A 67297-nucleotide genomic window follows, 5' to 3' on the forward strand; every position below is an offset into this window, starting at 1 on the left:
CGGACACTAATACAGTAATATCTTATCCACGTGGCGACCAGCTGACAACAGAGAGCAATGGTCTTTTTAGTTGGAGAAGGCTAAACAGATACGATAGAGCACTGAAAAGAAGGAGGCCTTCTTTTATGTCACTGGACCCGTGAAGACCCGGAACAGAATAGGTCATCAGCAACCCATGCTTGACGTAAAAGGCGACTAACGGGATCGGGGGATCAGACTCGCTGACTTGGTTGATGCATGTCAACGTATCCCAATTGCGTAGATCGATGCTTATATGTCAATCCCTGGATTGTCTGGTCCAGACTCGATTATCTACAGATGGATGTCATATAGCTGGAATATTGCTGAGTACGGCGTTAAAGAACAAACGCAACAAAACAAAACATCTTATGTCACTGAAACAACAACCAACGTCATATTTTGTTCTTCTCGTTAGGTTTTATTTCCGGATCCGTGAGCAATACAAAGGCAAAATAATACAATGAGTGATATGAACATTGAACACAAGTGCATTTAAAAATAAAGATTTTTTTCCAAGCTACTGCCACTGCTTGGGTGCGAGATGCAACTATGGGCGGATTCTGAGTTCGACTCCGAGATTTGTCCCGATTAGGACCCTTGCGTTTCAGCGCCATACCCGTGCAGGTAGTTGTAGTAACATCTACCACATATATGTCACTTTGAAATATCTTCTGTATTTAATAATACCTCGCGATTATACTCGCGTAGATTGATGCCCATGATGTGAATCACTGAATTGTCTGGTCCAGACACTATTATTTAAAGACCGCCATCATATAGCTGGAATATTGCCGTGTTAAACAACAAACAAGCAAACAAAACATGATACTGACACGCCGTTCAAAGATTCGCTCAACCAACTCATTCACTACTACTACTACATGTTTATACTATTGAGGCACCATTTTATTTGGTTAGACTCTAAAGAAAAGAGTTTGTTTTCTGAAAACATTTTGACAAGTGAGTTCAACTTTAACGACGCATGGCATTATTTCAGTCATATTGCGACAAAACATTTTGAAAAGAATCAATAAGAATGAAACATTAAAAAAAAAAAATTGTTCATCTTTATTATCTACCCTCTGTCTTTACAATTTGAAGATGTCATTCGGTTTTAATGATTTTCTCCTATGTTCATTCAGACGTTCATTCTAACCCGGGGCCATCCCAAAGACACTGTGTATTAGCCACTGGAAGATTTCAATGGGCAAACTTTAGTTTAAACTCTCGTGTATCAGATTTTCGCTCAGAAGCTTTTACACCAGAGGCGACAACTATGTTGTCATACAAAATATCCACCTCATTTGCCCTTGACTGTACACTGTTATTATTGATGACAATGTATGCCATTTGGAGCGGTCATACAATAAACCTTCACAGATGCACACATGTGACACAAATATGTTTAAAAACATATTAAACATTTCTAGAAAAATAATTTTCTTTCACGGATTCAATAAAAACTTGTCCCGAAACTAGAGCAAATGAATTTGATTTAGTTAGAAAAGAAGCTGTCGCCTTCCCCCTTCCTGGAACATAGTGATCGGTATCTCATGCGTATTGCATACACCCCAAAGATGCATTAGTTTCAATGCAGTGACAAAATTCGCACAACAGCTTGTAAACCGAGGCAGTCAGGAAGTAGTATTATTTTACTCTTCCACGTGACCTCACTTAGTCTTATATCGATTCATGACATCGCGATGATGCATCGATACTTGGTGACGGTGACATCCATAATGCTGACTTAAAGCCATTTTGGGGCGGTCGGGTAGCCTAGTGGTTAAAGCGTTCGCTCGTCACGCCGAAGACCCGGGTTCGATTCCCGACATGGGTACAATGTGTGAAGCCCATTTCTGGTGTCCCCCGCCGTGATGTTGCTGGAATATTGCTAAAAGCGGCGTAAAACCATACTCACTCACTCACTAAAGCCATTTTGGGTGATATTGCTAGAATATTGCTAAAAGCGGCGTAAAACAATACTCACCCTCAGGGGTTACCTTGATGTGATATTGCTTGAATATTGCTGAATCGGCTTAAAACCACTCACCCACTCACTCACTCATTCATGCACTCACACATTATAAATGTGCATATAATATATGAAAATTCCCAATTCTATGTCCCACAGATTATCCGATCGCGTCACTTTGAAGAATTATCTCCACAAATTTGCATCAAATTTGGTGTTGACATAAAGTGCGTCTGACTGAAGCCTCCACCTCTTCTCCGTGTATCCTTTAAACTTAAAGTCATTGGAAAATGTCCTGAATCCTATTTCTTTCATCTTGTAGTAGGTTCTAAGCAGATCAAAGTAGTTGGCTTTCTTAGGGAAGTCCCGGATGAGGTGCCACTCCACATAGAACTGTCTGACTCGTTCCATCAACCCCGTGTCAATGAGCTGCTGCAGCATGAACCACTCAAAGCCCTCCACGTCCACCTTCAGGACGTCGATCACTTTCTGGAAAATACAGACGTCATGGCAATGGTGTAAAATGTACTCTGAGGTCCCTATATGTGAGTGTGGGTGAGTGAGTGAGTTTGGTTTTACGCCGCTTTTAGCAATATTCCAGCAATATGACGGCGGGGGACACCAGAAATGGGCTTCACACATTGTACCCATGTCGGGAATCGAACCCGGGTCTTCGGCGTGACGAGCGGACGCTTTAACCACTAGGCTACCCGACCGCCCCCTATATGTGAGTGAGTGAGTGAGTGAGTGAGTGAGTGAGTGAGTCTGATGTGGGAGGAGAGCCCGAAGTGATGCAGGTCCTAGATGTTTACTATTACCTCTGTTGTGAAACAGCGAACACGGGTATGGTGATGACAAACCTCGAAACATATTCGGGGCGAACCGGGACTCGAACCAACGATCATAGGTTTCTGGTTGTGTCCAATGGACGCAACCCTGCACAGCAGATTTCAGCACCTTAGACGACTGCCAAACCCTTCCTCCATATATTTAAGTACTGTAAATAGCTTGACATTGATAAGTTAGTCGTGGCATGACATGGGTGTGTGGATCCTATTGGGGGTCTAAAGGGGCATATTGTTTTATGATAGCATGGATCGTTATTAAGGGTAATGTATTTGCGTTAATAATGTCACGTATCATAAAACCATCTCAGGAGACTAGGCTGATGAGGTGCTTGGCGTCGCCACATAACTCTGCCGTCCCTCGTCATCCGGGAAGTAACGATCGGTCGTCATGGTCACGCCTGCATGTAGCTTGCTTACATGTAGGTCAGGATGGAACGTTTGGCAGTGATTGCGAGCATAAACCTGTCATTATGAAGTACGCCAAACGACCCTCTTATCTGTAAGTTTGTAATGTCTATCAACAGTTAATGTATTCAGTCTATCAAAACAATTAACGCGTTCGTCATCTTTGCAAATTAGACATAAGAATACGACCCTTTTAGATTTCTGCCATCATAAGAAAATGTGCTTATGAGACATAAATATAATTTTAATATAATAAATGAACCCCAATGGGCCCTATTATACCACTAGCGAAGGTGAAAAACGAACGGTATTGAGACTAGGAAGTATTTGTCCTCCGTTTCATAGTCACACACAGCAGCCCCGGTAAAATGACGGCTGCGACAGGAGGAGGATTGTTTAAGTTTAAAAAAAATCAATGACAGTCATGCACAGTCGAGAAAATGAACACTCCTGTTTTCCCATTCATAAGACAAGACGTTTTCCATTCGTAAAAGTCAGTTATATCACGTAAAGATCAGGTGAACGCTTACAAAAAAGCGACCAGACACGCTGCAAATGTGTTTATGTTTGGCAGAACGTCGTAAAAGTGAGTCATGTTTCATGCCTTTTTGAATGTAACTTCTATAATAATATGGATGTAGGAGGAAATCCCAAAGTGAAGTAGGTCTTGCGATCTTGACAAATCACTGAACATAATCAGGGCTGATCGGCATTTCGGTTCCACGAATAGGATTCTGGCACGCTAATGTCACGCCAGGGATGATGTGAACGTTTAATAGTTTTGATCGGTACTTGGTATTGTTGGTAAAGAAGACGAATAGTCAATACAATTATCACAAAAGGACGGCACCATTTTCGGATTTTGTATCGAGATTAGATATTGTTTCAGCTACAGATTCAATACCAGATAATTTGTTATATTTACAACTATGAGCCTGGGTTGTATTTAAGAAAAACACCTTGCAACAAAGTAACTTTTGTGGCACCAATTTCTTTTTTCTTTAACAGACAAAAAATCGAGAAGTTTCGGAGACAATATATTTTATTCGATAGAATCCCAGGCATCCCGTTTGATTGCATTTTATAGAATGATACTCGTAAAATGGATGAAACAGTCCAGTTCTTATTTGAAATTTACACGATATACAGTCTTTCAATTTGACGAGAGGTGTAACTTTTATAAGCGTTGGAGCGGCATATTCTGAGGTTCATACTCTTTTCACGAAACTGTATTCATGAAATGACGTAAACGCTATGGATAGCATCCAACTTCCTGGGGAAACCCCTTGGAATTCCCTTGCATGAGTAAATAAATAAACAAAATCGTAGTTTCTGATCATTGAGACCCTTTTACCTTGAACTTAATTCGTTTCTTTGTTTGCGTGTGTGTTGTTTAACTCCGCACTCAGCAATATTCCAGCTATAATCGAGTCTGTACCAGACGATTGACATTATGAGCATCGATCCACGCAGTTGGGATACGATGACGTGCATCAACCAAGTCAGCGAGCCTGACCACCCGATCCCGTTAGTCGATTGTTACAACAAGCATAGTCGCCTTTTACAGCAAGCATGGGTTGCTGAAGACCTATTCTACCCCGGATCTTCACGGGTCACATAGCCTTTCAGGAACCACTGGGACAACTCAGAGTTTAACTGGAAGCCCGTTCAAAAATATCCTCGCTACAAAACCCATCCTCGTGAATAAAAGGAAGAAATGCACATCCAAACTGTGGATTCGATCCGCGTGTAGACTGACAAGAGACTACGGCATACCATAAATGTACCTATGTATTTATTTGACACATCTTTACTATCACCTTCCAATTTATCAATGATGACGAACAATTATAATCGCCACAAGGTTCATGATGATGACATTAATTGAATTTATTTGCCGTAACCAAACTCCAAAAGATGCAACTTTTGCATATAGACACTCATATGATCTCTCCTTTTGAGAAACTATTTTATTCCTCGTTTCCGTTGGTTGTTGCAAGGCTGTCAGTGTCATCACGAAGTCACACAACTAAATACATTGAGTAAATCTTCCTGTCTTAACTGACTGTAAAAATCCAGTTTCAACCCCTGCCAAACTAGGCTGAAGTTTATTGGCTCGATTTTAGCGCCACCAGTTATGTCACTTCTTTATCTCGCCTATTGACCAATCAGATTCCACCTCTCATATCACATGCATTTGCTTCAAACAAAATGGCGGATACAAAATTTATATTGTAATAAAACGTCTTACTTGGCAAAGTGCATTGAAAACGTGAGCATCTTGATTAAAAACATGGAAAATTTGGAAAATATCTGTTGGGGGTACACATGCTTTTCAAATCTTGCAATCGACAGATATCTGCCCGGCATTTTACGAACCGGATGCCATTTTCCTAAAGCGATTCTGATTGGACTGTGCATAGACTCGTTAGTCCAGCCAAAATATAACTCCATAATTCCAACCAAGTTAGGCAAGGGTGGAAACTGAACCTTTATAATCAGTTAACTCCCTTGCCTCATGAAGATGTGCAATACATCACTCGAGGTATGAAATAGTGATTTTAAAAGTATAAGAATTGACTCAGTCTGTCTGTCACTTTGTGTGAGTTCATTGGGCTCTGAACCTTCATAGGATAAGGGCCAAGCTGTATGAAAGTCAGAGCTTCCAAACTTGAAGGAAATTTGATGTTACTTGTATACTGGGGCGGTCTGGTAGCCTAGTGGTTAAAGCGTTCGCTCGTCACGACGAAGACCCGGGTTCGATTCCCGACATAGGTACATTGTGTGAAGCCCATATTGTTGTCCCTCGTCGTGTTTTTGCTGGAATATTGCTAAAAGCGGCGTAAAACCATACTCACTCACTACTAGTATACTAGTCCTGCACCATGACTGGAATATATTTATTTTACGAAAAAAACGCATACAAAAGCAAATCTAGTCAGCTCTAGCTAGCTCTATGAAATCAGCATAGGGAAGTTTTAAAAAAAAATTAGAGTCAAGAAGGATATTGTGTAATATAAGATTTTATAGACTAAATGTTAGTCTACTAGTATACCTAAACCATATTGTATTTAGCTTAATGTATGTGCAGTTTTGTAATCGTTGATTGTTTGACTTTGGAAAATAAGTTTTACCAGAAATTATTATCATTACATAGTCCCATAATAAGACTAAACATGTCGCTAGCTGGGTAACTGTGTTTCAATGGAACTTTCTTTATTAAATTATTTTGTATACATTTCCAGTAAAAACGACACATGTCGAGTTTGGCAAAACACAATAAAAATTTTAAAAATGACTGGTAACTACATCTAAAAGATTTAACATCATGAGGTTTCTGGGTTAGAGTTGGAATCTGCAACGACAATACTTACATCCTGATGGCCTAGCATCTTCATGATTGAGGGTAAGGTCCTCATCTTCCACACTTGGGGTTTTCGGACGTACATCCCCGGGACAGGTCGGTAATCATCGGTATCCTCCGCCCCGATGCCCATTTTGTGAAAGTGCACAACGCCCTTATGTATGTGGTCGTCCCACTTCACGCTGCGGATAGCAAGACATACATACCATGTACCACTTCGGTCTGTTTCTGAACTTTAAGGGTAATACTTACTACATTTATAATACGACAGATTCCATTCACTGCACATGGTGTTTATTATTACTACCTACATTATTATTACCCTTTGGATCATTCTCAGCTACATGGGGAGTATACAACCTAAGCTGGTTAACCTGGGGCGCTACAGCGTCACATTGCAATCTCTCTCAGCTGGGAAAAATAGATTGGCAATGCCAACCCCACCACACCCACAAATGCAATGGATGCTCCCGAAACCCTAGATACTCTTAGGAGCAGGTGCAACCAATTAAATAATTCAGATCGGTTTGAAATTGACTGTTGAGATAAAAAAACTTCATATCATAGTACGGTTAAGTTGGTAATGTTCTACTGTGACAAATGGAAGTTCAGGAATCAGGTTGTGTTGAAGATATATGCACACTGCTCGTACAATGACGATTTCAAGAACGTTGATATCCTTACGTTTATGAATTTAACAACCACCAAGACATTCTGTACAGCAGGCTGCCGGTTTAAGATTGACGAAGTTGAAACTAGCTGAAAAATTACATTAGCCTACCAGGTTTTCATAGTCAAATTAACACGCATTTCCTCCCAACCCCAGATGCTAGGAAGTTAACTGAGTATAGATGTCCAGGTGGAATACACTCGAACATAAGTCAAAACAGGGAATTGCATCTTTTTGCCATTTTTGTTCCTGATGCGTCAAATTTAGAAATGCCCTCAACATGTCTACCATTAAACATTTTGAAAGCTGTACTGAGGCCTTGAATGATGTAAAGCTTGTGAAGTAATTTTGAGTCTCGTCTGAGATTTATATATGTTCTACATCAAGCATTTAGTATTGATATATCACATCTGAAAAGGTCACTTTGAATAGTAAGAATGTGTCGAAATAGACACAAAAGCTAAAAGACGTACTACATCAAAATCGAGTGAGTATTGCAACAGTATTTACCTATTTGACAAGAAATACAACAGTACTTCAAAATGGCACAACAAAAAATAAGTTGAAGGGTTATATCTATATCTATCTCATGACAATCTCACCATATTAATTAAGGTTGTCAACACCGAGCAGAAGGGCAAGGGCGTTGAAGTGTGTGTGTGGAGGGGGTTTGGCGGTTGAGTATTTAATCTGGAGGCCAATAGCGTCGGGGAGAGTGGGAAACAGTTTGTAAATGGCTGAGTAAACAGGTGAAGTTAATAGTGAAGGCGACGACATCTAAGGTCATGTTATAATAAGACGGCACAAAGACCTCGTCAGCGTATACAACTGTATATTTAATCAGTCGTGACCATTTAATGGAACTGTGTACGACATCACACACTCGGGTGTTTAAATGGCGTGTCACTCTGGTAAGGTAGACGAAACCTGTATAAATCATATCATGAAGTATGACATTGCAAATCCTACCTTGGATCAAAAGAATGCGTCTCACAGCCCATGAAGCCCATGGTTTCGTCAAACTCCCACTCAGTGTAGACCCTACATGAAGACAAATGAAGCATAATGATACCGGCCACAACATATTGGTTGTTTGTTTGTTTGTTTGTTGTTTAACGCTGCACTCAGCAATATTCCAAATCCTGACCACCCGATCCCGTTAGTCGCCTTTTACGACAAGCATAACTGCCTTTTACGGCAATCATGGGTTGCTGAAGACCAATTCTACCCCGGATCTTCACGGGTTGTAGATAAAGTTGAGGTTCGTCATATCAACCCGCCAGGTGTTGTGTGAACGTTCTTCTAGAATAACATTGATTCACAATCATCTCCTGTGTGTATATGAGACCTAATGATAATCCAGATCCTGGATTTTACGACAAGCATAATCACCTTTTACGGAAAGCATGGGTTGCTGAAGACCTATTCTACCCCGTCATATTCACAGGCCCCACAACAAATTGGTTACTTGTTAATCGTCATCTTTACGCGAGGAACAAACTTTTCTATTATACACACCGCCAAAGGAAACACGAACCATAGAAACATATAGAAAAGCATGTACGTTAAGAAGAGGTTTCTTATGTGTCAGTCAAGTGTTACCACAGAGTGTCGTTATTCTTATCACGATATATTTCACATGATTTCCAAATTTTACACGCCAATCCTACACGACACAAATGGTGAAAATCGAGTCATGGATCTATGACGTGACATGTGATGCGAACCTATCTAATATATCTTGAATATGAGTAATTCTTCATATATCAACCAACATGTATGGTATTCGCGTTTCTCTTGGCGGTGAGTGTATAATCATGTATAACTTGTGGTTCATCCACCTTGACTTAAACGTGACAATACACCACTGAGAGGAAAATTAAAAAACAAATATTTATGTGGGCGGATAAATCAACAAGAACTTGAACTTTAGAATCAGAGCTTATCTACAGAATATTATACCGGATATCACAAGTTCAGCTATTCCTGTGGAAAAAATACTTTCAGTTAAGACTGTACAAAACGCTGCTTTCAATAAGTATATAACACGAGAAACTAACGTCCAGGCGGAAACTGGAGTGAACGGGTCAGGCAGAAGCAAACTTTGGTTTTTTAGAGAGTTATTTCAGCTGCCCCCGACCAAAAGCACATAGAAGCGCTATGTCCAAGTTTAGATGTGGAGCGGCCCCTTCCGAATTGAAACCGGACGATATGAAAACATTCATTTAGAGAATTGACTGTTTAACTGTATGTATACCATTGAAGATGAGAACCACGTCCTCTTAACATGTCCTCTGATACAGATCAGCGCAGGGATCTCATCAAGGCTAGCAGGGAGATGTGGCCAGATTGTGATATTTTAACAAATGGAGTAATATTTAACTGTATTTAAGCCTACCCTGATCTTATCTTTCACACTGCTAGAACCTGCCATGACATTTTAACTAAACGCAGAGGCCTTTATATACTGTTAAACATTGCTGACTTTTATGTCTGTATATATCTACTTTTTAGCACATTTGTATTTTAAAATTAATGTTTCTCATAAATCGCTGACATAGATGTTCCAAGCAAAAATATATCTGATCATTTACATTTGTTTTCATGATCTCTTGGGGACAGTGTCCGAGGAAAACACAACGTAATTGTGCTTCAACTGAGGTACGACTTTTAACCACGCAAATGCAAACATGCTCCAGCTCGAATTTCTGGTGTATGGATATTCGGACAAACACCAGATACACAACACGGTAACTGCATCGTCTACGATATGTAAACATCATGTATATATAGAAAATGTATAAGCAGAGCGTTCTTTCTATTTCCATATAATAGAGCAATTTAAAGTCGTACCCTGTACTTATTTGCTGACGACAATCAGTTGGGTTAGTTTACTGTCAATATGCAATGAAGGTTATTTTATTTACAGCACACTTCTACAACTCTGATTGACTATAAATCAAACAATTTGTCTTCCTTAAATACCCAACTCTTAATATGTTTATTCATATTAATCGAAAATTAACTTTGAATAAGTATTCCATATTTAAAACAGATGATCTATATATTTCCATATAATATGCAAATTTTAAAAAATCGTTTCCTGTACTTATTCTCTGAAGAACAACATTTGTTTTTGTTTACAAAGTGACCCCAACTTTATTACATATGTATTTTACAGGAGGAGCGAATACATTTAGGGAATTTAGTAATCTTGTCAAGTGGCATGTATTTTTTTATTGCTCATCTTACAAAACAGATGTTATTCCACGTGGTCAATTTTCATGGCCAACCAACGAGCACAAATATGAACTTCAGAAATTATTTGACACATAGATACAGAAGTGTACCTTTTAGAAAGAGTCGCTATTGTGAGAAAGACAAAATATAGTCCAGAGTTTCCATTATATTATGAATGGAAGTTAAGTGCTATGTTCTCAATGTTATGAATAGAATACGTTCTTTTTTGGTTCTTACCTGTTTATTTTATGAAGCTAATAGAAATAGGTTTCTATCTTTATAGGTTAATATAATAAAAGATTATATATTATTATGTTTTTCCTTTGAAGGAAGACTTCAGGCATCTAATAACCACGAGTAACGTTTAACAAATACACATACTGCATTGTACCTGAACTATTTCGTCCTGCTAAAAGTGATGTAAATTCAAAACAAAAACACCAGATAATGATCAGTCCCGGATATCTGCCGAAACAGATTACGGGCGTAAGGGGCAAAATAGTAAGGACAATTGTTGGAATGGATCGCACGTTTAAACAAAGCTGTTTATCCACAACAGTTGTGTTGGACATGCAGAAACTCTGCCCCTTAGACGGGGACTGGCAGTATTAAATGCATGTAATCTGTGCAGTACCTTCAACACACGCGACATTCGTGACCAACTCGTGTCATTCCGGGACAAGCCGAATAGCGACTCGTGGCCATTTTTGCGACTGGGTTCCGTCTTCGCGCAAACGGGCATAGTTAAAAGAATTTTCAACTCGTTGCTTTATGATTCACGTATATTTCCCCCATGTCATATATATTCTATTAAAACACTTCCGGTATTTATAAAGAAGATTGCACATAATTAACTGTCTCTAGGGTATTTGTATAGATGCAAGACCTATGTAAAAATCAAAGCATTTTCCTTAAAAGGATTCTTTGACCGAAGTACTTGAAGTCATACGCGCATTCTGATTGATTTGTCGTTTCTTCGCAAACATTCGTCGTTAGGGGGACGAGACTTCTTGCAGGTTACGGAAAGTGGCGAGTGGTGACGAATGCATATTCCAACTTCAATGACCGTTAGTTAAACCATTATGATGACGTCACACTATTGTTCTTGCAGTTGACTTTGAGCCTGGAATACATTTCATTCCAAACGTGCATTTAAACAAGTGAACCCAACACAACTACAGGTCATTACTCAACATTATAGAGACATTATAATATCAGCCATAACATGGGTCAAGTCTGAGAAATCACCTCAATCTGTTGTTTCCGGAAGTAGATCTACTTTCCACTGTCGGAATCAACAGATGATCATGACTTCTCCATGACTGGTGGGGCGGTGGGGTAGCCTAGTGGTTAAAGCGTTCGCTCGTCACGCCGAAGACCCGGGTTCGATTCCCGACATGGGTACAATGTGTGAAGCCCATTTCTGGTGTCCCCCGCCGTCATATTGCTGGAATATTGCTAAAAGCGGCGTAAAACCATACTCACTCACTCACTCTCCATGACTGGAGGTCTGTGCAGCAGTTAGAAAATAATGAACGATCACCTCACCAAGGGAATTAAAGATTCCCACAGTGAACGAATGTCTCGGTTTGATATACACAGAATCCGAACTCCAGAAAAGCTCGACAATTACCCGAATGAGTATGCGATGCAGGGCGGTTTGACGGTGTACGGCGGGTCCTGACACACTGCATATATCCCTGCCTTGGATATATTCCGGCATGTGTACTCCGGCGGTTTCTCCCAGTCCCTAAGGTCAGAAAAAACAAATGTTACATGGAAATGAGTTATATTCAGTGATTCAGCAAAATATGTACATATACTCATTGCTGTACATGGATATACTACACAACGCGCAGACCGGCTATAATACGGTAACTATAGGTAGTATTCAATGTGTTTACATATACTCATTGCTATACATGCATAAACTATACAAACTGTAGACCGGGTATAATACGGTAACTAAAGGTAGTATTCAATGTGTTTACATATACTCATTGCTATACATGCATATACTACACAACGCGCAGACCGGCTATAATACGGTAACTATATGTAGTATTGAGTGTGTTTACATATACTCATTGCTGTACATGCATATACTACACAACGTGCAGACCGGCTATAATACGGTAACTATAGGTAGTATTCAATGTGTTTACATATACTCATTGCTATACATGCATAAACTATACAAACTGTAGACCGGGTATAATACGGTAACTAAAGGTAATATTCAATGTGTTTACATATACTCGTTGCTATACATGCATATACTTCACAATCTTCAGTCCGGGTATAATACGGTAACTATAGGTAGTATTCAATTTGTTTACATATACTCGTTGCTATACATGCATATACCACACACGATGTAGACCGGTTATAATACGGTAACTATAGGTAGTATTCAATGTGTTTACATATACCCACTGCTATACATGCATATTCTATACAAACTGTAGACCGGGTATAATACGGTAACTAAAGGTAGTATTCAATGTGTTTACATATACTCATTGCTATACATGGATATACTACACAATCTTCAGTGCGGATATAATACGGCAACTATAGGTAGTATTCAGTGTGTTTACATATACTCGTTGCTATACATGCATATACTACACAATCTTCAGTCCGGGTATAATACGGTAACTATAGGTAGTATTCAATTTGTTTACATATACCAATTGGTATATGTGCATATACCACACAAGCTGTAGACCGGGTAACTATAGGTAGTATTCAATGTGTTTACATATACTCGTTGCTATACATGCATATACTACACAATCTTCAGTCCGGGTATAATACGGTAACTATAGGTAGTATTCAATTTGTTTACATATACTCGTTGCTATACATGCATATACCACACACGATGTAGACCGGGTATAATACGGCAACTATAGGTAGTATTAAATGTGTTTACGTATACCCATTGGTATACATGCATATACCACACAAGCTGTAGACCGGGTATAATACGGTAACTATAGGTAGTATTCAATGACGTGTCTTTGGGATCAGAGGTCGCATGACTAACGATAGCCTTGCTTCAAGGCTGTTGTCTTTGGTGTCTTTGGATGTACAGTGACTCTATCCTTTAATAGGCAAGTCTAGATAAGCGGACACCAGTTTTCTATAGCGAAAAATTGATCTTACTGTTTATTTAATCTACAACATATCATTTAAACTGATAATTATTGCCTTATAGGCTTGTTCAAGTCTAGACCAAAGGTAAAATGATACACGCAAGGCTGTGTGCGCTTGGTGAGGTGGAACAAATACAATAGCACACTCTATCTATATTATCTCTATACACCAAGCAGACTGACAATCTTAGTTAAATCAGATCTTAGTGCTCGCTATCGTCACGGATTACCGTTACATGTATGTATGTATGTATGTATGTATGTATGTATGTATGTATGTATGTATGTATGTATGTATGTATGTATGTATATTTGTGTGTGTGTGTGTGTGTGTGTATGTGTGTGTGTGTGTGTGTGTGCGTGCGTGCGTGCGTGCGTGTGTGTGTGTGTGTGTACGTATGTATGTATGTATGTATGTATGTATGTATGTATGTATGTATGTATGTATGTACGTACGTTTCTATGATGTATATATACTTATAAATAATTTCATAGAATCTCTCAAGCTGATGAGAAGATGATGTTTGTCATGAAGTAGCGTTTGGTTTCAAAGCTATTCAAAGCGACGAGAATGGGCATTGTTGAAGGTCATTGGTCCATAACAGATCCTTCAAGCTGTGACCTAGATGTGCGATCTGCTGATCACTATGGGGCCTGCTTAAAATCATCGTTGGTTTTGAGTACATGAAAATAACACCGACACAAGACAACGCCCGTATCTGAATTCTCCCATTTCGTTATCTTCTCCTCGGAACACTGTGCCAGACGGATAATCCGAGCCTGTCGTTGGTCGCGACTGTAGTAATATAAGTGCATCTTCATAGATTGGTTCGAATCTCAGAGAGGTCACGGGTGGTCAAGTAGTTTAAGGCACACCAGTTCACTGTGCAGAGTTGTGTCCCGAAACCAATGATTGTGGGTTCGAATCCAAGTTGGCCCTGATCATGTTTCCAGGTTTGTCAGCGCCATACCCATGCATCAACAAAAGATCTACGACCTGCATCACGTCGAGTTTTCCGACCATAGGAAACTGCCACGTAGTTCGAAGCCCACCCATATTCATGTTTATCCCGAATAGAGACATATCTGTCTAAATGAGTAAATCGGTGTAATTTATAACATTAATGTTAACTTGTTACGACGTTCGGGTTGGCATCAGGACACCATAGACTACCTTCCACAGAACGGACGTATAGTATAGACATACTGCATGCAGCACGATAGGCCATGTGGCCTCAAAGCAATAAACTTGTCACTTGTAACTTCCATAGAATAACTTTATATCCATTATCTGATACACTCCTTTTGATACACTGTTTACCTAACCGCTGAAGTATTTTTCATGCCCTTAAACCCAACTCGCAAACTCATTCTTATCGGTCGAGGTTCGAGATAACCAGGTTTTCCTACATACGGGTTATATATGTTTTATTTTACCACGAACTGGTCGTCTAAGATACCAGAATTCTCTGTGCAGAGTATTATCCTTGCACGTCAGAAATTCAGGATCGAATTCCGGATTGGCTTCGATCATATTTTTAGATATGTCAGCACCATGCCTCTTCATATAAGTGGCATTCAAGGTATTGGACCGATCGGAGTGTAACTAAACGTCTAAGACTGGCATCGCTTTAGGTATCTCGCTATGTATGCGTGTACATAAACATTTAGGCCTAACGCCCACTACTTTCACATACAAACTGACGCATTTGATCAGCATGTTCACAAACTGACGACCGCCTCCGTGGTCTAATGGTAGAGCGTCCGCCCGGAGAACGGAAGGTCCAGGGTTCGATCCCCGACCACGTCATTAAAAGATGGTACTTGTTGTTACCCTGTCTGGCGCTCGGCATTATGGGGCTAGAACAAGGACTGGTCGACTCGGAGTCAGTATACTGTGTCTGAGTGGGGTATTCATGTTGAACTGCGGCATGGTATCTCAGTGAGCTAGCACTATAAATCGGCATCAGTCCCGACTAGTACAAGCAGCCACACAAACACATACACGTACATGCACGTCGCTATATAAGTGCAATAATCTAGGACGCGACGTTAACCCTATTTCACCTCACCTCACCTCACCTCACCTCACAAACTGAATTACACATACCATTTCAACAGAGAGCTTGCCTGCCAATATTCCGTGATGTGAAATCCCTTCCCATGTGAATCATCAGAAGGCTTTTCCTTCGGAAGCTGCTTTTCACCGACATTGACTGCACCGACATCGTCATCGGCGACGGGATCATCAAAATGGACATCGTAATCAGCCTCTCCTGGTTTGAGGTCCATCCCCTTCTTGTGTGCGAGAGCCTTTAACTGGCTATCTGTAGGGAACGAACACAACATATATTAGTGAGTCAGTGATTGGATTGTCCAATGTCCCTTTGAATTGCATTTTAATGCTACCAAGGCATGTTAGATTGATTCGGAAATAAACACAAATGTCAATTCAAGAGAATAACCAGTCTTGATTATCCGCTGAAAAAATCCATTTGGTATAAATGGCAAATTAGATCTAAAATTATGTGAATGGACCACTGAAAATCAGGGATGTCACCGTGAAGAGGATGAACATTGTCCTGCCCTATCAGTAGCACCGCCATTCACACAATTTGCACAAACTACTTATATAAAAACGGTACCACAATTGAAACTGAAAGATCCGCTGCTTTCAGAAGAAGCATTCTGACCAGGCCGAACCAGGGATTCTGTCACCAAACCAGCGGACCCTGGCCAGTTGAGAAGACCAAATCCTCATCACTCTATACTAGGTCCACATCACTTTATACTAGGTTCACTCTGTACTTGGTCCCCATAACTTTATACTAGGTTCACTCTGTACTTTGTCCCATCACTTTATACTAGGTTCACGTTGTACTTTGTCCCATCACTCTGTACTTGGTCCCCATCACTCTGTACTTGGTCCCCATCACTCTGTACTTGGTCCCCATCACTTTATACTAGGTTCACTCTGTACTAGGTCACATCATTCAATACTAGGTCACATCATTCAATACTAGGTCATATCACTCTATACTAGGTCCACATCACTCTATACTAGGTCCCAATCACTCTATACTAGGTCCCCATCACTCTATACTAGGTCCCCATCACTCTATACTAGGTCCCCATCACTCCATACTAGATTCACTCTATACCAGGTCCACATCACACTATACCAGGTCCACATCACTCTGTACTAGGTCCCCATCACTCTATACTAGGTCACATCATTCAACACTAGGTCATATCACTCTATACTAGGTCCCATTCACTCTGTATTAGGTTCAATCTATGCCAGGTCACATCACTTTATACTAGATCACATCACTCTACGCTAGATCGCATAACTATATACAAGACCAACTCACTCTACACCTGATCACACCACTCTACACCTGATCGTATCGCTCTATAAAAGGCCAACTCACTCTATACTAGGTCACATCACTCTATTCTAGGTCACATCACTCTATACTAGGTCATGTTTACTCTATTCCAGGTCACATCACTCTTAACTAGGTCACATCACTCTATACTAGGTCATGTTTACTCTATACTAGGTCACATCAGTCTATACTAGGTCATATCACTCTATACTAGGTCGCATCACTCTATACTAGGTCACATCACTCTATACTAGGTCACATCACCCAAAACTACGTCACATCACTCTGCACTAGATCACATCACTCTATACTAGATCACATCACTCTATACTAGATAACATCACTTTACACTAGATAACATCACACTACATCTGATCACATCACTCTACACTAGATCACATCACTCTATACAAGACCAACTCACTCTACACCTGATCCAGCACTCTACACCTGATCACATCACTATACACTAGATCACATCACACTATACTAGGTCACATCACTCTACACTAGGTCAAATCACTCTACACTTGGTCACATCACTCTATACAAGGTCACATCACTCTATACAAGGTCAAATCACTCTATACTAGGTCACATCACTCTTCACTAGGTCACATCACTCTACACTAGATCGCAAAACTATATACAAGACCAACTCACTCTACACCTGATCACATCACTCTACACTAGATCACATCACTCTATACTAGGTCACATCACTCTATACTAGGTCACATCACTCTATACTAGGTCATGTTTACTCTATACTAGGTCACATCACTCTATACTAGGTCATATCACTCTATACTAGGTCGCATCACTCTTCACTAGGCCACATCACTCTATACTAGGTCACATCACCCTATACTACGTCACATCACACTATACTAGATCACATCACTCTATACTAGATCACATCACTCTATTCAAGGTCAACTCAATCTATACTAGTTCACATCACTCTATATCAGATCACATTACTCTGCACTAGATCACATCACTCTATACTAGATCACATCACTCTATACTAGATCACATCACTCTACACTAGACCACATCACACTACACGTGATCACGTCACTCTACACTAGATCACATCACTCTATACAAGACCAACTCACTCTACACCTGATCACATCACTACACCTGATCACATCACTCTACACTAGATCACATCACTCTATACTAGATCACAACGGTCTATACTAGATATCACTCTATACTAGGTCACATCACGCTATACAAGGTCACATCACTCTATACTAGGTCCACATCACTCTATACTAGGTTCACATTGTATTAGGTCCTAGGTCACTTTATACTAGATTCACTCTATACCAGGTCCACATCACACTATATTAGGTCATATCACTCTATACTAGGTCCCCATTACTCTGCACTAGGTCCACATCACTCTATACTCGGTTCACTCTGTACTAGGTCCCAATCACTTTATACTAGATTCACTCTATACTAGGTCACATCATTCAACACTAGGTCATATCACTCTATACTAGGTCCCCATTACTCTGTACTAGGTTCAATCTATGCCAGGTCACATCACTCTATACTAGATCACATCACTCTACACTAGATCATATCACTCTACACTAGGTCACATCACTCTCTTCTAGGTCACATCACTCTATACTAGTTCATATCACTCTATACAGGGTCACATCGCTCTATACTAGGTCACATCACTCTACACAAGGTCAAATCACTCTACACTAGGTCACATCACTCTATACAAGGTCACATCACTCTACACCTGATCACATCACTCTACACTAGGTCACATCACTCTATACTAGGTCACATCACTCTATACTAGGTCATGTTTACTCTATACTAGGTCACATCACTCTACACTATATCACATCACTCTACACCGGATCACATCACTCTATACCTGATCGTATCACTCTATAAAAGGCCAACTCACTCTATACTAGGTCACATCACTCTATATTAGGCCACATCATTCTACACTAGATCACATCACTCTATACTAGATCACAACGGTCTATACTAGATATCACTTTATACTAGTTCACATGACTCTATACAGGGTCACATCACTCTATACTAGGTCACATCACTGTACACTAGGTCAAATCACTCTACACTAGGTCACATCACTCTATACAAGGTCACATCACTCTACACCTGATCACATCACTCTACACTAAGTCACATCACTCTACACTATATCACATCACTCTGTACTAGGTCATGTTTACTCTATACTAGGTCACATCACTCTTTACTAGGTCACATCACTCTATATTAGGCCACATCTTTCTACACTAGATCACATCACTCTATACTAGATCACAACGGTCTATACTAGATATCACTCTATACTAGTTCACATCACTCTATACAGGGTCACATCACTCTATACTAGGTCATGTTTACTCTATACCAGGTCACATCACTCTATACTAGGTCATATCACTCTATACTAGGTCGTATCACTCTATACTAGGTCACATCACTCTATACTAGGTCACATCACTCTACACTAGTTGACATCACTCTATACTAGGTCACATCACTCTATACTAGATCACATCATTCTACACTAGATCACACCACTCTCTACTAGATCCAATCACTCTATACTAGATCACATCACTCTATACTAGATCACTTCATTCTACACTAGATCACATCATTCAACACTAGATCCAATCACTCTATACTAGATCACATCATTCTATACTAGATCACATCACTCTATACTAGGTCACATCAATCTATACTAGGTCACATCACTCTATACAAGGTCACATCACTCTATACTAGGTAACATCACTCTATCCTAGGTCACATCCCTCTACACTAAGTCACATCACTCTACACTAGATCACATCACTCTACACTAGATCATATCACTCTACACTAGATCACATCACTCTACACTATATCATATCACTCTACACCTGATCGTATCACTCTACACTTGATCGTATCACTCTATAAAAGGCAAACTCACTCTATACTAGGTCACATCACTCTATACTAGGTCACATCACTCTACACTAGGTCACATCACTCTACACTAAGTCAAATCACTCTATACTAGGTCACATCACTCTATACTAGGTCATATTTACTCTATACTAGGTCACATCACTCTATACTAGATCACATCACTCTACACCTAAACACATCACTCTACTCTAGATCACATCACTCTATACAAGACCAACTCACTCTACACCTGATCACATCACTCTATACCTGATCACATCACTCTACACTAGATCACATCACTCTATACTAGATCACAACGGTCTATACTAGATATCACTCTATTCTAGGTCACATCACGCTATACAAGGTCACATCACTCTAAACTAGGTCCCCATCACTCTATGCTAGGTTCACTCTGTACTAGGTACCCATCACTTTATACTAGATTCACTCTATACCAGGTCCACATCACTCTATACTAGGTCACATCACTCTATACTAGGTCACATCACTCTATACTAGGTAACATCACTCTATCCTAGGTCATATCCCTCTATAGTGGGTAACATCACTCTATACTAGGTCACATCACTCAACACTAGGTCACATCACTCTACACTAGATCGCATCACTCTACACTAGATCACATCACTCTACCCTAGATCAAATCACTCTACACTAGATCACATCACTCTACACTAGATCACATCACTCTACACTAGATCACATCACTCTACACTAGATCACATCACTCTACACTAGATCACATCACTCTACACAAAGTCACATCACTCTACACTAGATCACATAACTCTATACTAGGTCATATCTCTCTATACTAGATCACATCACTCTATACTAGGTCATATCACTCTATACTAGATCACATCACTCTACACTAGATCAGATCACTCTACACAAGGTCACATCACTCTACACTAGATCACATAACTCTATACTAGGTCATATAACTCTATTCTAGATCACATCACTCTATACTAGGTCATATCACTCTATACTAGATCACATCACTCTACACTAGGTCACATCACTCTATACTAGATCAAATCATTCTACACTAGATCACATCACTCTACACTAGATCACATCACTCTACACTAGATCACATCACTCTACACTAGATCACATCAATCTATACCAGGTCACATCACTCTACACAAGGTTACATCACTCTACACTAGATCACATCACTCTACACTAGATCACATCACTCTACACAAGGTCACATCACTCTACACTAGATCACATCACTCTACACTAGATCACATCACTCTACACAAGGTCACATCACTCTACACTAGATCACATCACTCTACACTAGATCACATCACTCTACACTAGATCACATCACTCTACACTAGATCACATCACTCTATCCATCCCTGCCCATCTCCCACCCCTGCCCATCTCCCACTCCTGCCCATCACCCACCTCTGCCCATCTCCCATCCCTGCCAATCCCCTACCTCTGTCCATCTCCCACCCCTGCACATCTACCACCCTGCCAACAAGGCTTTCCTTGGCCAACACCTGCATCTTCGCATTGACTATCACAATGTAGGAAAACGATTCGAAGTAAATCCTTTGAAAACGTTAGTAGTTGAACATGTAGATACTATAGCACAACACTCATAATGACTTATAGCATCTACCCGAACATGTGATACAGTCATTGACAATGGACCTCAACAACATTCAGACGTTGATACAGTGGTAGAAGAGCTGTATTCTTTATGCAAATTCAGCTTCACGAAACCAAAATCTTAACGTAACATCAATATTCGCACGACCCTTGAGTTGAAACTACAGAACTGTGCCACGAATCTCATTCGAGCTGGTATGGAAATGTACATTCTGAAAACAAATAGAAAAAAAAGAAATACTTACAACTTAACAAAAGATTCTCATAATCCGATTTATCCTTTTTTGTGTAATACTTGTGAAGCGTAGATAATGCTAATAGTATGACGCCACATGCGAATCCATAGATCAAGACACTGGCGATTTTTAGGCGAGCCATGTTCTTTTGGACTCTGTTACATGGGTGCATTCATTCAGGGTGGAGACGTGCTTGGAGATCCGCTTCAATACGTAGGTAGCCTGAACACGGAATGCGCTCCGTGTGTTCCCGTAAACGTGACTCGGTCGTGTGTGAAGAACAAGGTTAACCAGTTTTCCCAACATCTTTACCAATAATACTGCTGACTGTACACAATGCCCTATCATGCATGTACATTGATGGAAGTATATGTCCTTTCATGGACACCTGGAGGCGTTAACGCCCTTGAAGACAATCAGTGACCTGCACATGTACTTTAGACTAATGTACTTAACGACCACTGCATCGAGTTTATGTGCAGTTTGTTGAGGCTTTCCCTTGGATGAGGTCGGCTGGCCTGAAAAGTGAAACAGAAGGCTTTCTCTTTGCTGCTCAGGACCAGTCACTTCCCACTCGAAACCATCAATATGTGATTTTGCATCAAAATGTAAATATGAAATGTAGATTATGTAATGAATTAAATGAGACGGTCCATGGACGTCATGAAAAATCATAAATACACAATTCTTTGGAATAGGCCCGTTTACAGCCTCCGACGTATCCAGGCCAACAAACCTGATCTTGTCCGTTTTGATAAATCCAATGAAATCATTTATATCATTGACTTTTCTCTCCCTTTTGACACTAATGTGCCTTAGGTTTGGTACCTCCCAATCTGTTGACAGACATTAGGAGACTACCTGGGTTTGCTAACAGGAATACAACCCTTCTGACAATCTGGGTAATGCAGAAGGCTGCAGTGTTGGGGAGTCTTCACATTCCCCGAAAGGTTCAGGGTGGGTTTGACTAGGCAGCGCTTCCCGGGAGAAGTCCCATTAGCTGTCTCGGTTGCATGGAGAGGGGGCTAGGACCCAGAGCTGATGATGAGCCTAACCAGCCTGAGACTGTGTCAGGATCACCCGAACCCTCTTTGCTGCATTTTTTAAATTTTAATCTGTACATAATAATACTTATATGATATGGTCCATCTATGGTACGACCCAGAATATGTAGAGGGCGTCATGAAAATGATATATACAATATGCTTTGGAATAGGTTCGTATGAGGCCTCAGGCTTGTCCAGGCCAACAAACCTGATGTTGTCCTTTTTGATAAATCCAATGAAATCATTCATGTTATTGCATTTTCTGTCCCTTTTGACCTAAATACAAGATACAATATGGGTCATAAGTGGTAGATAATAAGTGAGTTATTGGTGCTAGATAAAAGGATGGTTATAGATCCTATTTTAAATGTGAGCTATAGATATTAGATAATATGTTTATTATACATGCTAGATATTTTTGGGGGTTATACATGCCAGATAAAGGTTTCCACATGCCAACAATAGTGAAACAATATAAAATCTAACGCAGATTACAACTGATTCGTATCAGTGTTTTGCTGAATGACTTAGATCTAATCACAGGGTGGAATTGTTTTCGGGGGTACACAGTTTGAACGACGTGTAACAAATATGTCGTATTATAAACACGAATCAAGGGTCAAAGGTTGGACCGTTTTCCAATGTGTATCTCTTATAAGTCCCAAATTAAACAGACGCGGCAAATTCCTATATTTCCCTACGCACGAATCGTTGCACGTATTACCTGTATTATCGTTATCATGTAACAGTCGACAAACAAATGGTAGCGTTTACTTCCTTGTACTAGTATTTTCCTCCCAGGCACGACGCTATTCACATGATAACCCACATTTAACATCCGTAATAGTTGTTATTTATTCATCATGAAACTGCAACGTGAACTGATCTCATCGTGAAACTGTCATGCAACATGAACTGATCTCATTGTGAAACTGTCATGCAGCATGAACTGATCTCATCATGAAACTGTCATGCAACATGAACTGATCTCATTGTGAAACTGTCATGCAACATGAACTGATCTCATCTTGAAACTGTCATGCAACATGAACTGATCTCATCGTGAAACTGTCATGCAACATGAACTGATCTCATCGTGAAACTGTCATGCAACATGAACCTCACCCATCATGAAACTGTCATGCAACATGAACTGATATCATTGTGAAACTGTCATGCAACATGAACTGATCTCATCTTGAAACTGTCATGCAACATGAACCTCACCCATCATGAAACTGTCATGCAACATGAACTGATCTCATTGTTAAACTGTCATGCAACATGAATTGATCTCATTGTGAAACTGTCATGCAACATGAACTGATCTCATCTTGAAACTGTCATGCAACATGAACTGATCTCTTTTTGAAACTGTCATGCAACATGAACTGATCTCATCGTGAAACTGTCATGCAACATGAACTGATCCCATTGTGAAACTGTCACATGAACTGATCTCATCGTGAAACTGTCATGCAACATGAACTGATCTCATCGTGAAACTGTCATGCAATATGAACTGATCTCATCGTGAAACTGTCATGCAACATGAACTGATCTCATCAAGCAAGTGTCCGGTGACAGGAACGTTTTCATCACGAAACCGCCATGCCACAGGAACAGATCTAATTATTAAGCCTCCGTTTGACAAAACTAAAACTGCCCCTCTTTTCTCTCCAAAGGCATGGAAGCTACACGATCCGACAGTGTAACTATCATTTCACTTGTCACAGGCCACTCAGATGTACAGTATTGCAGCTTTTACCTTTAAAACATTCTGATCCTTCCGATCACAATTTATGAAGCTCTACCCATGAGCTACTGTTTGGCAGAGCAACATGGAGTCACGTTTGTTCAAGCCAACACAGGGGATCTTGCTCTCAAGGTCGTCAACGCTTAACGGCCTCAAGCACGACCATCATCTCGAGGAGAAAACATGAAAACAACCCGCTGGAGGCCATTCAGACATGTTAACGGCTTTTTCAAACTATCAATTATGGGTTTATAGCGAAGTGATATGTGGTGCGACGAAACGTGTCAACTCAAATGTTGTACTTTAGTAGGTCAAGAAGGTTCACGATCGTAAATGTCGTATTAGGTTTTATGTGCGGGCGCATGATCTGGTGTCACCGTTACTTATGCAACCATGTGCAGATTGAATGTTACTCGAAACAATCTCCTTCTTGTCAGCCCCAAAACACGTACAGATTTCGCGATGTATAGTTGTCTTTAGGAACCCATGCTTGCTTTAAATGATGCATGTCATTGTATCCCAATTGCGTGATCGATGCTCATGATATACTTCACTGGATTGTCTGGACCAGACTTGACTATTTACAGACGGCTGGCATATAGCTGGAATATTGCTACGTTCTCGTTATACAACAAACAAACAAACAACACAATGTGAAGTGCATTGATGACTGGGGAGAATATGTAGTGCAAAGGCGATATTTTATGGGTACTTCAAAAAACAAGTTTCATTACTTTGCTGTGTTTTTATTATTTTACAACAGAGTTGTACAGATGTAAATGTGAGAATGATTAAACCACAATACTCCATCAATATCAGTAATTATTATATATAATCTTATCTGGACTAGACAATCCAGTTACTAAAACATGGGCAACGATTCAAGCCGTCAGGTCATGATGACACGCCTTCAGCAAGGACAAAGGTCATCAAATCTAAGTTAGTGACCTGTTAGTGGGCGAGGTGAAATGGGATTTAACGTCGCATTCAAGATTATTGCACTTGTATAGCGACGTGCGTGCACGTGTGTGTGTTTTTTCCGTTTGCCGCGAGGATATGGTTACCTCCCTTTGATATCGATGTTGGACAAGGGGAAATAACATAATTTGTGATGAAATCAACGGATAGGTATAGTATCTTCGCCCCTCAGTTTAGATACGCTCGATTCTTTTGCAATCAGCAATTGAAGCCAAGGGTAGCCCAGTCCCTCTGCTAGGCGAATGAGGCGACTAGATTGACCAGGTGTAGTGAATGGTGAATAGTAGTATAGAGTCAGTAGGCAGGAACCTTTTTTGGTTGATCCGGTTGATCCAGGCGGATGCGAAGGTGATTGGCTGATCCAAGTCACGTGATCGGATAGGATGACTCATGCATCAACAGCGCGTCACAGGTGAGGGGGAATGAAAGGTGTGTGTTTATAAGACAGAAAAGAATTCATAAGAAAACAAAAGTAAAAGGTTATGAATAGAGCTATGTGTATAGCGTGCTGCCTTGAATAGACAGACCGTACCCGTCAGCCCAGTTTGAATTAAGCGCGCTTAACAACTGACGTGGCCTCGTCGTTTAACCCGTGCTCGCTAGAGCGTGCGACCTGGTTTTGATGAATGCAGGGTGTGTGTTGAAAGTATAAGTACCACAATGGAGACGGGTTAAGTCAACACGATATACGCCGGGTAATGTAGGAAAAAAAAACTGTACGTCTAGCTGGATCAGATCCATCTTATACGGTCTACACGTTGTACACCACGAACGTTAGACAACCTATATCGAAAAAAATACATAGAGACAAAATAGATAAGACTACGCAATCAGTAAGCTAGCAGTGTCGTTTAATTACATTTAGCGCGCAAGAACGAGGTAGTCACGTCACCCTGCATTGACTATAACGCTGAAGGCAGCCGGATTTCGAATCACCCCGCGCTGCGTACTATTGTGAACCATTTGTAAAGAATTATTCAGCCCTGTCCCGACTTGCATAGTTGATGTTTCAACGCTAGCGTTTCCATTTAACGCGATGACAAATAAACCGTACGGTTTGAGTTTTAACCGTGTATCATGATGTGCACAGTTTTACTTCAGAACGTGCTATTTTGAAAATAGATAGTTAGAACCATGTCTATGTTCAATAAGAAACTGATGAGTACATGTGCCCGTGTGACGGCACGAAGCTAGGTTTGTTGGGAAAGTGATGGAAGCCATCTATAGGACATTTTCATGTTTACAATACTCACCCTTAATTCGAAGAGAGAACAGAGTTTATCATGGAAAATTGTTTGACGAGGAAAATGTTTTATTGGAAATATATGTCGAAGTAGGTTTATTCATAGCTAATGTATAGCAGAGAGACTAAGCCACCGACCGCCCATAACAATGTCAACATACCCCGGCCTTACAATTAATGTCAACATACCAGCCTCGCCTGAAGCATCCCATTCATAAATGGTGTGAGCAGTGTCCCGTATTTATGATACGTTAGGGAAGATGTGTTGTACATTTGTTATTTTAAAAGGGAGTTATTTCAGAGAGGATATATATGGGTATTCCCCCCTCATTAAACTTTTCTTTCGTTGGTGTCTATTAAACGTATCCGGTATTTAATACATTTGAATGATGTAGGAAAAGTATGTGCGTGAAGATGTTGTACCTATATCCGAACACGAATGTATGACACAGGAAGGGTGTGTGGAATGCACTCGTCCTTGTAAGGGTAAAATACGCGTTTAAACTCACCATTTAAATGATGATGACATTACTTTTTAGATGTATAATTGGTATCAGTGAGTGAGTGAATTTAGTTTTACGCCCCACTCGGCTTTATTCCAGCTCTAGGACGGTGGTCTGTCAATAAACGAGCTTGGACCAGACAATCCAGTGATCAACAGCATGAGCAGCGATCTGTGCAACTAGGAACCGACGGCATGTGTCATCCGAGTCGGACCAACCGATCCCCGTCAGTCGCCGATAAGCATGGGTTACTGAAGGTCGAATTTTATAACCCGGGACCTTCACGGGTGTAGTATGACGAAGACTATATACTCATATGCAAAAAAAAAACCTGAGAAAAAAACAAAAACCAAACAATTCATTCGTAGCATTTATTGATTCGAGTCAATCGGTTCCATACAAAGCCGTGATATACGAATGGACAATAGTATTCACTCTGGAACATTATTTAGTCACTCATATACACATGCTGCTGCTGCTGCTCGAAGGCCCTATTGTTTAAACAGCGAGTCCACGTTTTGAAACACATTTCGCACTGTTGAATGTTTCCTTTTCTACGCTGTTTTAAGGTTGAATGGTTGTCTATAGTCTATGCTTTATCCATTGCTTGTAACGATTTCCGTCTAGGCGGTCCCAGTTTCACCATTCCTCTCACGTAGAGGGAAATTCGGCGTTTCTTATCGTTCAAACGCCTCAGTTTACGAGGTGTTTTCAAAATATGAATCAAACTAGACGCGTGGCGTTGACTCGGCATTCTCTTCTGACTGTTAGACTGATATAGTAGTGATGGGTATTTATGCCTAATCGTTCTGCTCACGGTCATCATCCTCCTCCTCGTCATCACCGTCGTTATCCTCTGCAACGCTATCAGATTCAGTCTCACTTTCTATTTCCGGCATATCCATCAAAGGCAGGATCTCTTTCATCTTGGGTTTTAGGAGGAGTTTGATTTTATTTTTGAGAACGGATTGTTCCGTGGAAGGATTCATGTCTCCCAGGTTGTATAGCATGTTTTGAAACAGAGGTGCCTCTTTAAAGTACGTGGTATATTCCATCGCATAGTTGAGAGTACTACGCACTAGTTCCTCCCACCTCAGTTTCAATCTTCTCTCAATCCATTCTTGCGTTCGTCCCTGTCGCTTGTACTGTTTTTTCTGCAGTTTCATCTTGACATGAAACGTATCGTACACCTGCTTCCAGATGCGTTGTAAGCCTACATTTTGCCACTCCTCGGCTTCCATATTAGTGAATGTTGACTTCCCACGTGGAGGTTTGACGGCAAGACCACTGCCTTTCTGGGAAGAGGCTAGGTCGTCAAAGTCACTGTCATCGTCATCACTCTCGAGCCTGGCACGCTTTCTCTTAGGTTGGCCGGACACCAGTGTTTGATATGTCGCTGTAGATCGTGCATGTTATCTATCAGCACCCCGCAATCTGCGCAAGCCGTGGCCATAGTCAATGATGTCTCACTACTCGTGTCTGAATCGGTTTCAATTGGCGTGAGCTGATGTTGGGGCAATCTCTCTTCTTGTGTCAGAGGACGATCCAGAGATTCTGTTGTAGTCAACTTCTCCCTACGCAGATCAGGTTCAGACTGTGCTGTTGTTCTCCTGTTTTCCTCATTTATGAGGTTAACATGCAGTCGATCCTTATCTTTGGTGGTAGGTTTTAGATCGATGGTGAGTTGTCCATAGGGTGTTTCAGTAACCTTTTCATACATAGCCATAAAGTGATCCATATGTTCGGGGAAAATTCTACGAGCGAAGAGTTTGATTTGCTGTTTATCTATGGGGGAATGAAACAGGGTCACATAATGCGCATTCAAAGCAATGTCTCTCGATTCCTTACCTCTCGGAAACAGATTTTGTATCAAGAGAAAGATCAATACATTCTTGTGATGTGAGGTTTGAGTAAACAACCGCGAAATACGCTTGTCGTGCTTTGCTTCGGCCAGGAAATCATCCAGGACCAACACGTTCTGTTGACGAGCATCAAAGTAATCCTCGTCCAAGATATCGTAGGGAATTCCTTTGACAAAGGTCAGCTGAGGCAGCTGCTCACCGAGGTCCTTATATAATGGCTGCCATTGAGTATAACACCAAACGATGCGGGTAGGTTGGGGTTGGATCAGGCCATGCCGGAGAACATGAGAGGTAAACACAGACTTTCCACAACCACTGGGTCCCACAACGAGCGCATTTGAGGGAATCAGGAACTTGAATTGTTCTCGAAGATCAGATATGCATGGTAAATGAGGCAGCCACGAGTGGACTTGCGATGGCGGCGGCGGCGGCGGCGGATGGGCTTGTAACGGCGGGTTGGCTTGACGCAGCGGCGGCGGTGGGTGGACTTGCGGCGGCGGCGGCGTTAGCGGGTGGGCTTGTAATGGCGGGTGGATTTGCGGCGGCGGCGGCGGCGGCGGTAGCGGATGGGCTTGCGGCGGCGGCGTTAGCGGGTGGGCTTGTAATGGCGAGTGGACTTGCGGCGGCGGGTGGGCTTGTAACGGCGGCGGCGGTATGCTATGTTTATTTCTCCTGTGTCGTAACATGACATCTCTCCTTGAAAACATTTTTTCACAGTCCGGACAGGTGGCAACCCCCATGGTGATCCAATACGGTGTGCGATTAGAGGGTATGAAGCTTTCTTTTATACCCTTGACTCTGTTGACGCTTCAAGGCAGCAATTGCCCGTTCCACCACAGCCTTCACCTCCGACACATGTTGTATTTTCACGGGTTGGGGTGTTGTCTTCGATCCCTGTTGGGTTGTCATCGTTTTCATTTTAGGTGTTACCTGTCTCTTCTTTGTCTTCAGCGTCGACTTCTTGGCTGCTTGTGGTTTCTTTCTCTGTTGTGATTTTCTCAACGTAGTCTTCCTAAATATATCTCTAGGGTCAAGTCTAATCTCTGATGCTTTCTTCATGTTGTTCACGTCCAATCCGTTTGCTGGCGAGAGTAAAACTGTTTGTCGGGGTACACTACTGTAGAGTTTATACTGTCTTACACGTGCAGGGATTCTTGGAAGACACTCTTTTCTTCACAGCACACTTGTGAGTATGTTAAAAAAGCGATCATATTAGTATATAGTCTTCGTCATACTACACCCGTGAAGGTCCCGGGTTATAAAAATCGACCTTCAGTAACCGATGCTTATCGGCGACTGACGGGGATCGGTTGGTCCGACTCGGATGACACGTGCCGTCGGTTCCTAGTTGCACAGATCGCTGCTCATGCTGTTGATCACTGGATTGTCTGGTCCAAGCTCGTTTATTGACAGACCACCGTCCTAGAGCTGGAATAATGCCGAGTGTGGCGTAAAACTAAATTCACTCACTCACTGATACCAATACATCTAAAAAGTAATGTCGTCATCATTTAAATGGTGAGTTTAAACGCGTATTTTACCCTTACAAGGACGAGTGCATTCCACACACCCTTCCTGTGTCATACATTCGTGTTCGGATATAGGTACAACATCTTCACGCACATACTTTTCCTACATCATTCAAATGTATTAAATACCGGATACGTTTAATAGACACCAACGAAAGAAAAGTTTAATGAGGGGGGAATACCCATATATATCCTCTCTGAAATAACTCCCTTTTAAAATAACAAATGTACAACACATCTTCCCTAACGTATCATAAATACGGGACACTGCTCACACCATTTATGAATGGGATGCTTCAGGCGAGGCTGGTATGTTGACATTAATTGTAAGGCCGGGGTATGTTGACATTGTTATGGGCGGTCGGTGGCTTAGTCTCTCTGCTATACATTAGCTATGAATAAACCTATATTTCCAATAAAACATTTTCCTCGTGAAACATTTTTCCATGATAAACTCTGTTCTCTCTTCGAATTAAGGGTGAGTATTGTAAACATGAAAATGTCCTATAGATTGCTTCCATCACTTTCCCAACAAACCTAGCTTCGTGCCGTCACACGGGTACGTATACTCATCAGTTTTCTATTGAACATAGACATGGTTCTAACTATCTATTGTCAAAATAGCACGTTCTGAAGTAAAACTGTGCACATCATGATACACGGTTAAAACTCAAACCGTACGGTTTATTTGTCATCGCGTTAAATGGAAACGCTAGCGTTGAAACATCAACTATGCTAGTCGGGATAGGGCTGAATAAGTGAACGCCCTCTATACAAATGGTTCATAATAGTACGCAGCGCGGGGTGATTCGAAATCCGGCTGCCTTCAGCGTTATAGTCAATGCAGGGTGACGTGACTACCTCGTTCTTGCGCGCTAAATGTAATTAAACGACACTGCTAGCTTACTGATTGCGTAGTCTTATCTATTTTGTCTCTATGTATTTTTTTCGATATAGGTTGTCTAACGTTCGTGGTGTACAACGTGTAGACCGTATAAGATGGATCTGATCCAGCTAGACGTACAGTTTTTTTTTCCTACATTACCCGGCGTATATCGTGTTGACTTAACCCGTCTCCATTGTGGTACTTATACTTTCAACACACACCCTGCATTCATCAAAACCAGGTCGCACGCTCTAGCGAGCACGGGTTAAACGACGAGGCCACGTCAGTTGTTAAGCGCGCTTAATTCAAACTGGTCTGTCTATTCAAGGCAGCACGCTATACACATAGCTCTATTCATAACCTTTTACTTTTGTTTTCTTATGAATTCTTTTCTGTCTTATAAACACACACCTTTCATTCCCCCTCACCTGTGACGCGCTGTTGATGCATGAGTCATCCTATCCGATCACGTGACTTGGATCAGCCAATCACCTTCGCATCCGCCTGGATCAACCGGATCAACCAAAAAAGGTTCCTGCCTACTGACTCTATACTACTGTGAATGGGTTGCTGTCATTGTATCAATTCAATTCAGTTTATTCGAATGTAACTGTACGGCCACAGGTCCATAGTACAGAATACATGACAATGTGGAAGCGGTTGAAAAAGTTACAAGGATTGGTTTCTTGATAAAATGGCATGATATATAAATAGAGATAGATTTCGTACAGCCGTGAGGCTAACATGTGATATTAAAGAGATAAACCTGTATTTTTTTGGATGTACATAGTATTTTTGTTCAATATATTATTTCCTTAAATTATCATATTTACAACATACAAGTAAAAATTATATTCATCTTCGACGACTTTTTAAAAAATATTGTCTACATAATCTTAAACATTTGGTATTTTTTTGTGCCTGCTAACTTCAAACATTAACCTGTGTGAGCTGCATCTGAATTGTGTAAAGATATTCTGCATTTTCTTAAATTTACATCAGTTACATAACTTTCTGCGCATATTTGCTTTTTAAAAAATCTATAATATTCTCAATTAACAGAAACAGTAGATCTCCATGTTTAAAAGTACATGTTAAAAAGCGTCTGTCTTATTTGTGATATGAACATTGCATGATTCTCTGAGAAACATTGGTTGTCCCAAATGTAACCATACCGACATTTATACAGTAGACATTTAACATTGTATGCCCAATTTTGATCTCCATTCTTTTCATACAATAACATCATATTATAACTGTTTTTGGTAATCTACTTCATCTTATGATTTTTATACCGTCATATATATACAAGGGCATGCGACCACATTCACCCTAAACCATTACGTTAGAAGTACTAAGTTTAACACCAAGAAATCTTTTACAAGCGTAAAAAAAATGTACGGGTTCAATTTCCTTACCTATTTTTGTGTCAAAAGGTTTAAAGACAAACTTATAAGCACAGTCGCTAAAATGTTCAAACATTTGTAAAATTCCCTATAACATCTTTTTAGCTTGGACTGTTGTATTACGCATATGTCGGATCTATGATAATGTACTCGAAACTATTAAAACAAGATATTTATATGAGATTTGAGTTTGAAGTAATTGTCCCCTAAAGCAACACTTTTCATTTTTTGACAGCGTATGTCCTTTGATAAATACAACAATTGTTGTCTCATCTAAGTTAACATTAAGTTACCATATAACACTGCAGCATAACATGGATCGATGGATAACTAGGAGATTTAACGTGCGCTTTCCGACTAAAGCGTATTTCGCACACGGGGAAGCACTTTATACTATTGGGAGAAAAAAAGCGTAATAAATAAATAAAGAAGTGCGACCCCAAAAAATGTAACTTTTACAGGACTAATCTAATAAAGCTGCGTGGGGTGGGGGGTTTGGCTGGGGGTGTGTGGGTGGTAATAAAATACTCAATAATACGGAAAATTTGGGCGTGGGTTGGAGGGGAGGGGGTCAAGCGTGGGAAGGCACGGCGTCGGCAGGCGAGCTTGTGTGGCGACCAGGGTGCCGTTTCACGAAAGCCTCTTAGCGCTACGACCTCCTAAACCACGTCGTAAAGCACCTCTTAAATATTTGTGCCGTTTCACAAAGACCTCCTAATTTTACACCCCACCGTAAACAACCTCCTAACCTACGATAGGTATGGGGCACTTGTAACTAGCTTACGACATCCTAAGTCAGCGTCTAATATGGCGACACTATTGAGAATTAAAGAAATTTTGAACAGGAGAAACATTAGGCGAGAGCGAATATTCAGGGATAGGACTGAAGTGTTGGATACTTTGACCGACACGGAACTGATTGCCAGGTATCGCTTTCCTCGACACACCATCCTACAGCTGGTTGATCGGGTCAGCGCGGATATCTCTCGGCCGACCCAACGTTCGTGTGCCTTACCTGTCCATGTGCAGGTGTTAGTAACGCTTAGATACTTTTCAAAAGGGGGATTCCTGAGCGAATTAGGAGATATACATGGTATTGCCAAATCAAGTGTTTGTCGCGTGTTGGAAAAGACGACAGATGCAATCGTAAAGTCGTATGACTTGATCCGGTTTCCAACGCCCGACAAACACGCTAAACTAGCGGAGGATTTCTTCCACATCTGTGGTTTTCCGAAAGTTGTTGGCTGCATAGATTGTACTTTGATACCCATTCAACGACCAGCATTAGATGAAGCAGTATATGTGTGCAGAAAAGGATTCCACGCCATCAATGTGCAAGCTGTGTGCGACGCCCAACTCCGGTAAATATCCTTGACGTCCTTGACCCTTGCAATGTAAACAAACAATCTAGACTTGCTGGTACTTTCAGATAATAAACGTCATTGTGTCATAATTGATTTGTCAACAGCTCATGTAGGCTTATTTATGTCCAAATGTTTCATAATTATTCGGCTTATTTAAATATTATTTTCTTAACAAATGTGGACTTGTGGATTTAGTTATTTATGTATGTATTTATTTATTTTTTATTTTTGCAGATTCACAAACATTATTGTCCAATGGCCAGGATCAACCCATGATTCACATATTTTCAACAACTGCAATTTGAAAAGGCATCTGGAGGAAGGGAAATATGACATCTGGCTTCTTGGTGATTCAGGGTAGGTACATGTATGTCCAAGTTATTTATGTCATGTTTGTCTTTTAAAGTATACATACATATATATCGGGAACATTAATTTATCAAAACATTATACATTAGGTATGCCTGTAGACCCTACCTCCTGACACCTGTCAACAACCCTGCAAATGAAAAAGAGGAGAAATACAACCGCTGTCATATTGGAACAAGGAACTCAGTTGAGAGGGCATTTGGATTGTGCAAATCTAGATTCAGGTAAATATTTAATTCATGGAAGGTTTATGTTTTAATTCAAGGTTTTTGATGAAGTAACTGGACTAATGAGCATGTGTATTGCTGATTGTATGTCATTCTGATTTCAAAATACCTGTGCTGTTGGCATGTATTTATATCATGATATAACATTTATACTAACAGGTAAAACGCATAATATAAAATATGCGTTTTACCTGATGATAAGTATTACTTGCTAAACTATAATTATATATGAAATGATGTATAAATATTACACCATGATAACTCATAAAAGCACTTGATGTGGATCTAACTATTATAGGAAAACGTAGTATAAATGTTATATCATGATATATTCATCACTATATTTGTAAACACAACTATATAAGTATGTTACATCTGCTTAGGTGTCTACACAAAACGACAGGATGCCTGTTATTCAGCCCACAGAAGAGCATCAAAATTATTACTGCCTGCTTTCAACTTCATAATTTGGCAATATTACTGAGGTTGCCTGAGCCTGATGTTCTTTGTGAGAATCCTGGACCAGAGGTGGACAGCAGTCCTGCTGATAACCACAACATGGATGGATGTAGAGTCAGGGGAAATCTTATCAACTCTAGGTTTTAAATGAGGTAGCATACATATCCAATTGTGATACTTTTACTAAGAGGCCACATAATGTCAATAATCACATACTAAAAGTTGTAAGGTTGCACTTTTTCAAAATCCAGCACCACTTTATGGCCTCACTTGTGAATATTGCATATTATTGTTTTTTGGAGTTTATGAAAATGTATTGTTTTTGTACATATGCTATATCCAAATAATAACACAAACAAACTAAACATCTTTGTGATCACAAGTAAACAGTAACATGAGTCACTGCCTTTAATCAAATTTGATTATGGGAGACAATGAGTTTCCAAATGATTTTTTATATTCAAATTTTTCTCTTTCCAGGGCCAGGCTCTGTCTTTGGATGTCACGGATGTCCCGCTGCACAGACAGAATTTCCTCAAGGAGAGACATCTTTCTCTCCTCCTGGGCTTGTAAGGACCTTATCTCTCCCAGAATGTCTTCTGAAAATATTTAGACAATTTTGGGTTATATCAATGATATTTGGATGTTCATTAATATTATTTTATTAAACATTTATGATCATGATATGTAATACTGAAACCACTACATTATGAACAAATATATGCCATACCTTCATTAGATGTTTTCTTGATCAGAGGCTTCCCTTTAGGTTTTCCTTGAAAACAAATTTATATTGTTATTAACTAGAATTCATGATATAGTGACTTGATTTTTTAATGTTAATACAAATTTACTATTGAATAAAATTGCATAATGTTTAATACATACTGGTTCTGATAGCAGGAGTCATCATTATATCCTCCAGACTGGCTTGGTTCTTTTCTGAAATGTATATAATATTTTTAAGATAATTGTAACTGCTAACATCTCACATGGGGTACCAGTATTCAGTTTGTTCATATGTATTTACAGCATACACTTGGATTTTTAGAATAAAATAGCACCAAGTATATGAATTTATTCACCATGTCAGTGTAAATTGTAACATTTGATTATCTTTATTATTAAAAATTATTTCATACCTGTGATAGTTCCACAATCATTTTCTCCTGTGCTTGTAGCTGTCAGTGGAGTGTAAAACACCTCCTGTGGAGAATCTGAAATAGATAAGTTGTGAGTGCACTAAAATATTTGTATTGAAGATATTGCTTAATTGTGCCTGACCGTTAAGTGCATCGAGAAATCTCAAATATTTCTTTTGTATACATGTGTTCATTTATAATACATTTAATATGTAAGGGGAATTTGCCAATATGCAGGAGGTATTAGTTTTTGAATATGGCAATATTTAGTTTATTTACATCTTCAAAACAAAGAAATAAATAAGTTTGAAGTATTATTTACCAAACATTAATGCCTGTGTAGCTTCTTCAGCTTCATCAGCTACTGAAGGAATCATGCTGAACACTGTTAAATAAATAAAACATATTTTTCATTGGTGTTATCATAACAAATACTGTCAATATGTCATAAATATACCATCAAATACCAATAAAACTTGATTAAGTTACATACTTTATTGACTTTAGTACACATGTACATGAATCCCAAGAAGGAAGTGTCATCATTACCAGGTGTTTCCATGCCTCCTGAGATCCCCTCAATAGCACAGGATGGAATCAGTTGTAGAATCTATTTAAAGAAGGAATTGGTGGCTATATTACTATAATAATAGTTTATTTTAAAATGTGTAATACACAATTAGTTTTTCATGAATTATGTCTATTGTCACACAAACTCAATATGTTTCAAACCATTTTACTTTATCAGGTACATATTGAAACATTTTGTTTGTAGGCTTCATGCTGACATGAATTTATGTTAATTATTTACCCTCTTTTCAGTTGCAGTTAGGTCATCTGGGGGTGGTCCACCACCAGTCCTCCTAGCATTCAGCCTCCTGGCTGACTCTGCCTTCTTCACACATCCCTTCATGTCCGTCCATTTCTTACGTACTTCATCCTCATTCCGGGTTATGTCACCAGTGGCATTTAGTCTGATATTCAAAATTATTATTATTTTATATTATTATGATTAGTAATGGTCTCATTTGTGAAAATTATTTGAAATTGGTATCTTTATTTAAAAATATGACTGTACTGTGTAAAATTCGTGTAAGATGTTACTTTATTTGTTCATCATGAAAAAACTGACAAGATTGATGATGTGGTTTTGAGGAACAATCACTCACCCACTCTCCTGTTCTTTCATATTTGATCATTATGCAATAATCATTAACAGTGAGAGGTTAATAAAATTTTGAAGTGAAGTGGTGGTTCGTAGTTGTTTATGTCATAAAGTGAAACCAAACAAATGAAAATAATCTGACCTTATTTAACTATCATTACATTATGTAATCCAGTATAGATCCACTTCTCTCAATAAACCTTTCCCCCCATTTCCAATTTGTTTCATTATACCTCACATTTTATGACCCTTGAAACACATGACAAATTCTTGTTACGTTTTTGAACATTCTGGGAAACAAATATGTAAGTTGAAATAAATAAACAAATGAATATATAGTGGAATGTCCCCCTGCTTTCATGGGTGAAAATCATAGACTCATTTTTATATTTTATGAGAGTTTCATTTTAAGGTTTCATCAGAATAAAAGGCGCTTACTTCGTGGTGATATCTTTCCAAATCTTCTTCTTTGTATTATTTGTCACTGTATTTGTAAAGGCCGAATTCAGCGTGTCAAAATTACTTTCCACGCCTGACACAATGATGTCTATGTCAGCCGAGGTGAAGTTTCTCTTTCTTTTCTTCAGTCCAGAAGCGTCCATAATATATATCTTAAGGTCGTCTGCCGCTACGAAGGGGAACAACTCTAATATCACAATCTTCCGTGTTTCCACACAAGAGAGTTACTATTTTTGCCGATGCAGCTTGTTGTCGCTGTTATTTACTATTTAAACCCTCACACTTGACAGCTATTGATGGAACTTTGATGTGTAACAGACTATCATTAAACTCGAACAGGTTTGTAGTTATCTATACACACCATATGAGCTTTTATTTCATTCATGTTTAGCATCTGGCTCTTTTTTGATAAAAATTAACAGGTGCGCTTCCATTTCCGGTTTGAATTGTATAGCGTTGCTATGCAAGTTAGGATGTCGTAAATCGTAATCTCACTCTTATCTTAAGAGGGGTTTACGACGGGCTTACGATGCCTTTGTGAAACGCTCGTAAGACAAGTCATTAGGACATCCTAAACTAGGTCGCAGCGGTTAGGAGGTCGTAGCGCTAAGAGGCTTTCGTGAAACGGCACCCAGGGCGTTTACTGGGAAACGCCAGTGAGGAGGAGGTTGGCGAGCTTGCATTCTTCCTGAGAGATGTCTTGGAAGGATCCCTTGACGAGACGAGCTGCCATGGCGGCGATGAAGTGTTCTGGGCAGGCGAGTTCGCTTTGCTCCAGAAACTCCTTGAGGTCCGTGAAGTTGTGGATGTCATGCTCAAACCGTTCGCCCTCTAGCATAACATGATGCGTCGTGATTTATAGGGCACAGATCCTGTCCCGCCCAGTGGTATGAGTGTAGTTTATGCTGATCCACTGTATTACGTACACTTTCATCACTACTTCAACGATGTCCACTACCCCTGCCCATCTCCCACCTCTGTACATCTCTCCACCTCTGCCCATCTCCCACCCCTGCCCATCTCCCACCCCTGCCCATCTCCCACCTCTGCCAATCTCCCACCTATGTACATCTCTCCACCCCTGCCCATCTCCCACCCCTGCCCATCTCCCACCTATGTACATCTCTCCACCCCTGCCCATCTCCCACCCCTGCCCATCTCCCACTCCTGCCCATCTCCTACCCCTGCCCATCACCCACCTCTGCCCATCTCCGATCCCTGCCCATCTCATACCCCTGCCCATCTCCCACCTCTGCCAATCTCCCACCTATGTACATCCCTCCACCCCTGCCCATCTCCCATCCCTGCCCATCTCATACCCCTGCCCATCTCCCACCTCTGCCAATCTCCCACCCCTGCCCATCTCCCAACCCTGCCCATCTCCCATCTCTGCCCATTTCCCAACCCTGCCAATCTCCCAGCCCTGCCATTCTCCCACCCCTGCCCATCTCCCATTCCTGCCCATCTCCCACCCCTGCCTGTCTCCCAATTCTGCCCATCTCCCACCCCTGCCTGTCTCCTACCTCTGCCCATCTCCCAACCCTGCCCATCTCCCACCCCTGTCTGTCTCCCACCTCTGCCCATCTCCCACCATGCCATTCTCCCACCCCTGCCCATCTCCCATCCCTGCCCATCTCCCACCCCTATCTGTCTCCCACCTCTGCCCATCTCCCACCCCTGCCCATCTCCTACCTCTGCCCATCTCCTACCCCTGCCCATCTCCCACCTCTGCCAATCTCCCATCCCTGCCCATCTTCCACCCCTGCCCATCTCCCACCCCTGTCTGTCTCCCACCCCTGTCTGTCTCCCACCCTGCCCATCTCTCACCTCTGCCAATCTCCCACCCCTGCCCATCTCCCATCCCTGCCCATCTCCCACCTCTGCCCATCTCCCACCTCTGCCCATCTCCCACCTATGTACATCTCTCCACCCCTGCCCATCTCCCATCCCTGCCAATCCTCTACCCCTGCCCATCTCCCACCTCTGCCCATCTCCCACCTCTGCCAATCTTCCTCTGCCCATCTCCCACCTCTGCCCATCGCCCACCCCTGCCCATCTCCCACCTCTGCCCATCTCCCACCTATGTACATCTCTCCACCCCTGCCCATCTCCGATCCCTGCCAATCCTCTACCCCTGCCCATCACCCACCTCTGCCCATCTCCCACCTCTGCCCATCTCCTATCCCTGCCAATCCTCTACCTCTGCCCATCTCCCACTCCTGCCCATCTCCCATCCCTGCCCATCACCCACCTCTGCCCATGTCCCATCCCTGCCCATCACCCACCTCTGCCCATCTCCCACTCCTGCCCATGTCCCATCCCTGCCCATCTCCCATTCCTGCCCATCTCCTACCCCTGCCCATCTCCCACTCCTGCCCATCTCCCATCCCTGCCCATCACCCACCTCTGCCCATGTCCCATCCCTGCCCATCACCCACCTCTGCCCATCTCCCACTCCTGCCCATGTCCCATCCCTGCCCATCTCCCACTCCTGCCCATGTCCCATCCCCGCCCATCTCCCATTCCTGCCCATCTCCTACCCCTGCACATCACCCACCTCTGCCCATCTCCCATCCCTGCCAATCCCCTACCTCTGTCCATCTCCCACCCCTGCACATCTCCATCCCTGCCAACAAGGCTTTCCTTGGCCAACACCTGCATCTGCGCATTAACTATCACAATGTAGGAGAACGATTCGAAGTAAATCCTTTGAAAACGTTAGTAGTTGAACATGTAGATACTATAGCACAACACTCATAATGACTTATAGCATCTACCCGAACATGTGATACAGTCATTGACAATGGACAATGGACCTCAACAACATTCAGATGTTGCTACAGTGGTAGAAGAGCTGTATTCTTTATGCAAATTCAGCTTCACGAAACCAAAATTTTAACGTAACATCAATATGCGCACGACCCTTGAGTTGAAACTACAGAGCTGTGCCACGAATCTCATGCAAGCTGGTATGGATATGTACATTCTGAAAACAAATAGAAAAAAAGGAAATACTTACCACTTAACAACAGATTCTCATAATCCGATTTATCCTCTTTTGTGTCATACTTGTGAAGCGTAGATAATGCTAATAGTATGACGCCACATGCGAATCCATAGATCAAAACACTGGCAATATTGAGGCGAGCCATCTTCTATTGGACTCTGTTACATGGGTGCATTCATTCAGCGTGGAGACGTGCTTAGAGATCCGCTTCAATACGTAGGTAGCCTGAACACGGAATGCGCTCCTGATGTTTACGTAAACGTGACTCTGTCGTGTGTTACTAAGAAAGTGTTATCCCAAATATAACATTAGTTACATGTGAAAAACAGGTTATAAACCTATTCAAAGTCTGTTAGCGATCCCAATGAATAGGGGTCGCTATTAAGTAAGAGACTTCTTTCTATAGGCATTAAGACCTATTGTGAGGTTTTACTTTCCAGTCGGGTTAAATCTCATAAACAGGAACGTTTCGCCCCCTTGGTTTTTCCCTCTCCCCAGGGCATGCTCTGTCTACCAAAACCGAGGGAAAGTGTTTTCTCCAATACGTAAACCAGTCTTCCCAACATCTTTACCAGTAAAAACTGCTGACTGTGCACAATGCCCTATCATGCATGTACATTGATGGAAGTATATGTCCTTTCAAAGACACCTGGAGGCGTTAACGCGTTTAAAGACAATCAGTGATCTGCACATGTACTTTAGATTAATGTACTTAACGACCACTGCATCGAGTTTAGGCCCTCATCGCGTTGAGGCCCTGCAGATCCAGAGTCCTTCGCCTGGATGAGGTCGGCTGGCCTGAAAAGTGAAACAGAAGGCTTTCTGTTTGCTGCTCAGGACCAGTCCCTTCCCACTCGAAACCGTCAATATGTGATAATGCATCAACATGTAAATATGAAATGTAGATTATGTAATGAATTAAATGAGACGGTCCATGGGCGTCATGACAAATCATAAATACACAATTCTTTGGAATAGGCCCGTTTACAGCCTCCGACGTATCCAGGCCAACAAACCTGATCTTGTCCGTTTTGATAAATCCAATGAAATCATTTATATCATTGATTTTTCTCTCCCTCTTGACACTAATGTGTTTGACAAGATAAAGGAAAGCCATGGCAAATATGCAGACCTCACTTTCGAAATGCCACGCTTGCATCCCAAGTACCAAGTTGTCCGACTCCCCATTGTTCTCGGTGCCTTAGGTTTGGTACCACCCAATCAGTTGACAGACATTGGGAGAGTTTAATTTCGCTTTGTTTGAGCCGTAAGCTCATTAATAAAAACAAACAGAACAAAAAGGGCTTCATACACATCCTTGGCGTACACCCGCATGGCAGATTAAAGAATCTGAATACATGCCGTTTTGTTTAACACATGATTTGACATCCTTATAAATACCACATAACAATTTACTCATTTCATTACTGTCACCATGTGAATTTAATTGATACCATAACTTGTCTCTACAGACCGAATCGAATGCTTTAGACAAGTCTGCAAATATAGCGTACAATTTTCCATGTTTACGTTAAATATACCTATCTATAGGAGCCTGGAGGATAAACATATTATCAGTGGTAGAGTAACCTTGTCGAAAACTTGCTCTTACTCAATCTTATCAAGTGCATCCGACCACAATACCAAGCGTTTATCAATAATGCTAATAAATATCTTACTGAATATAATGGTAAGTGTAATCCCCCTATAATTTTCAACATCTGTCACTGAGCCGTTTTTGTGAATTGGAACGGTAGTAGTACCAAGGGTTCAATCTTTTTGAAAGAAAGAGGTATCCATTATTGTATTAAATACTATTTCCAAATACGACAGGGTGTTATCAAGAGAGTATTTAAAAAAATCTGTTACTAGTCTATCAGTTCCAGGGCTTTTCAAGCTTTTCAGATTTTGAATAGCAGATTTCATTTCTTGTTTTTAGATTGGGGAACTTAATATTTCCGTTGCAAAATTGGTTTCATCATTATCAAAAGAGTTCAACTGCAAGTTATTTGTGGAATTTTCATCGCTAAAAAGATTTTTGAAGTAATTAAACCACTCATGAATTTCTAGGTCGTCCAAAACTGTTTCGATGAGGTGATACTTTCTTCCAGTTTTCTTCTGCTTCTATCCATGAAATTTTGTTTCTTTTTTTCTGCAAATAGCTTTATACCTATTTTTCGAATCAGTGTACTTAGCAAGTGAATTTTCATCCTTAATTTCACTGAAATGGTTTAAAAGAGTGCATCTCTCCTTCTTTAAAGAGGTTGCTTACAAAAACAAAAAATTCAAGAAATGGGTATATTTGGTATCATTTTGTAGGAAAATATGTCCTGAATCAAATTACGCAATAATAAAACCAAGTCACCACGGCATTTTTTGAATAAGTGGCGCCATCTAGAGGCACCGGATGATAAAATTATTTTGCCAATAAAATGGTCATTTTAAAGTTTGATTATTAAATGAGTGTTTTTAAAAAGACATATTACAGTATTAATGTGACACAAAACAGAAAAATGAAAATTCAAGTCAAAACATTTTTAATTTTACACATCATTTGACTTTAAAAAAAGCACATTTTCCAAAATCCAAAAAATTGATTCATCAGTCAAAAAAGCATTTTACAAAATCAAGATATTTTTCAATCTGGCTTATTTCTAATGTTTACTTATTGTAAAATAAAATTATGAAATAAAAACAACATGTTACCAGAGGATATTCAATTTGTTTTCAATCAACACAGCATACTCCTAAAATAATGAATCAGGGGAGGTAACTCTTACCCAAATTTACATTTCTATGAGTTCAAGTACAATTAGCCGCGAGTCAAAGGGACGGTATGCGCATGAACAATGGTATCCAACGTCTTTAACAACTCACATTCCCAGTCAAACCACTTTTTAATTTCCCTGTTAGGGGTTACTTCCCTTTTCATTACATTCCCTGCATATACAATTGCTTCTGTAAATAACGATACACTTTCATCAATATTTGTAAAAACAGAATCAATAGCTTTATTAAGAGGCATTCGAAAGCGTCTGAAAACAGACGTTCTTGGTAAATGTCTGCTTTGCTGTGATCCCACCTAAACATTGAATGACTATGGTAGGCATTATCAAATGATGTTTTTTCCACATGAATGAAGCGCTCGTAAATACATTGTGTTGGTTGGTTGGTTTGTTGTTCAACGCCGCACTCAGCAATGTTCCAGCTATATGACGGCGGTCTGTAAATAATCGAGTCTGGACCAGACAATCCAATGATTAATATCATGAGCATCGATCCACCTAATATGAGATCGATGACATGCATCAACCAAGTCAGCGAGCTTGACAAATACATTATGATAGGCAGATGCAGTGATTCGTGTCGTGACTCAATATCACAATTTGGACACAAGTCAAATATATCTCTGGTGCTAATAATGTAATCGATAACACTTGCTCCAGCATTGCCAAAAAATGTAAAATCACCTTTCCCGGAATCACCTCCACAGCGGCCACCCCCAATATTGTACATTTAAAACAGCACATACGTTAATAAAACATTTCCCAAAATGATTAAGAACAGTATCGTTTGAATATATCCACAGATTAAACCCGTCTAAGAGAAAGTCCCAGTATGAAGTATCCTGGCCATGGAGATATTCAAGGATATTATCCTTTCATAATCTGGCTCTTTGCTAGTTCTTGCATAAAAATCATCCCCTAATATGCACGAAACGTCACCAACATCACCCAGAATGTCAGGCGTTCATCCTGGAAATAACAAAATACCGTTTTAAGATCCAACATTACTGTCGTACAATGTAGATCCTTCTGGATGAGACCGCCTCCGTGGTCTAGTGGTAGAGCGTCCGCCCGGAGAGCGGAAGGTCCGGAGTTCGATCCCCGGCCGCGTCATACCAAAAGACGTTAAAAGATAGTACTTGTTGTTACCCTGTCTGGCGCTCGGCATTAAGGGGCTAAAACAAGGACTGGTCGGCTCGGAGTCAGTATACTGTGTCTGAGTGGGGTATTCATGTTACACTGCGGCATGGTATCTCAGTGAGCTAGCACTATAAATCGGCATCAGCCCGGACTAGCACAAGCAGCCACACAAACAGACACACGTACATGCACGTCGCTATATTAGTGCAATAATGTTGGACGCGACGTTAAACCCTATTTCACCTCACCTCACCTTCTGGATGAATATACACACAGCAGTATAACACGTGTTTTTCAAGTCCAAACAGTGACCTGTCAAGTAATAGATATACACCCCTTTCTGTGATCCGTGAGTTTTTAACATAATCTATAAGCTTCCTTTTTACGAGAACACAAATTCCACCTGAAGGTCTTCCAAAATTTGCTTTCTTGTCTGCTGTTTTAATATAGTTGGTATATTTGCAGAACATATCATCGAAATTCAGTTTCTGGGTCCATGTTTCTGTCAAACCAATTATGTCAAGTGTTTTTTTTGTTGAAAATGATAGACGCTCACAGTCTGATAACTTTGAGAGCAGTTCTGATTGATATATTCAAAAACACGAGTTTTACAGCATTACTAGTAGGTTCAGACGACGACCCCTGTATATCCGGGCCCTGGCCACACCCAATCTTCTGAGTCGGTCTCCCACCCCTGCCGGTGTTACCCCTGTCGGCCCGACGTGGGTTGTTTCCGTCACGTGACTCGGGTCGAGTCACCTCTGTAATTACGCTTGAAGCGTGCGTGTCGCGTACAAAATCAGACGACAGTTAACCACCTTTATAGAAATAATGTTTGCTTTGGTCTTTCTCTTTGCATTGTTTTATTTCTTTCTCTGGTTCACCGTCAGATCGTTTGCTATACCGTAGCCTCTGGACTTAATAGTCTCAAGTTCAGAGTCTTTATTTTATCGTCCCAATGAACCATTTTTGCAATATCTGGGCGTGGTTTATCGGACGACATGCGTCATATCCTATGTGCCCTCTCGATACCCCTCATTGTTAATAGTTCATGGCTGGGAGAATTCAGAACATCCAATGTTTTATGTTTTCAAACTCTCAGGGATACCATGGATAATATTGTTGTTACTTCTGCTATGTCTCTCAAGATCCTCTATGCGTGAATCAATAGCATCAAAACCATAATGGATCTCATCAACATTATCATTATCAGCATCAATATCTAACCTCATGATGTTATTTTCTTCTTTGGTCTCCTTGAGTTGTTTTTCAAGATCTGTGACGTCACCACGTAACAACTGAATATTTTTCCTCATTGAACTGATCTTGTTTGTTAGTTTATCCTCTGAATCTTTTATTTGCTAAATGATTGTTGATTACATATCCTATAGATCCTTAATTAATGGTACAGGGTTTAACTCTATGTCTCCGGACGGATACACATGCACATGGATTGCACATGCAACTGTCTCGAAAGTGCTCTGGTCTTCCCAACATCTTTACCAGTAAAAACTGCTGACTGTGCACAATGCCCTATCATGCATGTACATTGATGGAAGTATATGTCCTTTCATAGACACCTGGAGGCGTTAACGCGTTTAAAGACAATCAGTGATCTGCACATGTACTTTAGATTAATGTACTTAACGACCACTGCATCGAGTTTAGGCCCTCATCGCGTTGAGGCCCTGCAGATCCAGAGTCCTTCGCCTGGATGAGGTCGGCTGGCCTGAAAAGTGAAACAGAAGGCTTTCTGTTTGCTGCTCAGGACCAGTCCCTTCCCACTCGAAACCATCAATATGTGATAATGCATCAAAATGTAAATATGAAATGTAGATTATGTAATGAATTAAATGAGACGGTCCATGGGCGTCATGACAAATCATAAATACACAATTCTTTGGAATAGGCCCGTTTACAGCCTCCGACGTATCCAGGCCAACAAACCTGATCTTGTCCGTTTTGATAAATCCAATGAAATCATTTATATCATTGATTTTTCTCTCCCTCTTGACACTAATGTGTTTGACAAGATAAAGGAAAGCCATGGCAAATATGCAGACCTCACTTTCGAAATGCCACGCTTGCATCCCAAGTACCAAGTTGTCCGACTCCCCATTGTTCTCGGTGCCTTAGGTTTGGTACCACCCAATCAGTTGACAGACATTGGGAGAGTTTAATTTCGCTTTGTTTGAGCCGTAAGCTCATTAATAAAAACAAACAGAACAAAAAGGGCTTCATACACATCCTTGGCGTACACCCGCATGGCAGATTAAAGAATCTGAATACATGCCGTTTTGTTTAACACATGATTTGACATCCTTATAAATACCACATAACAATTTACTCATTTCATTACTGTCACCATGTGAATTTAATTGATACCATAACTTGTCTCTACAGACCGAATCGAATGCTTTAGACAAGTCTACAAATATAGCGTACAATTTTCCATGTTTACGTTAAATATACCTATCTATAGGAGCCTGGAGGATAAACATATTATCAGTGGTAGAGTAACCTTGTCGAAAACTTGCTCTTACTCAATCTTATCAAGTGCATCCGACCACAATACCAAGCGTTTATCAATAATGCTAATAAATATCTTACTGAATATAATGGTAAGTGTAATCCCCCTATAATTTTCAACATCTGTCACTGAGCCGTTTTTGTGAATTGGAACGGTAGTAGTACCAAGGGTTCAATCTTTTTGAAAGAAAGAGGTATCCATTATTGTATTAAATACTATTTCCAAATACGACAGGGTGTTATCAAGAGAGTATTTAAAAAAATCTGTTACTAGTCTATCAGTTCCAGGGCTTTTCAAGCTTTTCAGATTTTGAATAGCAGATTTCATTTCTTGTTTTTAGATTGGGGAACTTAATATTTCCGTTGCAAAATTGGTTTCATCATTATCAAAAGAGTTCAACTGCAAGTTATTTGTGGAATTTTCATCGCTAAAAAGATTTTTGAAGTAATTAAACCACTCATGAATTTCTAGGTCGTCCAAAACTGTTTCGATGAGGTGATACTTTCTTCCAGTTTTCTTCTGCTTCTATCCATGAAATTTTGTTTCTTTTTTTCTGCAAATAGCTTTATACCTATTTTTCGAATCAGTGTACTTAGCAAGTGAATTTTCATCCTTTATTTCACTGAAATGGTTTAAAAGAGTGCATCTCTCCTTCTTTAAAGAGGTTGCTTACAAAAACAAAAAAATCTAGAAATGGGTATATTTGGTATCATTTTGTAGGAAAATATGTCCTGAATCAAATTACGCAATAATAAAACCAAGTCACTACGGCATTTTTTGAATAAGTGGCGCCATCTAGAGGCACCGGATGATAAAATTATTTTGCCAATAAAATGGTCATTTTAAAGTTTGATTATTAAATGAGTGTTTTTAAATAGACATATTACAGTATTAATATGACACAAAACAGAAAAATGAAAATTCAAGTCAATTTTTTTAAATTTTACACATCATTTGACTTTAAAAAAAGCACATTTTCCAAAATAAAACAAATTGATTCATCAGTCAAAAAAGCATTTTACAAAATCAAGATATTTTTCAATCTGGCTTATTTCTAATGTTTACTTATTGTAAAATAAAATTATGAAATAAAAACAACATGTTACCAGAGGATATTCAATTTGTTTTCAATCAACACAGCATACCCCTAAAATAATGAATCAGGGGAGGTAACTCTTACCCAAATTTACATTTCTATGAGTTCAAGTACAATTAGCCGCGAGTCAAAGGGACGGTATGCGCATGAACAATGGTATCCAACGTCTTTAACAACTCACATTCCCAGTCAAACCACTTTTTACTTTCCCTGTTAGGGGTTACTTCCCTTGTCATTACATTCCCTGCATATACAATTGCTTCTGTAAATAACGATACACTTTCATCAATATTTGTAAAAACAGAATCAATAGCTTTATTAAGAGGCATTCGAAAGCATCTGAAAACAGACGTTCTTGGTAAATGTCTGCTTTGCTGTGATCCCACCTAAACATTGAATGACTATGGTAGGCATTATCAAATGATGTTTTTTCCACATGAATGAAGCGCTCGTAAATACATTGTGTTGGTTGGTTGGTTTGTTGTTCAACGCCGCACTCAGCAATGTTCCAGCTATATGACGGCGGTCTGTAAATAATCGAGTCTGGACCAGACAATCCAATGATTAATATCATGAGCATCGATCCACCCAATATGAGATCGATGACATGCATCAACCAAGTCAGCGAGCTTGACAAATACATTATGATAGGCAGATGCAGTGATTCGTGTCGTGGCTCAATATCAAAATTTGGACACAAGTCAAATATATCTCTGGTGCTAATAATGTAATCGATAACACTTGCGCCAGCATTGCCCAAAAATGTAAAATCACCTTTCCCGGAATCACCTCCACAGCGGCCACTCACAATATTGTACATTTAAAACAGCACATACGTTAATAAAACATTTCCCAAAATGATTAAGAACAGTATCGTTTGAATATATCCACAGATTAAACCCGTCTAAGAGAAAGTCCCAGTATGAAGTATCCTGGCCATGGAGATATTCAAGGATATTATCCTTTCATAATCTGGCTCTTTGCTAGTTCTTGCATAAAAATCATCCACTAAAATGCACGAAACGTCACCAACATCACCTAGAATGTCAGGCGTTCATCCTGAAATAACAAAATACCGTTTTAAGATCCAACATTACTGTCGTACCATGTAGATCCTTCTGGATGAGACCGCCTCCGTGATCTAGTGGTAGAGCGTCCGCCCGGAGAGCGGAAGGTCCGGAGTTCGATCCCCGGCCGCGTCATACCAAAAGACGTTAAAAGATAGTACTTGTTGTTACCCTGTCTGGCGCTCGGCATTAAGGGGCTAAAACAAGGACTGGTCGGCTCGGAGTCAGTATACTGTGTCTGAGTGGGGTATTCGTGTTAAACTGCGGCATGGTATCTCAGTGAGCTAGCACTATAAATCGGCATTAGTCCGGACTAGCACAAGCAGCCACACAAACAGACACACGTACATGCACGTCGCTATATAAGTGCAATAATGTTGGACGCGACGTTAAACCCCATTTCACCTCACCTCACCTTCTGGATGAATATACACACAGCAGTATAACACGTGTTTTTCAAGTCCAAACAGTGACCTGTCAAGTAATAGATATACACCCCTTTCTGTGATCCGTGAGTTTTTAACATAATCTATAAGCTTCCTTTTTACGAGAACACAAATTCCACCTGAAGGTCTTCCAAAATTTGCTTTCTTGTCTGCTGTTTTAATATAGGTGGTATATTTGCAGAACGTATCATCGAAATTCAGTTTCTGGGTCCATGTTTCTGTCAAACCAATTATGTCAAGTGTTTTTTTGTTGAAAATGATAGACGCTCACAGTCTGATAACTTTGAGAGCAGTTCTGATTGATATATTCAAAAACACGAGTTTTACAGCATTACTAGTAGGTTCAGACGACGACCCCTGTATATCCGGGCCCTGGCCACACCCACTCTCCTGTGTCGGTCTCCCACCCCTGCCGGTGTTACCCCTGTCGGCCCGACGTGGGTTGTTTCCGTCACGTGACTCGGGTCGAGTCACCTCTGTAATTACGCTTGAAGCGTGCGTGTCGCGTTCAAAATCAGACGACAGTTAACCACCTTTATAGAAATAATGTTTGCTTTGGTCTTTCTCTTTGCATTGTTTTATTTCTTTCTCTGGTTCACCGTCAGATCGTTTGCTATACCGTAGCCTCTGGACTTAATAGTCTCAAGTTCAGAGTCTTTATTTTATCGTCCCAATGAACCATTTTTGCAATATCTGGGCGTGGTTTATCGGACGACATGCGTCATATCCTATGTGCCCTCTCGATATCCCTCATTGTTAATAGTTCATGGCTGGGAGAATTCAGAACATCCAATGTTTTATGTTTTCAATACATGGATACCATGGATAATATTGTTGTTACTTCTGCTATGTCTCTCAAGATCCTCTATGCGTGAATCAATAGCATCAAAACCATAATGGATCTCATCAACATTATCATTATCAGCATCAATATCTAACCTCATGACGTTATTTTCTTCTTTGGTCTCCTTGAGTTGTTTTTCAAGATCTGTGACGTCACCACGTAACAACTGAATATTTTTCCTCATTGAACTGATCTTGTTTGTTAGTTTATCCTCTGAATCTTTTATTCGCTAAATGATTGCTGATTACATATCCTCTAGATCCTTAATTAATGGTACAGGGTTTAACTCTATGTCTCCGGACGGATACACATGCACATGGATTGCACATGCAACTGTCTCGAAAGTACTCTGGTTTTTTTCAAATGTAAAGAAAGGGGCGTGATTGTACTCACATATATAAAAGTTTATTCTGGTGTCAAAGTTACTCGGGGGCACGGGTGGCCCAGTCGTCTAAGGCGCCAAGATTCGAAGAGTGCAGAGTTGCGTCCCTTGGGCACGCAAGAAACCTATGATTGTGGGTTCGAATCCCGGTTCGCCTCGGTTATGTTTCTAGGTTTTTCAGCACCATAACCGTGCTCGTGGGTTTCACCGAAGTGGTAAACGTCAGAGACCTGCATCACTTCGGGCTTTCTTCCCACATTAAGCTGCCACGCCGTGATATAACTGGAATACTGTTAAAAGCGGCGTTAAACCCAACTCACTCACTCACTCAAAGATACTCAGGTCAGAACACACGTAGCATGTATTGTTAACTATAGTCATACATGAAATGTAGATCCACAGTAATAACACTGTGCGAAGTAGTATGCGATATGCCATGTGTGTCCCTAGCGTTCATTGCGATGTTGATCGATATGGTTTCATTTTTTCAGTCCGTTTGTGACCCCCTGGCTGCTGTAGACATCCGATCCAGGCTCGCCATACATTAATCTGACACCCATGCATACTGAGTAGGGTTTTGTCACTTATGGACCTTCCTTTCAAGTATTTTTCTTCGATGTTTGTGGGAGCTGTGATAACAACAACCGCTTCCAAAGGGAGGTAATTGTATCCCGACGGATTGTTCATAATATCAATCACTGGTAAATGTGATACAGACTGAATTATTTGTGTGCCGCCTTCATATAGCGAACATGTTTCAACGCAAGTCAATCTCATTTAAATCAGATCTTAGTTCTCGTTATCGCTAAACAAAGATCTTAGGACATCCCATTACGGGTCACGTCAGAACGACCTTTCATCCGACCAATCAAAGCGTCGCTTACCAGATCATGAAAGTGACAGTCGGAATGTGTTTTCTGATCATGCAACCTCGAAAACGTTAAAACGGGGTATTCCGAACGACAGTTACGGCCCGTACGACTGATTCCGTCAAAATCATTCTCTATCTCTCGCTTCCGTGGGATAAACATTTGAACGGAAGAGGCGTTGTACAGTACGTGGGAAGCACTGCCATATCATCTCAACCATATATAAGACATTCCGGATTGTTCGTTTGTTCAGTTTTGAAAATTTTAATCGAGAACTGTGTCAACATATTTTTAAGCGTAGTCTGAAATGGAAGTCGCCAGGTTGAAACGAGAGCCGTAAAGCTCGAAAAAGCTGCTTTCTCATTGGCTGATATCGACTTCTGGTTATTCGTTTCAGTGGTCGGTCAAAGTTCGCGAAAGGTCGTTCTGACGTGACCCGTAATTGGATGTCCTCAGATCTTTGTTTAGCGGCAGCGAGAATATAGCTGATCTCTTTTTAATGAGATTGAACGCAAGTATAAAATAGCCTCTTGCAAAAAATCCATAAAATGTAATGTCATGCGGAACTATTTGTTAAACTACAAAACAAGAATACCTGTGTAGGTATGCAAATAATGTTAATTCTAAATTTCCATAACACCACGGTTGATTTATTCATCAAGCGGTAAACTCAGCTAGTGAACAAAGTAGATCGCCAATACGATTACGCATGCACCGAAGCTCATCTCATAACAGTTGTCTGGTACAAGGAATCTGTTTAAAGCTTACATGAATATTTATGGGAAATTACAAGACACAACTAAATATAGCTGGTTTAAGGGTTTCAAACATTGATCTAGGCGTAGACAATTGAAGATGTTAAAAAGCCTGGATGCATATTCAGGGACGATTTCGCAAACACGTACCAACTATACATGGACTACACTACGGGACAAAAGAAATCACACACTTCCAAATTGGATTTGACCATAAAATTTCAAACGTTATCAAAGCGTTACTGGGATGAAACAGCCAACGAAACACTGCAGACTTAAGTTCCAAAACACAACTATGATACCCTTATTAAATGCATCGCCATGTAGGGAGCGTAGTGGTTAAAGTGTTCGCTCGTCACGCAGAAAACCCGGGTTCGATTCCTGAAATGGGTACAATATGAAACTAGGTTGATCGGCAGCATGGCTGACAGTCCCATTGTAATTGGTCGATTTATTAGGGTTCAATTCCAGAATGGCTAAAAGCCACATTGTACATTGTTCGAGTTATTTATTTATTGGTAATATTCTGTCGGTTTGTGTACCACATGTAACTAAAGAAGAAGTTCGATTCTACCCGCATGTAGACTCAGGAGGACAAGTGCAGGAACACAAATCAAGATTCAAGGCCTCGGGACCAAGGGCAGACAATTCAACATTAATTCATTTAACACAGTTTGCACTATTACTCCTCAGCAGCTCGAGTAGCCTAGTGGTTAAAGCGTTAGCTCATCACGCCAAAGACCCGGGTTTAATTCCCCACATTTGTACAAAATGTGAAAATATGTTCCGGTGTCCCCCCGCCGTGATATTGCTGGAATATTGCTAAAAGTGGTGAACAATACAACTCAATCACACCTCAACAAGTCATCCCAAACTTGACACGTCGTAGCAGCATCTGATCACTTTTGTTTCTTTGACTTATTCATACATGTATGTCATGAACTCTTTTAGGGTCCATGGTCTCTGTATATTTTACATCTCACATCAATACCAAATTGAAGATATTTATTCAGTCCTTTTCTTTTCAGTATAGCCAAACTCTAGACCCTCCGAAAGGACCTCCATATATGTCAAACTGGACACCCCAATAACTAGAAGTGACCCATTGGAGGCCCGCAGCTGTATTACTGTGAAGACACCTTTCATCAAGCGTTTTACAGCTTATACCTTGCACACTGAAGACCAAGCAGTCCACACGAGCGTTTGGTAGAACTTCTTTGTCGAAACTATTAATCCTAATTAGAAAAAGATTATCATTGAAAAATGCATTGTCACTATGAAATGTAATACTATCTTGTAGACGTCATCCGTCACAGGGCGGTCGGGTAGCCTAGTGGTTAAAGCGTTCGCTCGTCACGCCGAAGATCCGGGTTCGATTCCCGACATGGGTACAATGTGTGAAGTCCATTTCTGGTGTCCCCCGCCGTGATATTGCTGGAATATTGCTAAAAGCGGCGTAAAACCAAACTCGCTTACTCACTCATCCGTCACATTCGATCGCATTCCCATTGTGTTGTATTGACATATTTGTACGTGAACCGGCACGTAGGCACTCGCTCCCTTTCGTTATTGCTGCATACTTTCTAACAAATGACATGCGTTGAAACTAAATTAAAAACATAACAGCACAAAGGGAATTTTAAGAACTAGCAGATCAAATAGGACATGACTATTGTTATAAACAATAAAAAAAATAAAAAAAATGTAAATCTGTATCTTTTCATTCAATTACCCATAAGTCCCATATTTAATTACCTACAAACGTTCATCCCCAATAGTGTATCACGGCAACCAGTAAGTATTCGACTCTGGGCCATTCAAACCAATACTTGGCTACATGAACACCGAATCATGCTGTACTATGTAGGGGCACAATAATACACAATGAGCAAAATCACAAAGCTGGTCCATTAATATGAAATAGTTATTTACTGATCTTAAGAAAAGCGCCAAAACCTTTTCCGTAAACTCAAGAAATATCTGCCAAAAGCAGAGTATTGTTAGGTTGAGAACATATGTACAAAGACCAACGTTAATAGGTGCGCATATCTGTTAATCGTGTCCGGAAATGCCTTGAAGGTGTCCATTGAAGAGGAAATATTAGCTCGACAAGCTGATCTCAAGGAAACTTCCTGAGAAAATGTCCCTTGCAACCGCAGCCTTTGAAATGTTTAGAAATTCGAGCCCAATAACATAAGAAAAGACTACGTGTGGCGTTCGTCATCAGTGAGTGAGTGAGTGAGTTTGGTTTTACGCCGCTTTTAGCAATATTCCAGCAATATCACGGCAATTCGAACCCGGGTCTTCGGCGTGACGAGCGAACGCTTTAACCACTTGGCTACCCGACCGTCCCCCGCGTTCGTCATCAAACTTGTCAAGGATATTTCATGTTTTGCCATGACTGATTTTGTAACCTTTTCATCAGTCTCACAAAGTATCATCTTTCTCAGGGAGAAACCAAAAGCCCGAGAGAAGTGCAGTTCTGGTAGGGTATGCTGGGACTACGATGGGGTTCAGATAAATTTAAAAATATGGTTTTATAATTATAATGAAAAAATTAACTAATTGGAATAGGACGGTGCAGCATTGACTTAGTTCGTACTATCACGGGGCGGTCGGGTAGCCTAGTGGTTAAAGCGTTCGCTCCTCACGCCGAAGATCCGGGTTCAATTCCCGACATGGGTACAATATTTGAAGCTCATTTCTAGTGACCCCCGCCGTGATATTGCTGGAATATTGCTAAAAGCGGCGTTAAACCACATTCACTCACTCACTCGTACTACCACAGATAAAGTTGTTTGAAGCATAAAAGGAACAATCTAAATTTTGTACAATAGTTAGCTTTGTCGCAGACATGTGCACGGGCCTGATCCGGTCATAATTAGAGCAGGCTGTTATGACAACGGTTGCCAAGACCATTGTTGTCTGAGATTAGAATGCACATATTATATAACCTATTTTGCGAGACATACAAAATCAATAGCTAATCTGTAACTAATTACAATCGCAGCGAGCTGTGAGAAACAAACCAGTCAACATAACTAATAGTTACTTGTTTTATAACAAACAATGACATAAATGTAGACTTGAGTAAATATTTACCCCATTATATCAATCAATATTTTATGAAGATATTCTTTTAACTGTGAATCTTCACGAGTATTGTCTTATGCTTAATCATGTCCTTCAAAGGTGCGCGACCCATGAATTGGTCTTCAGCAACCCATGCCGTAAAAGGCGACTGAGCTTGTCGTCAGAGGCGACTAACGGGATCGGGTGGTCAGGCTCGCCGACTTGGTTGATGCATGTCATCGTATCCCAATTGCGTTGATCGATGCTCATGATGTCAATGTTCTAGACAGTCTTATGTTTGGTTTAACCAGCGAACCGTCCTTGTACCCCTGTCAACCCACTTGAACACCCACACAAAGATTGTAGTACTCCTTTAAATGCCATATAATACTCTTAGCACCAAGATAATTCTATGTTCAACAATATGTTACGGGGATAAGTCGTGCCACCGGTCATATCTTCCTATCCACATGTCCCATAGCATCCAGTTACGATAAGATAGCCTTCGCGCGCGATAGTATGAACTCAAACTGTATGAAACAGATTTTCATTTATTGAAACTATAAAAAATGTATTAATTGGTAATCGGAGGTACGTTGAATATCTCTTCATGATTTGTAATGGCGTGAGTAACATGTGTACTATTTCTTTAATGCTTCTTAAAATGCCTGAAATAGGTTGGAAATACCGGGCAAAACCAAGGTTTCAACACTTTGCTATGATTAGGGAGTTTATAATTTTGAATTTTACCGCATCTTTTTTTGTGTGAGGACTGTGAAATAACATTCTTGATTTAATTGATTTCGAAACCCGTTCAAGAAATCCGCGCAATCAAATTTTATTATTTATAACCGGGTTAAATACTAAGATATACGTCTTTATTTAGGACAGTTTATTCCAACTTTCTACATGAAGAAATATACATCATGCCTGACTGACTTCTAAATTAGTAAACCAGTCAACTTTTAGAACTTCAAACTCTCTTTAAACTGTCACATGAGTGTACAAGTGAGTGAGTGAGTGAGTGAGTGAGTGAATGAGTGAGTATAGTTTTACGTCGCTTTTAGCAATTTTCCAGCAAAATCACGACAGGCGACTTGCACCACATAAAACGATGTTTGACTTCCATTTAATGTACTAATTAATCAACTTCAGACAATGTTTTTAAAATTATATATAAAAGGACACCGAATTCCTCGCCAGTGTCTCAATACATAATACACCTCACCATGCTGACATCGGTAAACAAGATCTCCGGGATAGTACAGGTCTTCGGCAACCCATGCTTGCTGTAAAAGGCGACTCTGTTTGTCATATGAGGTGGTCAGGCTCGCTGACTTGGTTGATGCATGTCATCGTATCCCAATTGCGTGGATCGATGTGCATGACGTCAATCACTGGATTGTCTGGTCCAGACTCGATTATTTACCGACCGCCGTCATATACCTGGAATATTGCTGAGTGCGGCGTAAACAACAGACCAACCAACCAAACCAACATCGGTAAACTCGTTAACGACGACGCAACTTAATACTCAATACATATATATAGAGGTTATCACGCGAGTGTGTTTGGGGATGGTAAATATCCTGCATTAGGAATAAACATTGTATTTAGCGGGCCTTGGCGAGCTAAATACATAGTGTTTATTCCTAATACAGGATATTTACCATCCCCAAACACACAAGCGTGATAACCTCTTTATCATATAATGTCATTCTTTAATTCTGTGCTTCAAAATTGCTTTCCCTCTCTCACAAACATTACCGAAACATTGCGAGTTTTCCTGGAATGCGCGCATTAATATATAATACGTCATAGGGTAAGTGATGGGTCAGTCGGACAGTGACAGTAGCCAATATAGTTCCAACTGAAATCTGTTTCTTATACAGTTGCGAAGGAACATATACGCAAAACAACAATAATTATTGTTTTTATTTGCCTTTCGCGGCAATCCATCGGTCTGTCCGCTAGAGTAACTGCCCTTTGTCAAAGGGAAGCTACTCTAACCCTAGTCTATGAGACGTCACGGCAACAGTCAGACGTTGTTGACCGTCGGTCTGTCATAACGTTAAGAAGTGTAGTCAGATGTACACACAGCGACAAAACGAAACAAGGTAACAATTCAAACATATTTGGTTCCAAATCCAACTATTTTAATTTGTGGAGAAGGTTTTAAGCCGCAGAGGTCTACAAGCACAGATATGGCTACTGATCCCGCTTGGCTAGGCCTCGTGCCTTCGCAAAATTGTTTCGAAATTTATATCTCCAAAGTTGCCAAAACTTATAAAATGCCTTAGCTACGTCACAGTTAGACACTGATTTTCAGTATATTAGACTGTTCTTTTGATAATGAAAGCAATTATCCCTGTAGTTTATCCAGATTCCCGATGGTTAATTCTGACTCGATCGCCAAATGACGAGGGCGACGCCATGTTTGTTTATAAACAGTGAAAGTAGTCCCTACTTGACCTTTGATATTTGCATCTCTATCCGCATATGACCCCAACGGATATCGTTTTTATCCGTTGGCTTTATCCTGCCGAGAAACCTACTCATTATATGATAAATGAATGTATCAGAACGAATGCTATTATAGTAAACTATCCTACTGACTCGTGGTGTAGTGTAAACGCATGATAATTACATTATTGGTATGCTAAGTCTCGTCATTCTCTGTCATTCACCTAAGGTCATGCTGATATTTTCTATAAACTCACCACTTTCCAGTGCAAAGACCTGCCTTAGTGTGTTCTATATGTGTTGAGGTGTTGTGGTATATTTTGATTTATCATGCCTCGAAGTAAGATTATGACTCAATCAGAGAGCAGGGCCCCGTTCCACAAAGCGAACGTAGAACTACGACTGTCGTAAGCTAATGTTAAGTATGGGTGTTACAATCACCTTAGGGCTACGATCGCTTTGTGGAACGGGGCCCTGAACTACTAACATGGGCCCGTATACCGTCACTCTCCTACCCAGAGTCCCATGCGGCCGGCAGCCAGCTAGCATAGTACCTCTGCCACAGGCCAGCGCCATGTGACGATTCGTCACATCTTTCACAGTCCATTCAAGATATTGCATATGCTTTTCATCCGTTTCAGGTTTGACAAGTCTACACATTTTCATAAACAAATGTCAAAGAATGGTTAACTTTCTTTGAGAATTCCTATGCAAATACGTAAAAATCTACTTGTTTTTGCGTAGTTATCCTATGTTTACATTGGTTGTACGGCTCCACGTGCTGTCATCGAAGCCCAACAGAGAGCTAGCGACACGGTCACTTTGATGCATAAATATATATTGTCATGCAACTCACTGCCGCAGTTGTAGTAGCATATCTACATAGTTATGCAAAACAATATGTAAAGCGCCCCCAAATACTTGCATTAGTCCGTTCTATATTGATTTCTGAAAAAGCGCGTTTGTTTACAAACAAGAGAAAAGTCCGGTCATGTGATATGCAAATTAGCCCGTGGCAGTGGTGTTATGCTGAGTCACCACTGCGACGGAGTGTGGTATACCGTAAGTAAAAATCCAAAATGGTTGTCACTGACCTAATGTGAGACCGTATGCCGTCAGTAACAGCCATTTTGAATTTTCCAACACCCGCTTCACATATTTCACATGAAAATTGGGGTACAGAAATTCGTTATTCGACACTGTTTTGTGTTTTAATATCATTAATTGTGACGCGCAAATACAATAATGTTTCAAGAAACCACGTTCATGACTTTATAATAACAGGTATAGAGAAAAAAAGCTTACAACGGAGGTCATTGAGTTACTAATAGCAACGTCATAGAACATAATATTGGATGACGTCACAATCAAGAAACGTGACGCCAATGACGTCATACAGTAATAGATTGCTGAGCAGCCCGTCGTTAGGGGAAAGCGGCCTGCTATCAAGTTACACTGGCCCGCAGATTTCTGTTAACATGCGAGCAATTTTTAGGATAATTCTATCCATTTTAGCTATAATACTTTAAATGTTCACATTTAGTGCATCACATATTCCATTGTTAACGTTTATGTCTACGTTAAAGCGTTGTTTATCGGAAACATATGTACTGGTCCTGTCGTTTATACCGGTTGTAATTGTCAATTTTTTGTCATTACATGTGTGACAATGGTACCAAATAGTGTAAACTTTTCGGCATAATAAATTCGTTATGGTGTCTTTAGTTGCCGTATACGGTGTCATATTAGGTAAGCACGCCTCGCCGAATATTTTTCTGCGAGCCCAATATGGCACTGTGTACGGCAACTAATAATATACGTGTTATTCAATAGAGTGAATGGGTATGATTTAACGGGGCATTCTCTGTCATTCACGTAACGTCATGCTGATATTTTCTATAAACACACAACTTTCCAGTGCAACGACCTGCCTTAGTGTGTTCTATATGTGTTCAAGTGTTGTTGTATATTTTGATATATACGTGGAATAGATAGGAATGATGGATCAAAACAACCAGTGCCCGAAAGCATCACCGGCGCACGATGACACGCATGGTTTTACGCCGCTTTTAGCAAAAATCCAGCAACATCACGGCGGGGTACACCCGAAATGGGGTTCACACATTGGATCCATGTGGGGAATCGAACTCAGGTATTCGGCGTGACAAGCGATCGCTTTAACCACTAGACTAACCCAAGGCGCCCCCCCCCCCCCCCCCCCCCCCCCCCCCCCCCCAACACACTCTCCCCAAGTCGCAGAAAGTCTCACTCACTCACTCTGATTGACTGAATCTGAAGAATCAGAAGTTGAAACCAGGCTTTAATAGCAATGGTTAGTCAGAAACCTACTGATTACTTCACAATACACAACAGTGAGGAGATGATAAGTTTTCTGTGTACGTGCACGGTTGGCCCCAAGCGGCAGCAACTACCTCATCAGCATGACCAATCAATACGGCTTTTGTCATAGAATTGCGAAACTCACACTTCCAACTCTAATATTTATGCCAATTGATTATGAACCTTACATGCACTACTACCTTCAAGTTCATTCCCCGCACGCGCAGGGATAACGCGTGACACACTCAGTACAGAGGAACCAACATTTGACCAAAGGATCTGCCCGGAGAATGGAAGGTCCGGGATTCGATCCCCGGCCGCGTCATACCAAAAGACGTTAAAATATGGTACTTGTTGTTACCCTGTCTAGCGTTCGGCATTAAGGGGCTAAAACAAGGACTGGTCGGCTCGGAGTCATTTTACTGTGTCTGAGTGGGATATATATTTTAAACTGCGGCATGGTATCTCAGTGGGCTAGCACTAAAAATCGGCATTAGTCCGGACTAGTACAAGCAGCCACACACACACGTGCATGCACGTCGCTACACAAGTGCAATAATGTTGGACGCGACGTTAAACCCCATTTCACCTCACCCTGACCCAAGGAGGACCCATGTTAAGCTGAAATTGGAAGTAGTAACAGCAAGTTTTGATATCTTGACGAAATTTAACACAATTTATGATATGTACTAGATGTTGTCTCCTTTTCAGATGTGATTTTGTAGGAAAATATGAGTACAGATGTGATCAGTCAGATTCACCTTTATACGCCCATGGGCTTCTACGTGATCTTTTGCGATGGTGTTAAGAGAATACACGATCCTGGAAATTGTTATTGTCATTGAAAAGTTTGTGTTATTTGACATTTAACGTTTGTAGTACGTCTTCCAGTGATTATGTTTATGACGTTTGGTGGAGCATTGGTTTTATTGAACCCTTATTACTTTATAATGGTTGGGTCTCTTTGTCTCAGCTCGGTGGCCGTGACGCTGCGAAAGTGCAGCATTTCCTTAATGAGAGTAGGTTATATCATGGAGGATACATTTGGTGGAGAGGGTTTAAAAGGTTTTACTAATTGTCATACTGCAGGAAGAGACGGGGGAGCTCGGGGTTGTGTATTTTAGATTGCCGTTACATAATGGCCGCCAGGAGAGGTAAAAATTGAGCTTTGACTGCGTCAGTTAAAAGGGATATGATAGTACTGTTTTCCCAGGTGTACTGTCAGTATATCTTCTACTCGATCTATGATATGTCATTGTGGCATCTACAATTATTAAATATATAATTTTCAACGTACATTAATAGTTTCCAATCATTTTTTTTAGAGTATTTGTCAATCGTATTCAGCTTACAAGCAATAATTGTAATGTGAGTGAGTTGGGTTTCAATGCCGCTTTTAACAGTTTTCCAGTTATATCACGCCGTGTCAGCTTAATGTGGGAGAAAAGCTCTAAGTGATGCAGGTCTCAGACGTTTACCACTTCGGTGAAACCCACGAGCACGGGTATGGTCCTGACAAACCTAGAAACATAATCGGGGCGAACCGGGATTCTAACCCACAATCACAGATTTCTGGCATGTCCAAGGGACGCAACTCTGTACAGCGAATTGTGGCGGCTTAGACGAGCTTAACTGTAATGTATGATGACATGTAAAGCATATAGTAAGTAAAATGGTAAATAATAATATTCAAATCGCATTAAAATTCATTGATAGATATGTAATCCTGAAGCTTATGTTCCACAAGCCTAAGGTCATGGAGACAAAGGCTAAAGATATATGACCTCCATCCTATTTATCAAATTTACGGTACAGGAATTCTCGTAACACGCTTATTCGTTTTAGACTTGGCCTGAATGATCTAAAAATTAACACAGGGAGATTTTCATCTATTGAGAAATCGATACGATTATGCCCATTTTGTGACATTGTTGTCGAAGATGAATACCATTTCATGTTAATTTGCCCTATATACGAAAATCTAAGAGACAAGTACTTACAGCAGTGGTCTCTATCCCATTTTAATCCTAAAAGATTGTCTTCATTACTGTCTTGCAAGGATCTTATAACACAACATCAACTGGCTTTGTACACACATAATGCTTTTTTGTTACGAAGTGAATTGTTACCTTGACTTGTATTTTATAAAATATGTTATGTAACTCCGTTGTATATGGGCCTGTGGCCTTTCATACAATAAAGAATTGAATTGAATTGAATTGAACAATGTGGTCATTATTGCTTCATTTCATCCAGAAGCATACCATGAAAACCATCTAACGTTGAGTAACAAACATTCACCGCATAGGAGGTATGCAAAAACATATATGCCTACCTATACGATGGAATCTATTGACAAACCACTCTAGCGAATGCAACTCTCACAATTTGTTATATAAAAAACTAAGTATGTATGTCTCATGGTGATAAGAGTCTAGTTTGATTGCTATGCGATATTATTGTGAAAACCCTGAAACTTCATTGTATTGTTTGATGTTCTAATAACCAATCATTGCTTATTCCAACGTTCATAATTATTTTGTTAGAAAGATAGATAAATCCTGATAGGTGATACCGTGACGGCTGATTGCAAAGTAAAGCAATATTCACCAACACAGAGCCACAAAGGTCGGTTTGAAACGGAACATTACATCAGGACATATTTTTAAAGCCATTTCCCACTACAATTAGAACGATTCCCAAGAGGTTTGTCTGACCTGCTAAGGATCGTACTGTGGCATTAATTTGGGCCTCAAAACTAGCAAATATGGTGCTTTGGAAAACTTCAATTCTGAATGTCTCAGACTGACCGATTGTAGAAATGAGCTGCTTCAGACTACCCAAAAGATTGATTGTAGGAATGAACTCTATCTCAGTCTGTCCATGGATTGATTGTACGAATGAGCTGTGTGTCAGTCTATCCATGTATTGATTGTAGGAATGAGCTATATATCAGTCTATCCATGCATTGATTTAAGGAATGAGCTGTGTCTCTCTGTCCATGCATTGATTGTAGGAATGAGCTGTGTCTCAGTCTGTCCACTCGTCACTATATGGCTGAAATATTGCCGATGTGACGTAAAGCATTAACTCACTCACTCACTCAGTCTGTCCATGGATTGATTGTAGGAATGAGCTGTGTCTGAGTCTGTCCATGGGTTGATTGTAGGAATGAGCTGTGTCTCAGTCTGTCCATGCATTGATTGTAGGAATGAGCTGTGTCTGAGTCTGTCCATGGGTTGATTGTACGAATGAGCTGTGTCTCAGTCTGCCCATGCATTGATTGAACGAATGAGCTGTGTCTCAGTCTGTCCATGGGTTGATTGTAGGAATAAACTGTGTCTCAGTCTGTCCATGGATTGATTGTAGGAATGAGCTGTGTCTGTCTGTACATGCATTGTTTGTAGGAATGAGCTGTGTCTCAGTCTGTCCATAGATTGATTGTACGAATGAGGTATATCTCAGTCTGTCCATGCATTGATTGTACGAATGAGCTGTGTCTCAGTCTGTCCATGCATTGATTGTAGGAATGAGCTGTGTCTGTCTGTCCATGCATTGATTGTAGGAATGAGCTGTGTCTCAGTCTGTCCATGGATTGATTGTAGGAATGAGCTGTGTCTGAGTCTGTCCATGGATTGATTGTAGGAATGAACTGTGTCTCAGTCTGTCCATGGATTGATTGTAGGAATGAGCTGTATCTTAGTCTGTCCATAGATTGATTGTGGGAATGAGCTGTGTCTGAGTCTGTCCATGCATTGATTGTACGAATGAGCTGTGTCTAAGTCTGTCCATGGGTTGATTGTACGAATGAGCTATATCTCAGTCTGTCCATGGATTGATTGTACGAATGAGCTGTGTCTCAGTCTGTCCATAGATTGATTGTAGGAATAAGCTGTGTCTCAGTCTATCCATGGGTTGATTGTAGGAATGAGTAGTGTCTCAGTCTGTCCATGGGTTGATTGTAGGAATGAGCTGTGTCTCAGTCTGTCCATGGATTGATTGTAGGAATGAGCTATATCTCAGTCTGTCCATGGATTGATTGTACGAATGAGCTGTGTCTCAGTCTGTCCATGCATTGATTGTAGGAATGAGCTGTGTCTCAGTCTGTCCATGGGTTGATTGTACGAATGAGCTATATCTCAGTCTGTCCATGGATTGATTGTACGAATGAACTGTGTCTCAGTCTGTCCATGCATTGATTGTAGGAAGGAGCTGTATCTTAATCTGTCCATAGATTGATTTTGGGAATGAACTGTGTCTCAGTCTGTCCATAGATTGATTGTAGGAATGAGCTCTATCTCAGTCTGTCCATAGATATATTGTAGGAATGAGTTGTATCTCAGTCTGTCAATTGATTTACTGTAGGAATGAGCTGTGTCTCAGTCTGTCCATAGATTGATTGGTTGCGTCGCGTTCAAGATTATTGCACGTTTATATCAACATCCATACATGTGTAAGTGTGTTTGTTTTTGTGTGTACACGTGTGTGTGTCGTTCACATGGTCGTTCACTAACACAGAGATCCCATGGTCGTCCACTAACACAGAGATCAAATGGTCGTCCACTAACACGGAGATCACATGGTCGTCCCACCAACACAGAGATCACATGGTCGTTCAATAACAAAGAGATCAAATGGTCGTCCACTAACACAGAGATCACATGGTCGTCCACCAACACAGAGATCAATGAACATCATGAAGTATGTATTCCATCGACAATGCATGGCTGACCCAACACAGTGTTTCATTCTCGTACAGATGATTGGAAGTCCAATCAATAAACTAAACGATCAGTTAGTTCTAATTATTCCCGGGGTCGACTAATGAAGACCAGATATCAATTCATCCACAAACGCATTGCCACAAGGAATCATTCGTTAATCCTTCAAGGGATTTCAATTAACTTAAGTTCCATTGTCATCAGACCATCAGAGGGTATGGATCTTTCTGTCCACGAGGGATCATCATGGGGACAGTTAAGTGTCTTACAATTCAAGACAACACGGACATGGTCGATCCCCATATATAGTTCCTCTTCAGGCGTGGAAAATATAGCCTTCCTGATATTATCTTCACTGAGTTACCGATTTTTAAGCCTTGTAGCTGTGGCGATAATCTATTTCCCTATGTTTGTGATACATATGGCATGGATCGATGTAAGATTACTTAGATTTAATTGTAAAATTGTTGATATTCGTGTATGGAGACGTTGATATGCCGGGATTGCTCAGATAAAATCTATAATAATGGACCTTAGTGATGCAGGACATCAATATCTTGCAAAACAAACATCGATATTATTTTTTTGGTAAATAAACTGAGGGGGACAAGAAGTATGCCGAGTTTGTTTTTGAAAGAACTGTTGTTAGATTTGCTTTTCTATTTAATCATCACTCATTCCTGCAAAGGCTTACAAAAGGTAAACTGCGTCTGGGTAATGGTGTGTAAAAATACACTGCCTCACTGAAGACTGGGGTACAGAATGAATTTGCAACCACCTACCATGTTAGATATGTTGTAAATTTATTGATTTCAAAGAGAAGATGTCTCACATGGGGTTTGTAGGGTTGAGGGCGTGTTGCTGTTTTCATTTGTACGTACGAGGGCTGGCTGAAAGGTTCTAAGCCTAACTGTGAAAGACACGGGACCAAGTCGACGGTTTTCATTTATTTCTCCACATAGTCCCATTCCAGATTTACACACTTTAGGCAGCAATGCTGCAAGGCCTGGATGCCGGTCAAGAAGAGATTTTCTTCAGCCACCCTAAAAAGTCATTCACAGCGGAAATGACGTCATAATTACAAGGAATATGGCGACCGGCTAGCTCCTTTTTCATTTTGGGAAACAGGTGGAAGTCTGACGGGGAGAAATCGGGTGAATAAGGGGGATGGTCAATGAGTTCGAAGCCACAATCGTGGATCGCTGACATGGCAACCACCGATTTGTGAACAGGAGCATTGTCTTGGAGGAACAGGACTCCTTAAGTGAGCATTTCCCGTCGCTTAGCTTTAATAGCTTCACGCAACTGTCTCAGTAGGTCAGCATGATATCTTCCATTAATAGTCTGGCCTTTTTCAAGATAGTCAATCAGCAGAATACCCTTGGAATCCCAAAAGACTGAAGCAATCACCTTTCCAGCAGAAGGAACC

The 67297-nt window shown here is 40.6% G+C and overlaps 4 protein-coding genes across 5 annotated transcripts; 2 read left to right on the forward strand and 2 right to left on the reverse strand.

Annotated features, from left to right (window-relative positions):
• Positions 1-418: 418 nt before the first annotated feature.
• Positions 419-22411, reverse strand: LOC124125755 (probable methyltransferase-like protein 24). The gene is made up of 7 exons (XM_048380437.1): positions 21966-22411; positions 15792-16008; positions 12154-12270; positions 8250-8321; positions 6621-6792; positions 1957-2482; positions 419-1778 (listed from the first exon to the last, which is right to left on the reverse strand). The coding sequence occupies exons 1-6, from the start codon at positions 22126-22128 to the stop codon at positions 2180-2182; spliced, it is 1044 nt and encodes a 347-aa protein (XP_048236394.1). The 5' UTR covers positions 22129-22411; the 3' UTR covers positions 419-1778; positions 1957-2179.
• Positions 22412-33780: 11369 nt separating this feature from the next.
• On the forward strand, positions 33781-37973 carry LOC124143135 (putative nuclease HARBI1). 2 transcript variants are annotated; one of them, XR_007217755.1, is made up of 6 exons: positions 33781-34526; positions 34764-34886; positions 34988-35122; positions 35509-35736; positions 36065-36153; positions 37549-37973. XR_007217755.1 is itself a non-coding variant. In XM_048380461.1 (5 exons), exons 1-4 carry the CDS (start codon positions 33973-33975, stop codon positions 35729-35731), a joined length of 1035 nt encoding a protein of 344 aa, XP_048236418.1. In that variant the 5' UTR covers positions 33781-33972; the 3' UTR covers positions 35732-35736; positions 36065-37973. The 2 variants fall into 2 exon arrangements, 1 of the variants encoding a protein (XP_048236418.1); XM_048380461.1 differs by having other exon boundaries at positions 36065-37973.
• LOC124129455 (myb/SANT-like DNA-binding domain-containing protein 4) lies at positions 35952-38674 on the reverse strand. The gene is made up of 8 exons (XM_046492952.2): positions 38330-38674; positions 37538-37700; positions 37276-37336; positions 37049-37111; positions 36727-36801; positions 36473-36526; positions 36315-36359; positions 35952-36183 (listed from the first exon to the last, which is right to left on the reverse strand). Exons 1-8 carry the CDS (start codon positions 38491-38493, stop codon positions 35993-35995), a joined length of 816 nt encoding a protein of 271 aa, XP_046348908.2. The 5' UTR covers positions 38494-38674; the 3' UTR covers positions 35952-35992.
• A 739-nt stretch (positions 38675-39413) lies between these two features.
• Positions 39414-41036, forward strand: LOC125384515 (extensin-1-like). Its single transcript, XM_048404002.1, has one exon. It carries the CDS (start codon positions 39414-39416, stop codon positions 41034-41036), a length of 1623 nt encoding a protein of 540 aa, XP_048259959.1.
• The last annotated feature ends 26261 nt before the right edge of the window (positions 41037-67297 follow it).

The sequence above is a fragment of the Haliotis rufescens genome, unplaced genomic scaffold (assembly GCF_023055435.1).
Source record: "Haliotis rufescens isolate VD_foot unplaced genomic scaffold, xgHalRufe1.0.p SCAF_30, whole genome shotgun sequence".
NCBI lineage: Eukaryota > Metazoa > Mollusca > Gastropoda > Lepetellida > Haliotidae > Haliotis > Haliotis rufescens.

Coding starts and splice junctions, on each gene's coding strand:
- LOC125384515 (XM_048404002.1), top strand. CDS start 39,414: ATGTACATCTCTCCACCCCTGCCCATCTCCCACCCCTGCCCATCTCCC.
- LOC124129455 (XM_046492952.2), bottom strand. CDS start 38,493: ATGGACGCTTCTGGACTGAAGAAAAGAAAGAGAAACTTCACCTCGGCT. Junction 37,112..37,275: donor AGGAGGCATGGAAACACCTG/GTAATGATGACA, acceptor TTTATTTAACAG/TGTTCAGCATGATTCCTTCA. Junction 36,360..36,472: donor GACTCCTGCTATCAGAACCA/GTATGTATTAAA, acceptor TTTGTTTTCAAG/GAAAACCTAAAGGGAAGCCT.
- LOC124143135 (XM_048380461.1), top strand. CDS start 33,973: ATGGCGACACTATTGAGAATTAAAGAAATTTTGAACAGGAGAAACATT. Junction 34,887..34,987: donor TGGCTTCTTGGTGATTCAGG/GTAGGTACATGT, acceptor ATTATACATTAG/GTATGCCTGTAGACCCTACC. Junction 35,123..35,508: donor TTGTGCAAATCTAGATTCAG/GTAAATATTTAA, acceptor ACATCTGCTTAG/GTGTCTACACAAAACGACAG.
- LOC124125755 (XM_048380437.1), bottom strand. CDS start 22,128: ATGCACCCATGTAACAGAGTCCAAAAGAACATGGCTCGCCTAAAAATC. Junction 12,271..15,791: donor GCAAGCTCTCTGTTGAAATG/GTATGTGTAATT, acceptor TTCTGACCTTAG/GGACTGGGAGAAACCGCCGG. Junction 2,483..6,620: donor AGATGCTAGGCCATCAGGAT/GTAAGTATTGTC, acceptor TGTATTTTCCAG/AAAGTGATCGACGTCCTGAA.